The 70,195-nt window shown below is 48.6% G+C and overlaps 1 long non-coding RNA gene across 1 annotated transcript; it reads right to left on the reverse strand.

Annotated features, from left to right (window-relative positions):
* Window positions 1–13,654: 13,654 nt before the first annotated feature.
* Window positions 13,655–42,254, reverse strand: LOC135531507 (uncharacterized). The gene is made up of 4 exons (XR_010454016.1): window positions 42,240–42,254; window positions 41,841–42,020; window positions 25,461–25,619; window positions 13,655–13,786 (listed from the first exon to the last, which is right to left on the reverse strand). It is a non-coding gene; the product is annotated as an uncharacterized LOC135531507 (long non-coding RNA).
* Between the last annotated feature and the right edge of the window lie 27,941 nt (window positions 42,255–70,195).

The following is a 70,195-nucleotide window of genomic DNA, read 5'->3' on the forward strand; positions in this document are numbered from 1 at the left end:
GAATGGTAATACCACTGTACCTACCTACGTAGCTACTACCATGGTAATACCACTGTACCTACCTATGTAGCTACTACCATGGTAATACCACTGTACCTACCTATGTAGCTACTACCATGGTAATACCACTGTACCTACCTACGTAGCTACTACCATGGTAATACCACTGTACCTACCTATGTAGCTACTACCATGGTAATACCACTGTGCCTACCTACGTAACTACTACCATGGTAATACCACTGTACCTACCTATGTAGCTACTACTATGGTAATACCACTGTACCTACCTACGTAACTACTACCATGGTAATACCACTGTACCTACCTATGTAGCTACTACCATGGTAATACCACTGTACCTACCTACGTAACTACTACCATGGTAATACCACTGTACCTACCTATGTAGCTACTACTATGGTAATACCACTGTACCTACCTACGTAACTACTACCATGGTAATACCACTGTACCTACCTATGTAGCTACTACCATGGTAATACCACTGTACCTACCTATGTAGGAATGGTAATACCACTGTACCTACCTATGTAGCTACTACCATGGTAATACCACTGTATCTACCTATGTAGCTACTACCATGGTAATACCACTGTACCTACCTACGTAGCTACTACCATGGTAATACCACTGTACCTACCTATGTAGCTACTACCATGGTAATACCACTGTACCTAACTACGTAGCTACTACCATGGCAATACCACTGTACCTACCTATGTAGCTACTACCATGGTAATACCACTGTACCTACCTATGTAGCTACTACCATGGTAATACCACTGTACCTACCTATGTAGCTACTACCATGGTAATACCACTGTACCTACCTATGTAGCTACTACCATGGTAATACCACTGTACCTACCTATGTAGCTACTACCATGGTAATACCACTGCACCTACCTATGTAGCTACTACCATGGTAATACCACTGTACCTACCTATGTAGCTACTACCATGGTAATACCACTATACCTACCTACGTAGCTACTACCATGGTAATACCACTGTACCTACCTATGTAGCTACTACCATGGTAATACCACTGTACCTACCTACGTAGCTACTACCATGGTAATACCACTGTACCTACCTATGTAGCTACTACCATGGTAATACCACTATACCTACCTACGTAGCTACTACCATGGTAATACCACTATACCTACCTACGTAGCTACTACCATGGTAATACCACTGCACCTACCTATGTAGCTACTACCATGATAATACCACTGTACCTACCTATGTAGCTACTACCATGGTAATACCACTGCACCTACCTATGTAGCTACTACCATGGTAATACCACTGTACCTACCTATGTAGCTACTACCATGGTAATACCACTGTACCTACCTACGTGGCTACTACCATGGTAATACCACTGTACCTACCTACGTGGCTACTACCATGGTAATACCACTGCACCTACCTACGTGCTACTACCATGGTAATACCACTGTACCTACCTATGTGGCTACTACCATGGTAATACCACTGTACCTACCTATGTAGCTACTACCATGGTAATACCACTGTGCCTACCTACGTGGCTACTACCATGGTAATACCACTGTACCTACCTATGTAGGAATGGTAATACCACTGTACCTACCTATGTAGGAATGGTAATACCACTGTACCTACCTATGTAGCTACTACCATGGTAATACCACTGTACCTACCTACGTAGCTACTACCATGGTAATACCACTGTACCTACCTATGTAGGAATGGTAATACCACTGTACCTACCTATGTAGGAATGGTAATACCACTGTACCTACCTATGTAGCTACTACCATGGTAATACCACTGTACCTACCTATGTAGGAATGGTAATACCACTGTACCTACCTACGTAACTACTACCATGGTAATACCACTGTACCTACCTATGTAGGAATGGTAATACCACTGTACCTACCTACGTAGCTACTACCATGGTAATACCACTGTACCTACCTATGTAGCTACTACCATGGTAATACCACTGTACCTACCTATGTAGCTACTACCATGGTAATACCACTGTACCTACCTATGTAGCTACTACCATGGTAATACCACTGTACCTACCTATGTAGCTACTACCATGGTAATACCACTGTACCTACCTACGTAGCTACTACCATGGTAATACCACTGTACCTACCTATGTAGCTACTACCATGGTAATACCACTGTACCTACCTATGTAGCTACTACCATGGTAATACCACTGTACCTACCTATGTAGCTACTACCATGGTAATACCACTGTACCTACCTATGTAGCTACTACCATGGTAATACCACTGTACCTACCTACGTAGCTACTACCATGGTAATACCACTGTACCTACCTATGTAGCTACTACCATGGTAATACCACTGTACCTACCTATGTAGCTACTACCATGGTAATACCACTGTACCTACCTATGTAGCTACTACCATGGCAATACACAGGATCTAAAGAAACTGGGACCATTTAAAAAAACAGATTTTATGTAATACCTACAGTTTAAGAATCAAATGAATCTACTGTTAATTGTACATTAATTGTTCATTGGACAATATTGCAACTATAACATGTATTGTAAACTTTTAATTGATTACATAGCAGATCTAAGGAGAATCAGGACCATCACAGGGTTGGTATCTGTATGGGGACAATATGATGTTCATAGTTTACTCCAAGTGTATACTACTTACCTGTTGAAGCTTATTGTAATTTTAACTACAGCACAGCGTATATGGCAAAATAAAGGTTTTTAAGATTACAATGTTCTCATAACCAATCTATCCTCTCTGTCACAGAAAGGAAAGGATGAGGAGTGAGACCTAGAGTTGTGACCCTGCTCCCAGGTCAGTTGCTTTGGTTATAATTTGCACACTTCCTGGTTTCAGTGGTCACTTACAATGCAATTACATCGTTTTTGGAGATGTTTATTGTAATAAGAACAGTAGTTGAAATTAAAGCAATAGCCAAATTAATTTAATGTTAATTTAATTATTTGATTTGGCATCATTGCACCTTTAAATGTTGATAATAATAATAATAAAGATAATTTGTTAGAAAACACAGTTGGTGTAATGTTAGGACCATTTTATGAACAGTGTTTTAGTGCAGCATAAACACTCATTGGAGTTGCCTCATTGTGTCATTTACATTTCAAGACCCAAAGTATAAAATACAAAATGTTTCCAGAATATAGAGCTAATTTTCACAACCTCAATCTCCCTTCTGCCACAGAAAGGAGACGATGAAGAGTGAAGCTCTCAGACGGACCTTTCTGAAAATCTCCTGACTTTAGTTTCTCTCTATTCTCCATGTAACATGAGCGGAATAAAGACAATTGAAATTGCATCTCTGTGTATCGCTTGTAATATGTTACGCTGTGTGCCAAAGGTTTTCTCATGTCTGGTATAGACGCAAAGATTTTGTGTTGATGCCATTAAGAATAGGAATTATGTAAACACTGATTTTAATAGAATATATTGATAACTTACCTCAAATGGTACCAGAGAAAAAGACAAACGTTTAACATATACATGTATCGCCTACATTATTATAATATTGTAGTAATACAGTGAGCTCCAAAAGTATTAGGACAGTGTAGGTTTATTTGTTTGTTTTGGTTCTGTACTCCAGAAGTGGTACAACGACTTTGGGGTTAAAGTTCAGACTGTCAGCTGTCATTTGACGGTATTTCTATCCATATCGGGTGAACCGTTTAGAAATTACAGCACTTTTTGTACACAGCTCCCCCATTGTAGGGGACCAAAAGTATTGGAACAAATTCACTTATGTGTATTAAAGTAGAAAAAAGTTAAATATTCCTAGCACACAATTACATTAATAATTTTAATATGACTCTTGAAATGTATTTTCACTGTGTGTTTAAAATATGTAACCCACCACCTGGATTCGGTCTGATGAAGCAACATTTGAACATTTGTTTTTTTTACATGGGATAAAAGTAGAGACTCAGAGCTACAACATGGTATATCATACACTACAGTTGAGGGACAATGGGAAAGTCATTCTGCTTTGAAAGTTGATCAACTTGAAACTTCACTTTTGAGAAAATGGCCTTTGGATGTTTTGCTATCTAGTGAAGAGCTCTTCTTTGTCTATACCCATTCAGCATCGTTCACACCCTCTTAAGCTTTAGCCCGACTCATCTTGTTTCGCTCTCAGAGTGTTCAGAACGAACACTTGACGCTCTGGCCGATGATTTCTTTACCTCTGGATAACATGAAAACAGCCTAACCAGCTCTGCTGGCAACAATTTCATTACACTTTTTTTCCAGATGTTTACTGACACCGGCCATATTCAACAGGTGTTGTACACACGTCACGAGCCAGGATTTATGACTGATTTAAGATGAAATCGTCAACTCTGTTACGGTCAACTCTGTTACTTTATTTGGCACTTAAAATAGTCTATTATTTATTTATTTTAAATTAAAACGTGTTTTTGATTAAGTTCAACATGAGCTCTTTATGACAGAATGTTCAAATGAGGTGAAATCAAAGATTTTCTTCACCAGGTTACACATCTTAAAAAGGCACTGAATTGTTGTCACGGCCCGGTGTCATACTTACAAATATCTTGATGAGTAGTTAATATTTACTTGTTTAAATTAGTTGTTTACACACAGAAATACCACACGTTGTTAATCTTTCACTTAAACGTAGGGGCAGATAATTGTTTGTTTTTGTTTTCAGTTTAAAAAAAAACATTTTTTTAAATCAGCTAGCCAATAGGGCCACGACAGACCAGGCTCAACTTGCTCAACTGTTCCGTTGACTCTTAATGTCAATCTCTGTGGTAACAAATGGAAGACAGACAGACAGACACTCAATCATCATCATCGTGGTGGTGGTGGAAGACAGACAGACAGACAGACAGACAGACAGACAGACAGACAATGAATCAATCCAGGGCAGTATACTGGAAATCCAGTTCCTCTTTATTATAAAGTGGCCATCGACATTCTGTGGAGGTATCTTCCTTTTTTTATCAATATATTTTGTGACATTTTCCAATTCAAACAAAACCTCAGCAAGCATGGAAGGTGTGATATCAACGGTATGCTTAAAATCACATGATTGTTTCAAAACAGAGTCAATAGACACAAGATACCACAAATAAAAGCACATTCAAAGATGATACAAGGATCCCAAGTTACAGGAAATGCATGTGAATTTGTATAAATCATGGAGCAGTTACATCTGGAAAAATGTCAAATGTATCAACTACATTGAGTAACTATTTAATTGACCAAGGCATGTTTCTACAAAGACCAAATCAACTACCACACTCTGTCGTTGGACAGTTCAGTGTGAGACGCCGGCAGTGGGCTGCTTTTGCTTCTGTGTTTTGAACAGACCTGGGTTCAAGACCTATTCAAAATCATTCTAAATACTTTTGTTGTGCTTGACTGAGCTTGCCTGTTGCAATCAGTAGAAAATCCCTAAATGTGAAGAAAAAAACCTGCCCACCTGGCACTCTTAAGCAGCCTTAAGCAAACGCTGAAACTATCTGAAGGATTTTCGAATAGTATTTGAACCCAGGTCTGGTGTTGTACGGCGGAGTCGGGAACTCAGACCTCTCTCCCCTCCAGCTTTTTAACGACTCCTCTCCCTCCCAGTTTATCGATGAAGACGGAGCTGTCTTTGGCGTCTGACATGTCGTTCACCTGCCACTCAAACTTCAGACCTGTGAAACACACGAGAACACAGCCAAGTCAGTCAATTCTCTTCTTTTTTTTAAGGAATGGGGCAGTCCAAATCCTAAACATATTTTAGTTAGTTTAAATAAAGAGGAGAGAAATAAAGAGGAGAGTGTGGTGAAATAGGCAGGTTTCTACCCCATGCTGCGGTTCTGGAGGACCTTAGCATGCTAGACCACCCAAGGTCACTCGTCTACCATTTCTGTCATTCATCAGGCTCATGAGCGCTAGAATCCACTGTTGAAAAAATAACAAAGTGGACACCCCGTCTCTGTTTTGGTAAAAAGCTGATGGACGGGCCTGGAGAAATGTAACCACTCTAATTCATAGACAGCGCTATGTATGCAAGGACTGACTATCCATGATATAAAAATTATAGTTTTATTCATGCTATGAGACTATACAGTATTGTTTACAGTTATGTTGTTTACAAACATTGGAGTAAAACAATCTCATATTTTGGGTTCTGATGAGGTAAGATCAGGGGCGTGTCCAGGGTGTGGTCCAGGGTGGCCAGTGTCCCGCTGAAATCTGATTGGCCGCCCCAGTGCCCCTCCCCTCCCCTAGAAATTCAGAGATCGGATAGGTAGTCTCTGAATATATTGATAATTTTGACCAAGACACACATCGACAGCAAGACGCAATCTCACCGGAGAAAGCACCCAAGCTAGCGCAACAGCGCCCCTGTGTCTTAGTATGTGTTGACCTTGTATCTGATGCTGTCTGGACAAACAGAGTAGGGCATGTCCAGACAGAAAGACTAGGCATGTCCAGACAGCATCAGATACATGGTCTACTCATACTGAGACAGAGAGGTGCTGTTTCACTGTCCAGACAGCATCAGATACATGGTCTACACATACTGAGACAGAGAGATGCTGTTTCCCTGTCCAGACAGCATCAGATACATGGTCTAGTCATACTGAGACAGAGAGGTGCTGTTTCACTGTCCAGACAGCATCAGATACATGGTCTACACATACTGAGACAGAGAGATGCTGTTTCCCTGTCCAGACAGCATCAGATACATGGTCTAGTCATACTGAGACAGAGAGGTGCTGTTTCACTGTCCAGACAGCATCAGATACATGGTCTACACATACTGAGACAGATAGGGGCTGTTTCACTGTCCAGACAGCATCAGATACATGGTCTACACATACTGAGACAGAGAGATGCTGTTTCACTGTCCAGACAGCATCAGATACATGGTCTACACATACAGAGACAGAGGGGGTGCTGTTTCACTGTCCAGACAGCATCAGATACATGGTCTATACATACTGAGACAGAGAGATGCTGTTTCCCTGTCCAGACAGCATCAGATACATGGTCTACTCATACTGAGACAGAGGGGTGCTGTTTCACTGTCCAGACAGCATCAGATTCATGGTCTACACATACTGAGACAGCATCAGATACATGGTCTACTCTTACTGAGACAGAGAAGAGCTGTTTGTCATGCTCGGATGCTTTCTCTAGTGAAATGGATTCAGCCTCTAGTGAATTGAATGCAAATTATGAAATACGGATTTAAGTTAGTTCCTTTTTTAAATTGTCAAATATTTTGGGGAAGCCTGGTTTCCCTTGGCATCTATGAATACACGCTACTCTGTAGACTGATTGTGATGGCATTTAAATGGCAGGTGCACAGTGCACTGTAGACGAAGGTTACCTACTTAACCTACTTAACCTGCTTTCTGAAGTGATTTGTTTGACAGTCAGATGAAAACCTCATGAGTTGTTTTTAGTTCATGACACAGTCAAACATAATACAGTAAATTAGGCTAGATGTCCATCAAAATGTGTGTAAAACTAGGATGTCCTGTTGATGTCTCCTGGCCACCTCATTGGCCCTGGCCACCTCATTCGCCCTGGCCACCTCCTTGGCCCTGGCCACCTCCTTGGCCCTGGCCACCTCCTTGGCCCTGGCCACCTCCTTGGCCCTGGCCACCTCCTTTGCCCTGGCCACCTCCTTGGCCCTGGCCACCTCCTTTGCCCTGGCCACCTCCTTCGCCCTGGCCACCTCATTCGCCCTGGCCACCTCATTCGCCCTGGCCATCTCATTCACCCTGGCCACCCCAATCAACACACCACTGGGTACGACAGTTGAACTCAGCTCATGAGGCATTTCTAAGTAATATTGTTCAAGAGTCAATAGGTATGACCTCGTACCCCTGCACATGGACTCGGTACTGATACCCCGTGTATATAGCCAAGTTATTATCTACTAGGTACTGGTACCCTGTGTATATAGCCTAGTTATCATTACTCAGTACTGGTACCCTGTGTATATAGCCTAGTTATTATCTACTAGGTACTGGTACCCTGTGTATATAGCCTAGTTATTATCTACTAGGTACTGGTACCCCGTGTATATAGCCAAGTTATCATGGACTCAAGTTATCATCTACTAGGTACTGGTACCCCGTGTATATAGCCTAGTTATCATTACTCAGTACTGGTACCCCTTGTATATATAGCCAAGTTATCATCTACTAGGTACTGGTACCCCGTGTATATAGCCAAGTTATCATCTACTAGGTACTGGTACCCCGTGTATATAGCCATGTTATCATCTACTAGGTACTGGTACCCCGTGTATATAGCCAAGTTATCATCTACTAGGTACTGGTACCCCGTGTATATAGCCTAGTTATTATCTACTAGGTACTGGTACCCCGTGTATATAGCCATGTTATCATCTACTAGGTACTGGTACCCCGTGTATATAGCCATGTAATCATCTACTAGGTACTGGTACCCCGTGTATACACTAGGCTACCCTGCCGCCTCATGAGATGAGGTTGAACGGTTTTGAAAGACACCTAAACTCTTACCTTGGAACTTTGCTTTAATGTATTGCTTAGAGCTGGCGTATTTCATCTTCTTTTTGATAGTTGAGTGTTCTGGAGCCCTGCGATTCAAACAGAAGAATACTACGTTTAGAAAGTACTCCCAAACATTCTGCCTTGAGGCAATGAACAAATCCTCTCTCTCACACAAACACGTCCTCCATTCAATATGGCCGACATGGTATTGTTATTCATGGCGTACAGTCCATGTAATTCTAACTCTACGGTCCAACATGATTTATAGTCCACGTTCCTTGGGGCTGTCCTTGCTCTCCAAGGAACAGTCGTACGGGGTTATGGCCCAACCTACCACATGATGAAGACCAGGTCCTCTTTGGGGCTGTCCTTGCTCTCCCAGGAACAGTCGTACGGGGTTATGGCCCAACCTACCACATGATGAAGACCAGGTCCTCTTTGGGGCTGTCCTTGCTCTCCCAGGAACAGTCGTACGGGGTTATGGCCCAACCTACCACATGATGAAGACCAGGTCCTCTTTGGGGCTGTCCTTGCTCTCCCAGGAACAGTCGTACGGGGTTATGGCCCAACCTACCACATGATGAAGACCAGGTCCTCTTTGGGGCTGTCCTTGCTCTCCCAGGAACAGTCGTACGGGGTTATGGCCCAACCTACCACATGATGAAGACCAGGTCCTCTTTGGGGCTGTCCTTGCTCTCCCAGGAACAGTCGTACGGGGTTATGGCCCAACCTACCACATGATGAAGACCAGGTCCTCTTTGGGGCTGTCCTTGCTCTCCCAGGAACCGTCGTACGGGGTTATGGCCCAACCTACCACATGATGAAGACCAGGTCCTCTTTGGGGCTGTCCTTGCTCTCCCAGGAACAGTCGTACGGGGTTATGGCCCAACCTACCACATGATGAAGACCAGGTCCTCTTTGGGGCTGTCCTTGCTCTCCCAGGAACAGTCGTACGGGGTTATGGCCCAACCTACCACATGATGAAGACCAGGTCCTCTTTGGGGCTGTCCTTGCTCTCCCAGGAACCGTCGTACGGGGTTATGGCCCAACCTACCACATGATGAAGACCAGGTCCTCTTTGGGGCTGTCCTTGCTCTCCCAGGAACAGTCGTACGGGGTTATGGCCCAACCTACCACATGATGAAGACCAGGTCCTCTTTGGGGCTGTCCTTGCTCTCCCAGGAACAGTCGTACGGGGTTATGGCCCAACCTACCACATGATGAAGACCAGGTCCTCTTTGGGGCTGTCCTTGCTCTCCCAGGAACAGTCGTACGGGGTTATGGCCCAACCTACCACATGATGAAGACCAGGTCCTCTTTGGGGCTGTCCTTGCTCTCCCAGGAACAGTCGTACGGGGTTATGGCCCAACCTACCACATGATGAAGACCAGGTCCTCTTTGGGGCTGTCCTTGCTCTCCCAGGAACAGTCGTACGGGGTTATGGCCCAACCTACCACATGATGAAGACCAGGTCCTCTTTGGGGCTGTCCTTGCTCTCCCAGGAACCGTCGTACGGGGTTATGGCCCAACCTACCACATGATGAAGACCAGGTCCTCTTTGGGGCTGTCCTTGCTCTCCCAGGAACCGTCGTACGGGGTTATGGCCCAACCTACCACATGATGAAGACCAGGTCCTCTTTGGGGCTGTCCTTGCTCTCCCAGGAACAGTCGTACGGGGTTATGGCCCAACCTACCACATGATGAAGACCAGGTCCTCTTTGGGGCTGTCCTTGCTCTCCCAGGAACCGTCGTACGGGGTTATGGCCCAACCTACCACATGATGAAGACCAGGTCCTCTTTGGGGCTGTCCTTGCTCTCCCAGGAACAGTCGTGTCCTTGCTCTCCCACGGGGGTTATGGCCCAACCTACCACATGATGAAGACCAGGTCCTCTTTGGGGCTGTCCTTGCTCTCCCAGGAACAGTCGTACGGGGTTATGGCCCAACCTACCACATGATGAAGACCAGGTCCTCTTTGGGGCTGTCCTTGCTCTCCCAGGAACCGTCGTACGGGGTTATGGCCCAACCTACCACATGATGAAGACCAGGTCCTCTTTGGGGCTGTCCTTGCTCTCCCAGGAACAGTCGTACGGGGTTATGGCCCAACCTACCACATGATGAAGACCAGGTCCTCTTTGGGGCTGTCCTTGCTCTCCCAGGAACAGTCGTACGGGGTTATGGCCCAACCTACCACATGATGAAGACCAGGTCCTCTTTGGGGCTGTCCTTGCTCTCCCAGGAACAGTCGTACGGGGTTATGGCCCAACCTACCACATGATGAAGACCAGGTCCTCTTTGGGGCTGTCCTTGCTCTCCCAGGAACAGTCGTACGGGGTTATGGCCCAACCTACCACATGATGAAGACCAGGTCCTCTTTGGGGCTGTCCTTGCTCTCCCAGGAACAGTCGTACGGGGTTATGGCCCAACCTACCACATGATGAAGACCAGGTCCTCTTTGGGGCTGTCCTTGCTCTCCCAGGAACCGTCGTACGGGGTTATGGCCCAACCTACCACATGATGAAGACCAGGTCCTCTTTGGGGCTGTCCTTGCTCTCCCAGGAACCGTCGTACGGGGTTATGGCCCAACCTACCACATGATGAAGACCAGGTCCTCTTTGGGGCTGTCCTTGCTCTCCCAGGAACAGTCGTACGGGGTTATGGCCCAACCTACCACATGATGAAGACCAGGTCCTCTTTGGGGCTGTCCTTGCTCTCCCAGGAACAGTCGTACGGGGTTATGGCCCAACCTACCACATGATGAAGACCAGGTCCTCTTTGGGGCTGTCCTTGCTCTCCCAGGAACCGTACTACGGGGTTATGGCCCAACCTACCACATGATGAAGACCAGGTCCTCTTTGGGGCTGTCCTTGCTCTCCCAGGAACAGTCGTACGGGGTTATGGCCCAACCTACCACATGATGAAGACCAGGTCCTCTTTGGGGCTGTCCTTGCTCTCCCAGGAACCGTCGTACGGGGTTATGGCCCAACCTACCACATGATGAAGACCAGGTCCTCTTTGGGGCTGTCCTTGCTCTCCCAGGAACCGTCGTACGGGGTTATGGCCCAACCTACCACATGATGAAGACCAGGTCCTCTTTGGGGCTGTCCTTGCTCTCCCAGGAACAGTCGTACGGGGTTATGGCCCAACCTACCACATGATGAAGACCAGGTCCTCTTTGGGGCTGTCCTTGCTCTCCCAGGAACCGTCCGTACGGGGTTATGGCCCAACCTACCACATGATGAAGACCAGGTCCTCTTTGGGGCTGTCCTTGCTCTCCCAGGAACAGTCGTACGGGGTTATGGCCCAACCTACCACATGATGAAGACCAGGTCCTCTTTGGGGCTGTCCTTGCTCTCCCATGAACAGTCGTACGGGGTTATGGCCCAACCTACCACATGATGAAGACCAGGTCCTCTTTGGGGCTGTCCTTGCTCTCCCAGGAACAGTCGTACGGGGTTATGGCCCAACCTACCACATGATGAAGACCAGGTCCTCTTTGGGGCTGTCCTTGCTCTCCCAGGAACAGTCGTATTATGGCCCAACCTACCACATGATGAAGACCAGGTCCTCTTTGGGGCTGTCCTTGCTCTCCCAGGAACCGTACTACGGGGTTATGGCCCAACCTACCACATGATGAAGACCAGGTCCTCTTTGGGGCTGTCCTTGCTCTCCCAGGAACCGTCGTACGGGGTTATGGCCCAACCTACCACATGATGAAGACCAGGTCCTCTTTGGGGCTGTCCTTGCTCTCCCAGGAACAGTCGTACGGGGTTATGGCCCAACCTACCACATGATGAAGACCAGGTCCTCTTTGGGGCTGTCCTTGCTCTCCCAGGAACCGTCGTGCGGGGTTATGGCCCAACCTATCACATGATGAAGACCAGGTCCTCTTTGGGGCTGTCCTTGCTCTCCCAGGAACCGTCGTGCGGGGTTATGGCCCAACCTATCACATGATGAAGACCAGGTCCTCTTTGGGGCTGTCCTTGCTCTCCCAGGAACCGTCGTACGGGGTTATGGCCCAACCTACCACATGATGAAGACCAGGTCCTCTTTGGGGCTGTCCTTGCTCTCCCATGAACAGTCGTACGGGGTTATGGCCCAACCTACCACATGATGAAGACCAGGTCCTCTTTGGGGCTGTCCTTGCTCTCCCAGGAACAGTCGTACGGGGTTATGGCCCAACCTACCACATGATGAAGACCAGGTCCTCTTTGGGGCTGTCCTTGCTCTCCCATGAACAGTCGTACGGGGTTATGGCCCAACCTACCACATGATGAAGACCAGGTCCTCTTTGGGGCCGTCCTTGCTCTCCCAGGAACAGTCGTACGGGGTTATGGCCCAACCTACCACATGATGAAGACCAGGTCCTCTTTGGGGCTGTCCTTGCTCTCCCAGGAACAGTCGTACGGGGTTATGGCCCAACCTACCACATGATGAAGACCAGGTCCTCTTTGGGGCTGTCCTTGCTCTCCCAGGAACAGTCGTACGGGGTTATGGCCCAACCTACCACATGATGAAGACCAGGTCCTCTTTGGGGCTGTCCTTGCTCTCCCAGGAACAGTCGTACGGGTTATGGCCCAACCTACCACATGATGAAGACCAGGTCCTCTTTGGGGCTGTCCTTGCTCTCCCATGAACAGTCGTACGGGGTTATGGCCCAACCTACCACATGATGAAGACCAGGTCCTCTTTGGGGCTGTCCTTGCTCTCCCAGGAACCGTACTACGGGGTTATGGCCCAACCTACCACATGATGAAGACCAGGTCCTCTTTGGGGCTGTCCTTGCTCTCCCAGGAACAGTCGTACGGGGTTATGGCCCAACCTACCACATGATGAAGACCAGGTCCTCTTTGGGGCTGTCCTTGCTCTCCCAGGAACAGTCGTACGGGGTTATGGCCCAACCTACCACATGATGAAGACCAGGTCCTCTTTGGGGCTGTCCTTGCTCTCCCAGGAACAGTCGTACGGGGTTATGGCCCAACCTACCACATGATGAAGACCAGGTCCTCTTTGGGGCTGTCCTTGCTCTCCCAGGAACAGTCGTACGGGGTTATGGCCCAACCTACCATGATGAAGACCAGGTCCTCTTTGGGGCTGTCCTTGCTCTCCCATGAACAGTCGTACAGGGCATAGCGGCAGTCATCTGTCGGCATCATGTTGACGATCTTCCTGAATACGTCCTCCTCCCGTTCAGGTCCTTGACCTTAATTGATTGGTAATTGATTAATTGATAACAAATTAGATAGAACTTTTTCCAGATATTCACGTTACTAACCCTAACCCCAATTATAATAGTGAGAAAGTTTGGACATTGCGGTTTCTGCATTTTGATACATTAACATGAGACTACATAATTATATGGCAGCCATATTAGCTCCCAATTACATTATACAGAATGTTCTGAATTTTAAACAATGCTACGTGTAACTGAATGTCTAGGATTACTAGGAAATACTTGTCATGAATGGATTAAAGGAAGGCATTAAAGGCACTAACATGGCGCCCATTCTATAAGTTGCCCGAACACTCCGATTGCTTACAAAATGTCACCCTATTTCCTACGGGGAAGGCAGGTAGCCTGGCGGGTAGGAGCGTTAACCCACTGTTCCCTGGGGGGGCTGTTAACCCACTGTTCCCTGGGGGGGCTGTTAACCCACTGTTCCCTGGGGGGCTGTTAACCCACTGTTCCCTGGGGGCTGTTAACCCACTGTTCCCGGGGGGCTGTTAACCCACTGTTCCCTGTTAACCCACTGTTCCCGGGGGGCTGTTAACCCACTGTTCCCTGTTAACCCACTGTTCCCGGGGGGCTGTTAACCCACTGTTCCCTGGGGGCTGTTAACCCACTGTTCCCTGGGGGCTGTTAACCCACTGTTCCCTGGGGGGGCTGTTAACCCACTGTTCCCTGGGGGGGGGGGGCTGTTAACCCACTGTTCCCTGGGGGGGGCTGTTAACCCACTGTTCCCTGGGGGGGGGCTGTTAACCCACTGTTCCCTGGGGGGGGGGCTGTTAACCCACTGTTCCCTGGGGGGGGGCTGTTAACCCACTGTTCCCTGGGGGGGCTGTTAACCCACTGTTCCCTGGGGGGGCTGTTAACCCACTGTTCCCTGGGGGCTGTTAACCCACTGTTCCCTGGGGGCTGTTAACCCACTGTTCCCTGGGGGGGCTGTTAACCCACTGTTCCCTGGGGGGGCTGTTAACCCACTGTTCCCTGGGGGGCTGTTAACCCACTGTTCCCTGGGGGCTGTTAACCCACTGTTCCCTGGGGGGGCTGTTAACCCACTGTTCCCTGGGGGGCTGTTAACCCACTGTTCCCTGGGGGGGCTGTTAACCCACTGTTCCCTGGGGGCTGTTAACCCACTGTTCCCTTGGGGGCTGTTAACCCACTGTTCCCTTGGGGGGGGCTGTTAACCCACTGTTCCCTGGGGGGGGGCTGTTAACCCACTGTTCCCTGGGGGGGCTGTTAACCCACTGTTCCCTGGGGGGGCTGTTAACCCACTGTTCCCTGGGGGGGTTAACCCACTGTTCCCGGGGGGCTGTTAACCCACTGTTCCCTGGGGGGTGTTAACCCACTGTTCCCTGTTAACCCACTGTTCCCTGGGGGCTGTTAACCCACTGTTCCCTGGGGGGGCTGTTAACCCACTGTTCCCTGGGGGGGCTGTTAACCCACTGTTCCCTGGGGGGGCTGTTAACCCACTGTTCCCTGGGGGGCTGTTAACCCACTGTTCCCTGGGGGGGCTGTTAACCCACTGTTCCCTGGGGGGCTGTTAACCCACTGTTCCCTGGGGGGGCTGTTAACCCACTGTTCCCTGGGGGGGCTGTTAACCCACTGTTCCCTGGGGGGGCTGTTAACCCACTGTTCCCTGGGGGGCTGTTAACCCACTGTTCCCTGGGGGGGCTGTTAACCCACTGTTCCCTGGGGGGGTTAACCCACTGTTCCCTGGGGGGGCTGTTAACCCACTGTTCCCTGGGGGTGCTGTTAACACACTGTTCCCTGGGGGGGCTGTTAACCCACTGTTCCCTGGGGGGGCTGTTAACCCACTGTTCCCGGGGGGGGCTGTTAACCCACTGTTCCCAGGGGGGGGGGGGAGTTAACCCACTGTTCCCTGGGGGGGGGCTGTTAACCCACTGTTCCCTGGGGGGGGGGGGCTGTTAACCCACTGTTCCCTGGGGGGGCTGTTAACCCACTGTTCCCTGGGGGCTGTTAACCCACTGTTCCCTGGGGGGCTGTTAACCCACTGTTCCCTGGGGGGGGGGCTGTTAACCCACTGTTCCCTGGGGGGGGCTGTTAACCCACTGTTCCCTGGGGGGGCTGTTAACCCACTGTTCCCTGGGGGGGCTGTTAACCCACTGTTCCCTGGGGGGTGCTGTTAACCCACTGGGGGGCTGTTAACCCACTGTTCCCTGGGGGGGCTGTTAACCCACTGTTCCCTGGGGGGGCTGTTAACCCACTGGGGGCTGTTAACCCACTGTTCCCTGGGGGGGCTGTTAACCCACTGTTCCCTGGGGGGGCTGTTAACCCACTGTTCCCTGGGGGGCTGTTAACCCACTGTTCCCTGGGGGGGCTGTTAACCCACTGTTCCCTGGGGGGGTGTTAACCCACTGGGGGCTGTTAACCCACTGGGGGGCTGTTAACCCACTGTTCCCTGGGGGGGGCTGTTAACCCACTGTTCCCTGGGGGGGGCTGTTAACCCACTGTTCCCTGGGGGGGCTGTTAACCCACTGTTCCCTGGGGGGGCTGTTAACCCACTGGGGGCTGTTAACCCACTGGGGAGCGTTAACCCACTGTTCCCTGGGGGCTGTTAACCCACTGTTCCCTGGGGGCTGTTAACCCACTGTTCCCTGGGGGGGCTGTTAACCCACTGTTCCCTGGGGGGGCTGTTAACCCACTGGGAAGCGTTAACCCACTGTTCCCTGGGGGGCTGTTAACCCACTGTTCCCTGGGGGGGCTGTTAACCCACTGTTCCCTGGGGGCTGTTAACCCACTGTTCCCTGGGGGGGCTGTTAACCCACTGGGAAGCGTTAACCCACTGTTCCCTGGGGGGCTGTTAACCCACTGTTCCCTGGGGGCTGTTAACCCACTGGGGAGCGTTAACCCACTGTTCCCTGGGGGGGCTGTTAGCCCACTGTTCCCTGGGGGCTGTTAACCCACTGTTCCCTGGGGGCTGTTAACCCACTGTTCCCTGGGGGCTATTAACCCACTGTTCCCTGGGGGCTGTTAACCCACTGTTCCCTGGGGGCTGTTAACCCACTGTTCCCTGGGGGGGCTGTTAACCCACTGTTCCCTGGGGGTCTGTTAACCCACTGGGGAGCGTTAACCCACTGTTCCCTGGGGGGGCTGTTAACCCACTGTTCCCTGGGGGCTGTTAACCCACTGTTCCCTGGGGGCTGTTAACCCACTGTTCCCTGGGGGGGCTGTTAACCCACTGTTCCCTGGGGGGCTGTTAACCCACTGTTCCCTGGGGGGCTGTTAACCCACTGTTCCCTGGGGGGGGCTGTTAACCCACTGTTCCCTGGGGGGGCTGTTAACCCACTGTTCCCTGGGGGGGCTGTTAACCCACTGTTCCCTGGGGGGGCTGTTAACCCACTGTTCCCTGGGGGGGGGCTGTTAACCCACTGGGAAGCGTTAACCCACTGTTCCCTGGGGGGGCTGTTAACCCACTGTTCCCTGGGGGGCTGTTAACCCACTGTTCCCTGGGGGGGCTGTTAACCCACTGTTCCCTGGGGGCTGTTAACCCACTGTTCCCTGGGGGGCTGTTAACCCACTGTTCCCTGGGGGCTGTTAACCCACTGTTCCCTGGGGGGCTGTTAACCCACTGTTCCCTGGGGGCTGTTAACCCACTGTTCCCTGGGGGGCTGTTAACCCACTGTTCCCTGGGGGGGCTGTTAACCCACTGTTCCCTGGGGGCTGTTAACCCACTGTTCCCGGGGGGGCTGTTAACCCACTGTTCCCGGGGGGCTGTTAACCCACTGTTCCCGGGGGGCTGTTAACCCACTGTTCCCTGGGGGGGCTGTTAACCCACTGTTCCCTGGGGGGGCTGTTAACCCACTGTTCCCTGGGGGGCTGTTAACCCACTGTTCCCTGGGGGCTGTTAACCCACTGTTCCCTGGGGGGGGGGTTAACCCACTGTTCCCTGGGGGGGCTGTTAACCCACTGTTCCCTGGGGGGGCTGTTAACCCACTGTTCCCTGGGGGGGCTGTTAACCCACTGTTCCCTGGGGGCTGTTAACCCACTGTTCCCTGGGGGGGCTGTTAACCCACTGTTCCCTGGGGGGGCTGTTAACCCACTGTTCCCTGGGGGGGCTGTTAACCCACTGTTCCCTGGGGGCTGTTAACCCACTGTTCCCTGGGGGCTGTTAACCCACTGTTCCCTGGGGGGCTGTTAACCCACTGTTCCCTGGGGGGCTGTTAACCCACTGTTCCCTGGGGGGGCTGTTAACCCACTGTTCCCTGGGGGGGCTGTTAACCCACTGTTCCCTGGGGGGGCTGTTAACCCACTGTTCCCTGGGGGGGTGTTAACCCACTGTTCCCTGGGGGGCTGTTAACCCACTGTTCCCTGGGGGGGCTGTTAACCCACTGTTCCCTGGGGGGGCTGTTAACCCACTGTTCCCTGGGGGGGGGGCTGTTAACCCACTGTTCCCTGGGGGGGGCTGTTAACCCACTGTTCCCTGGGGGCTGTTAACCCACTGTTCCCTGGGGGTGCTGTTAACCCACTGGGGGGCTGTTAACCCACTGTTCCCTGGGGGGGCTGTTAACCCACTGTTCCCTGGGGGGGGCTGTTAACCCACTGGGGGCTGTTAACCCACTGTTCCCTGGGGGGCTGTTAACCCACTGTTCCCTGGGGGGCTGTTAACCCACTGTTCCCGGGGGGGGGGGGGGGGGGGGCTGTTAACCCACTGTTCCCTGGGGGGGCTGTTAACCCACTGTTCCCTGGGGGGGGGGGGGGGGGGTGTTAACCCACTGGGGGGCTGTTAACCCACTGTTCCCTGGGGGGGCTGTTAACCCACTGTTCCCTGGGGGGGCTGTTAACCCACTGTTCCCGGGGGGGGGGGGCTGTTAACCCACTGTTCCCTGGGGGGGCTGTTAACCCACTGTTCCCTGGGGGGCTGTTAACCCACTGGGGGCTGTTAACCCACTGTTCCCTGGGGGGGCTGTTAACCCACTGTTCCCTGGGGGGGCTGTTAACCCACTGTTCCCTGGGGGGGCTGTTAACCCACTGTTCCCTGGGGGGGGGCTGTTAACCCACTGGGGGGCTGTTAACCCACTGGGGAGCGTTAACCCACTGTTCCCTGGGGGCTGTTAACCCACTGTTCCCTGGGGGGCTGTTAACCCACTGTTCCCTGGGGGCTGTTAACCCACTGTTCCCTGGGGGGCTGTTAACCCACTGGGAAGCGTTAACCCACTGTTCCCTGGGGGCTGTTAACCCACTGTTCCCTGGGGGGGCTGTTAACCCACTGTTCCCTGGGGGGGCTGTTAACCCACTGTTCCCTGGGGGGGCTGTTAACCCACTGGGAAGCGTTAACCCACTGTTCCCTGGGGGGCTGTTAACCCACTGTTCCCTGGGGGCTGTTAACCCACTGGGGAGCGTTAACCCACTGTTCCCTGGGGGCTGTTAGCCCACTGTTCCCTGGGGGCTGTTAACCCACTGTTCCCTGGGGGGGCTGTTAACCCACTGTTCCCTGGGGGCTATTAACCCACTGTTCCCTGGGGGGGCTGTTAACCCACTGTTCCCTGGGGGGGCTGTTAACCCACTGTTCCCTGGGGGGGCTGTTAACCCACTGTTCCCTGGGGGTCTGTTAACCCACTGGGGAGCGTTAACCCACTGTTCCCTGGGGGCTGTTAACCCACTGTTCCCTGGGGGCTGTTAACCCACTGTTCCCTGGGGGGCTGTTAACCCACTGTTCCCTGGGGGCTGTTAACCCACTGTTCCCTGGGGGGCTGTTAACCCACTGTTCCCTGGGGGGGCTGTTAACCCACTGTTCCCTGGGGGGGCTGTTAACCCACTGTTCCCTGGGGGGGCTGTTAACCCACTGTTCCCTGGGGGCTGTTAACCCACTGTTCCCTGGGGGGCTGTTAACCCACTGTTCCCTGGGGGGGCTGTTAACCCACTGGGAAGCGTTAACCCACTGTTCCCTGGGGGGGCTGTTAACCCACTGTTCCCTGGGGGGGGGCTGTTAACCCACTGTTCCCTGGGGGGGCTGTTAACCCACTGTTCCCTGGGGGCTGTTAACCCACTGTTCCCTGGGGGCTGTTAACCCACTGTTCCCTGGGGGGGCTGTTAACCCACTGTTCCCTGGGGGCTGTTAACCCACTGTTCCCTGGGGGGCTGTTAACCCACTGTTCCCTGGGGGGGCTGTTAACCCACTGTTCCCTGGGGGGGCTGTTAACCCACTGTTCCCTGGGGGCTGTTAACCCACTGTTCCCGGGGGGGCTGTTAACCCACTGTTCCCGGGGGGCTGTTAACCCACTGTTCCCTGGGGGGGCTGTTAACCCACTGTTCCCTGGGGGGGCTGTTAACCCACTGTTCCCGGGGGGCTGTTAACCCACTGTTCCCGGGGGGCTGTTAACCCACTGTTCCCTGGGGGGGGCTGTTAACCCACTGTTCCCTGGGGGGGCTGTTAACCCACTGTTCCCTGGGGGGCTGTTAACCCACTGTTCCCTGGGGGGCTGTTAACCCACTGTTCCCTGGGGGGGCTGTTAACCCACTGTTCCCTGGGGGGGCTGTTAACCCACTGTTCCCTGGGGGGCTGTTAACCCACTGTTCCCTGGGGGGGCTGTTAACCCACTGTTCCCTGGGGGGGCTGTTAACCCACTGTTCCCTGGGGGGGGCTGTTAACCCACTGTTCCCTGGGGGCTGTTAACCCACTGTTCCCTGGGGGGGGGTTAACCCACTGTTCCCTGGGGGGGCTGTTAACCCACTGTTCCCTGGGGGCTGTTAACCCACTGTTCCCTGGGGGCTGTTAACCCACTGTTCCCTGGGGGGGCTGTTAACCCACTGTTCCCTGGGGGGGGGCTGTTAACCCACTGTTCCCTGGGGGGGCTGTTAACCCACTGTTCCCTGGGGGGGGCTGTTAACCCACTGTTCCCTGGGGGGGCTGTTAACCCACTGTTCCCTGGGGGGGTGTTAACCCACTGTTCCCTGGGGGGGCTGTTAACCCACTGTTCCCTGGGGGGCTGTTAACCCACTGTTCCCTGGGGGGGGGGTGCTGTTAACCCACTGTTCCCTGGGGGGGTGCTGTTAACCCACTGGGGGGCTGTTAACCCACTGTTCCCTGGGTCCTGTTAACCCACTGGGGAGCGTTAACCCATTGTTCCCTGGGGTCCTGTTAACCCACTGGGAGCGTTAACCCATTGTTCCCTGGGGGCTGTTAACCCACTGGGGAGCGTTAACCCATTGTTCCCTGGGGGTTGTTAACACACTGGGAGCGTTAACCCATTGTTCCCTGGGGGGGCTGTTAACCCACTGGGGAGCGTTAACCCATTGTTCCCTGGGGGGGCTGTTAACCCACTGTTCCCTGGGGGGCTGTTAACCCACTGTTCCCTGGGGGGCTGTTAACCCACTGGGGGCTGTTAACCCACTGTTCCCTGGGGGGGCTGTTAACCCACTGGGGGCTGTTAACCCACTGGGGGGCTGTTAACCCACTGTTCCCTGGGGGGCTGTTAACCCACTGTTCCCTGGGGGCTGTTAACCCACTGTTCAGTGGGGGCTGTTAACCCACTGTTCCCTGGGGGGCTGTTAACCCACTGTTCCCTGGGGGGCTGTTAACCCACTGTTCCCTGGCGGGTAGGAGCGTTAACCCACTGTTCCCTGGGGGGCTCTTAACCCACTGTTCCCTGGGGGGCTCTTAACCCACTGTTCCCTGGGGGCTGTTAACCCACTGTTCCCTGGGGGGCTGTTAACCCACTGTTCCCTGGGGGGCTCTTAACCCACTATTCCCTGGGGGGCTCTTAACCCACTGTTCCCTGGGGGGCTGTTAACCCACTGTTCCCTGGCGGGTAGGAGCGTTAACCCACTGTTCCCTGGGGGGCTCTTAACCCACTGTTCCCTGGGGGGCTGTTAACCCACTGTTCCCTGGGGGGCTGTTAACCCACTGTTCCCTGGGGGGCTGTTAACCCACTGTTCCCTGGGGGGGCTGTTAACCCACTGTTCCCTGGGGGGGCTGTTAACCCACTGTTCCCTGGGGGGGCTGTTAACCCACTGTTCCCTGGGGGCTCTTAACCCACTGTTCCCTGGGGGGGCTGTTAACCCACTGTTCCCTGGGGGGGCTCTTAACCCACTGTTCCCTGGGGGGCTGTTAACCCACTGTTCCCTGGCGGGTAGGAGCGTTAACCCACTGTTCCCTGGGGGCTCTTAACCCACTGTTCCCTGGGGGGGCTGTTAACCCACTGTTCCCTGGGGGCTGTTAACCCACTGTTCCCTGGGGGGCTGTTAACCCACTGTTCCCTGGGGGGGCTGTTAACCCACTGGGGAGCGTTAACCCACTGTTCCCTGGGGGGCTGTTAACCCACTGTTCCCTGGGGGGGCTGTTAACCCACTGTTCCCTGGGGGGGCTGTTAACCCACTGGGGGCTGTTAACCCACTGTTCCCTGGGGGGGCTGTTAACCCACTGTTCCCTGGGGGGCTGTTAACCCACTGTTCCCTGGGGGGGGGGCTGTTAACCCACTGTTCCCTGGGGGGCTGTTAACCCACTGTTCCCTGGGGGGGCTGTTAACCCACTGTTCCCTGGGGGGGCTGTTAACCCACTGTTCCCTGGGGGGGCTGTTAACCCACTGTTCCCTGGGGGGCTGTTAACCCACTGTTCCCTGGGGGGCTGTTAACCCACTGTTCCCTGGGGGCTGTTAACCCACTGTTCCCTGGGGGGGCTGTTAACCCACTGTTCCCTGGGGGGGCTGTTAACCCACTGTTCCCTGGGGGGGCTGTTAACCCACTGTTCCCGGGGGGGGCTGTTAACCCACTGTTCCCTGGGGGGGCTGTTAACCCACTGTTCCCTGGGGGGGGCTGTTAACCCACTGTTCCCTGGGGGGGCTGTTAACCCACTGTTCCCTGGGGGGGCTGTTAACCCACTGTTCCCTGGGGGGGCTGTTAACCCACTGTTCCCTGGGGGGGGGGGCTGTTAACCCACTGTTCCCTGGGGGGGCTGTTAACCCACTGTTCCCTGGGGGGGCTGTTAACCCACTGTTCCCTGGGGGGGGGCTGTTAACCCACTGTTCCCTGGGGGGCTGTTAACCCACTGTTCCCTGGGGGGGGGGCTGTTAACCCACTGTTCCCTGGGGGGGCTGTTAACCCACTGTTCCCTGGGGGGGGGGCTGTTAACCCACTGTTCCCTGGGGGGGGCTGTTAACCCACTGTTCCCTGGGGGGGGGGCTGTTAACCCACTGTTCCCTGGGGGGCTGTTAACCCACTGTTCCCTGGGGGGCTGTTAACCCACTGTTCCCTGGGGGGGCTGTTAACCCACTGTTCCCTGGGGGGGCTGTTAACCCACTGTTCCCTGGGGGGGCTGTTAACCCACTGTTCCCTGGGGGGGCTGTTAACCCACTGTTCCCTGGGGGGGCTGTTAACCCACTGTTCCCTGGGGGGGCTGTTAACCCACTGGGGGCTGTTAACCCACTGGGGGGCTGTTAACCCACTGGGGGCTGTTAACCCACTGTTCCCTGGGTCCTGTTAACCCACTGGGGAGCGTTAACCCATTGTTCCCTGGGGGCTGTTAACCCACTGTTCCCTGGGGGGCTGTTAACCCACTGGGGAGCGTTAACCCATTGTTCCCTGGGGGCTGTTAACCCACTGGGGAGCGTTAACCCATTGTTCCCTGGGGGGCTGTTAACCCATTGTTCCCTGGGGGGGCTGTTAACCCACTGGGGAGCGTTAACCCATTGTTCCCTGGGGGGGCTGTTAACCCACTGGGGAGCGTTAACCCATTGTTCCCTGGGGGGGCTGTTAACCCACTGGGGAGCGTTAACCCATTGTTCCCTGGGGGGGCTGTTAACCCACTGGGGAGCGTTAACCCATTGTTCCCTGGGGGGGCTGTTAACCCACTGTTCCCTGGGGGGGGCTGTTAACCCACTGGGGGCTGTTAACCCACTGGGGGCTGTTAACCCACTGTTCCCTGGGGGGGGGCTGTTAACCCACTGGGGGGCTGTTAACCCACTGGGGGGCTGTTAACCCACTGGGGGGCTGTTAACCCACTGTTCCCTGGGTCCTGTTAACCCACTGGGGAGCGTTAACCCATTGTTCCCTGGGGGGCTGTTAACCCACTGTTCCCTGGGGGGGCTGTTAACCCACTGTTCCCTGGGGGGGCTGTTAACCCACTGGGGGGCTGTTAACCCACTGGGGGGCTGTTAACCCACTGTTCCCTGGGTCCTGTTAACCCACTGGGGAGCGTTAACCCATTGTTCCCTGGGGGGCTGTTAACCCACTGTTCCCTGGGGGGGCTGTTAACCCACTGTTCCCTGGGGGCTGTTAACCCACTGGGGGCTGTTAACCCACTGTTCCCTGGGTCCTGTTAACCCACTGGGGAGCGTTAACCCATTGTTCCCTGGGGGCTGTTAACCCACTGTTCCCTGGGGGCTGTTAACCCACTGTTCCCTGGGGGCTGTTAACCCACTGTTCCCTGGGGGGCTGTTAACCCACTGTTCCCTGGGGGGGGGGCTGTTAACCCACTGTTCCCTGGGGGGCTGTTAACCCACTGTTCCCTGGGGGGCTGTTAACCCACTGGGGGGCTGTTAACCCACTGGGGGGCTGTTAACCCATTGTTCCCTGGGTCCTGTTAACCCACTGGGGAGCGTTAACCCATTGTTCCCTGGGGGCTGTTAACCCACTGTTCCCTTGGGGGGCTGTTAACCCACTGTTCCCTTGGGGGGGCTGTTAACCCACTGTTCCCTGGGGGGCTGTTAACCCACTGTTCCCTGGGGGGCTGTTAACCCACTGTTCCCTGGGGGGCTGTTAACCCACTGTTCCCTGGGGGGGGCTGTTAACCCACTGTTCCCTGGGGGGGGCTGTTAACCCACTGTTCCCTGGGGGGGGCTGTTAACCCACTGTTCCCTGGGGGGGCTGTTAACCCACTGTTCCCTGGGGGGGGCTGTTAACCCACTGTTCCCTGGGGGGGCTGTTAACCCACTGTTCCCTGGGGGGGGCTGTTAACCCACTGTTCCCTGGGGGGGCTGTTAACCCACTGGGGAGCGTTAACCCACTGTTCCCTGGGGGGGCTGTTAACCCACTGTTCCCTGGGGGGGCTGTTAACCCACTGGGGAGCGTTAACCCACTGTTCCCTGGGGGGGCTGTTAACCCACTGTTCCCTGGGGGCTGTTAACCCACTGTTCCCTGGGGGGGCTGTTAACCCACTGTTCCCTGGGGGCTGTTAACCCACTGTTCCCTGGGGGGGCTGTTAACCCACTGTTCCCTGGGGGGCTGTTAACCCACTGTTCCCTGGGGGGCTGTTAACCCACTGTTCCCTGGGGGCTGTTAACCCACTGTTCCCTGGGGGCTGTTAACCCACTGGGGAGCGTTAACCCACTGTTCCCTGGGGGGGCTGTTAACCCACTGGGGGGCTGTTAAACCACTGGGGGGCTGTTAAACCACTGTTCCCTGGGTCCTGTTAACCCCTTGGGGAGCGTTAACCCACGAAGCGAGGAGAGACGATGCAAGGAATCAAGGTAATAGGAATTGAGAAAGGGCTTAAAATGCCTAAACACTTGGTCCTTTGCTTCTCAGTTGGTACAACATGGCGCTTGCAATGTCAGGATAGAGGGATGGATTCCCCCAGACCATCTACATGTTAAACAAACTATGTTCATATAACTACATCACTTTGGATAAAAGTGTCTGCTAAATGTCCTCTATTATTAACTGATAATTATATACTATTATTCATGCCACTTCTGACCTTCAGGCACTTGTCCTCGTCCACGATGATACATTTCCCATCGTCGCTGATCTTGAAGAGCACCAGCTTCAGCTGCTCCTGTTTGTCAGCCCCCTGGAGGCGAACCCTGATCTTGTCAAACGTGAGAACAACGTCATCGTGGACCGCTATTCCAGAGGCCTGGTCACAAAGGAGAGAAGAAGAATTAGAACAACAAGAAGAATTCAATGGTCACAAAGGAGGGAAGAAGAATAAGAATACAATGGTCACAAAGGAGGGAAGAAGAAGAAGAAGAATACAATGGTCACAAAGGAGGGAAGAAGAAGAAGAAGAATACAATGGTCACAAAGGAGGGAAGAAGAAGAAGAATACAATGGTCACAAAGGATAGAAGAAGAAGAAGAATACAATGGTCACAAAGGAGGGAAGAAGAAGAAGAAGAATACAATGTCACAAAGGAGAGAAGAAGAAGAAGAAGAATACAATGGTCACAAAGGATAGAAGAAGAAGAGGAATACAATGTCACAAAGGATAGAAGAAGAAGAAGAAGAATACAATGTCACAAAGAATAGAAGAAGAAGAATACAATGGTCACAAAGGAGAGAAGAAGAAGAAGAAGAATACAATGGTCACAAAGGATAGAAGAAGAATACAATGTCACAAAGAATAGAAGAAGAAGAATACAATGGTCACAAAGGAGAGAAGAAGAAGAAGAAGAATACAATGTCACAAAGGATAGAAGAAGAATACAATGGTCACAAAGGATAGAAGAAGAAGAATGCAATGGTCACAAAGGATAGAAGAAGAAGAAGAATACAATGGTCCCAAAGGATAGAAGAAGAAGAAGAATACAATGTCACAAAGGATAGAAGAAGAAGAAGAAGAAGAAGGAGAATACAATGGTCACAAAGGATAGAAGAAGAAGAAGAATACAATGGTCACAAAGGATAGAAGAAGAAGAAGAATACAATGTCACAAAGGATAGAAGAAGAAGAAGAAGAATACAATGTCACAAAGGATAGAAGAAGAAGAAGAAGAATACAATGTCACAAAGGATAGAAGAAGAAGAAGAAGAATACAATGGTCACAAAGGAGAGAAGAAGAAGATGAAGAATACAATGTCACAAAGGATAGAAGAAGAAGAAGAAGAATACAATGTCACAAAGGAGAGAAGAAGAAGACGAAGAAGAAGAAGAATACAATGGTCACAAAGGATAGAAGAAGAAGAAGAAGAAGAATACAATGTCACAAAGGATAGAAGAAGAAGAAGAAGAATACAATGTCACAAAGGATAGAAGAAGACGAAGAAGAAGAAGGAGAATACAATGTCACAAAGGATAGAAGAAGAAGAATACAATGTCACAAAGGATAGAAGAAGAAGAAGGAGAATACAATGGTCAAAGGATAGAAGAAGAAGAAGAAGAAGAAGAAGAAGAAGAAGAAGAAGAATACAATGGTCACAAAGGATAGAAGAAGAAGAAGAAGAAGAATACAATGGTCACAAAGGATAGAAGAAGAAGAAGAAGAAGAAGAAGAATACAATGTCACAAAGGATAGAAGAAGAAGAAGAAGAATACAATGGTCACAAAAGATAGAAGAAGAAGAATACAATGTCACAAAGGATAGAAGAAGAAGAAGAAGAAGAATACAATGGTCACAAAGGATAGAAGAAGAAGAAGAATACAATGTCACAAAGGAGAGAAGAAGAAGAAGAAGAAGGAGAATACAATGTCACAAAGGAGAGAAGAAGAAGGAGAAGGAGAATACAATGGTCACAAAGGATAGAAGAAGAAGAATAATACAATGGTCACAAAGGATATAAGAAGAAGAAGAAGAATACAATGGTCACAAAGGATATAAGAAGAAGAAGAAGAATACAATGGTCACAAAGGATAGAAGAAGAAGAAGAATACAATGTCACAAAGGAGAGAAGAAGAAGAAGAAGAAGAAGGAGAATACAATGTCACAAAGGAGAGAAGAAGAAGAAGAAGGAGAATACAATGGTCACAAAGGATAGAAGAAGAAGAATACAATGGTCACAAAGGATAGAAGAAGAAGAAGAAGAATACAATGGTCACAAAGGATAGAAGAAGAAGAAGAAGAATACAATGTCACAAAGGATAGAAGAAGAATACAATGGTCACAAAGGATAGAAGAAGAAGAAGAAGAATACAATGGTCACAAAGGATAGAAGAAGAAGAAGAAGAAGAAGAAGAATACAATGTCACAAAGGATAGAAGAAGAAGAAGAAGAATACAATGGTCACAAAAGATAGAAGAAGAAGAATACAATGTCACAAAGGATAGAAGAAGAAGAAGAAGAATAATACAATGGTCACAAAGGATAGAAGAAGAAGAAGAATACAATGTCACAAAGGAGAGAAGAAGAAGAAGAAGAAGAATACAATGTCACAAAGGAGAGAAGAAGAAGAAGAAGGAGAATACAATGGTCACAAAGGATAGAAGAAGAAGAATACAATGGTCACAAAGGATAGAAGAAGAAGAAGAAGAATACAATGTCACAAAGGATAGAAGAAGAAGAAGAAGAATACAATGTCACAAAGGATAGAAGAAGAAGAAGAAGAAGAAGAAGAAGAAGAAGGAGAATACAATGTCACAAAGGAGAGAAGAAGAAGAAGAAGGAGAATACAATGGTCACAAATGAGAGAAGAAGAAGAATAATACAATGGTCACTGAGAGGACGATCAGCTGTCCGTCTTGTCTCCCTGTAGCGCTGTCTTAGGCGTCTCACAGTACAGACATTGCAATTTACTGCCCTGGCCTCATCTGCAGTCTTCATGCCTCCTTGCAGCATGCCTAAGGCACGTTCACACAGATGAGCAGGGACTCTGAGCATCTTTCTTTTGGTGTTTTTCAGAGTCAGTAGATAGGCCTCTTTAGTGTCCTAAGTTTTCATAACTGTGACCTTAATTGCCTACTGTCTGTAAGCTGTTAGTGTCTTAATGACCGTTCCACAGGTGCATGTTCATTAATTGTTAATGGTTCATTGAACAAGCATGGGAAACAGTGTTTAAACCCTTTACAATGAAGATCTGTGAAGTTATTTGGATTTTTACGAATTATCTTTGAAAGACAGGGTCCTGAAAAAGGGACGTTTCTTTTTTTTTCTGAGACTACAACACAAGCCAGTGTTGTAGTCGAGTCACTAAATCTTGAGGCTGAGTCTAGTCCCAAATCACCTGTGCTCGAATCCAAGTCGAGTCACGAGTCCCTATGGCTGAAGTCTGAGTTGAGTCCAAGTCCAAGTCACCAATGGTCGAGTCACGAGTCCCTATGGCTGAAGTCTGAGTTGAGTCCAAGTCCAAGTCACCAACGGTCGAGTCACGAGTCAAGTCCCTATGGCTGAAGTCCAAGTGCTCAAGTCTGAGTCACTGGGTCTGAATTCAAACAAAATATCCCACGTTAATATTGGTTTGCACAAAGCAAAAACAAATGATTCAGTTTTTTTGTTGTTGACATATTTTGTATTTTGGTTACTGCTGTTTTTTTGTTTGCATGTATTACTTCTTGCTCGTCTGTTGTTAGATTCGCGCCTCTCTTGATTATACTATTATACCTGTATACTATATACCTGTATACTATAGACCTGTACTCTATAGACCTGTACACTATAGACCTGTACACTATAGACCTGTACACTATATACCTGTACACTATAGACCTGTACACTATAGACCTGTACACTATAGACCTGTACTCTATAGACCTGTACGCTATAGACCTGTACGCTATAGACCTGTACGCTATAGACCTGTACGCTATAGACCTGTACGCTATAGACCTGTACGCTATAGACCTGTACGCTATAGACCTGTACACTATAGACCTGTACACTATAGACCTGTACACTATAGACCTGTACACTATAGACCTGTATACTATAGACCTGTATACTATATACTATAGACCTGTAAACTATAGACCTGTACACTATAGACCTGTACACTATAGACCTGTACGCTATAGACCTGTACGCTATAGACCTGTACGCTATAGACCTGTACGCTATAGACCTGTACGCTATAGACCTGTACGCTATAGACCTGTACGCTATAGACCTGTACGCTATAGACCTGTACGCTATAGACCTGTACACTATAGACCTGTACACTATAGACCTGTACACTATAGACCTGTACACTATAGACCTGTATACTATAGACCTGTATACTATATACTATAGACCTGTAAACTATAGACCTGTATACTATAGACCTGTACACTATAGACCTGTATACTATAGACCTGTACACTATAGACCTGTACACTATAGACCTGTATACTATATACTATAGACCTGTATACTATAGACCTGTACACTATATACTATAGACCTGTATACTATAGACCTGTACACTATAGACCTGTACACTATAGACCTGTACACTATAGACCTGTACGCTATAGACCTGTACGCTATAGACCTGTACGCTATAGACCTGTACACTATAGACCTGTACACTATAGACCTGTACGCTATAGACCTGTACGCTATAGACCTGTACACTATAGACCTGTACGCTATAGACCTGTACGCTATAGACCTGTACGCTATAGACCTGTACGCTATAGACCTGTATACTATAGACCTGTATACTATAGACCTGTATACTATATACTATAGACCTGTATACTATAGACCTGTATACTATAGACCTGTATACTATAGACCTGTATACTATAGACCTATACACTATAGACCTGTACACTATATACCTGTACACTATAGACCTGTACACTATAGACCTGTATACTATAGACCTGTATACTATAGACCTGTATGCTATAGACCTGTACGCTATAGACCAGTACGCTATAGACCAGTACGCTATAGACCTGTATGCTATAGACCTGTACGCTATAGACCAGTACGCTATAGACCTGTATGCTATAGACCTGTATACTATAGACCTGTATACTATAGACCTGTATACTATAGACCTATATACTACTCCCTGTATACTATAGACCTGTATACTATATACCTGTATACTATAGACCTGTATACTATAGACCTGTATACTATAGACCTGTACGCTATAGACCTGTACGCTATAGACCTGTACACTATAGACCTGTATGCTATAGACCTGTATACTATAGACCTGTATACTACTCCCTGTATACTATAGACCTGTATACTATAGACCTGTATACTATAGACCTGTACACTATAGACCTGTATACAAAATACCTATATACTATAGACCTGTATACTATAGACCTGTATACTATAGATCTGTATACTATAGACCTGTACACTATATACTATAGACCTGTACACTATAGACCTGTACACTATAGACTTATACACTATAGACCTATACACTATATACTATAGACCTGTACACTATAGACCTGTACACTATATACTATAGACCTGTACACTATAGACCTGTACACTATAGACCTGTACACTATAGACCTGTACACTATAGACCTGTACACTATAGACCTGTATACTATAGACCTGTACGCTATATACCTGTACGCTATATACCTGTACGCTATAGACCTGTACGCTATAGACCTGTACGCTATAGACCTGTACGCTATAGACCTGTACGCTATAGACCTGTACGCTATAGACCTGTACGCTATAGACCTGTACGCTATAGACCTGTACGCTATAGACCTGTACGCTATAGACCTGTACGCTATAGACCTGTACGCTATAGACCTGTACGCTATAGACCTGTACGCTATAGACCTGTACGCTATAGACCTGTATGCTATAGACCTGTATGCTATAGACCTGTATGCTATAATAGACCTGTATACTATAGACCTGTATGCTATAGACCTGTATGCTATAGACCTGTATGCTATAGACCTGTATGCTATAGACCTGTATGCTATAGACCTGTATGCTATAGACCTGTATGCTATAGAGCTATAGACCTGTATGCTATAGACCTGTATGCTATAGACCTGTATACTATGGACCTGTATACTATGGACCTGTATACTATGGACCTGTACACTATGGACCTGTACACTATAGACCTGTACACTATAGACCTGTACACTATAGACCTGTACACCATAGACCTGTACACTATATACCTGTATACTATAGACCTGTATACTATAGACCTGTATACTATAGACATGTATACTATAGACCTGTATACTATATACCTGTATACTATAGACCTGTATACTATAGACCTGTATACTATAGACATGTATACTATAGACCTGTATACTATAGACCTGTATACTATAGACCTGTACACTATAGACCTGTATACTATAGACCTGTACACTATATACTATAGACATGTATACTATAGACCTGTATACTATAGACCTGTATACTATAGACCTGTATACTATAGACCTGTATGCTATAGACCTGTATACTATAGACCTGTATACTATAGACCTGTATACTATAGACCTGTATACTATAGACCTGTATACTATAGACCTGTATGCTATAGACCTGTAGGCTCATTTTATGTGTTCTATTTCCATCTTATTTTCTTTTATCTGCCTCTTGTACTTGATTTTGTTTATTTAATCTTTTTTATTATTTTATTCTTTATATATATATATATACACAGTGGGGGGGAAAGTAATACAATAAAAATAAATACTTATTTCCCTCATTAAAATGCAAATTAATTTATAACATGTTTGACATGTGTTTTTTCAGGATTTTTTGTTGTTCAAATAAACCATTAAACGTATAGACTGATCATTTCTTTGTCAGTGGGCAAACGTACAAAATCAGCAGGTGATCAAATACTTTTTCCCCCTCACTGTATATATATTTACAATGTCACTTACTTCATTGCTTTCCTATGTTACTTATTTGATTACACATGTGAGAAGCACATGACAATAAAATGAGATTTGACTGGATTTGATTAGTGGGCACCACTGGATTCTGGAGACCAGGACTGGAACTTCCTTATTATCGGATAGATTCTATACACACATCATTTACACTTCTCTTCAAACGGCACCCAATGTATCTTCATTGATAAAGATCTATAAATATATCTGAAAGTAAGTGACAACGGGGAGTAGGCATGCTGCTGGCTTCACGCTGGAAAAAAGAGGCCTAGTTTTTGTTCCAGAGTGAAAACTAAGAGGGAGACGGAGAAGTGGGAGGGTAGAGTGAGACAACACTTTCAAAGATGGCTGACTTTTCAATACTCAAGGGGACAGACAGACAATAGCTAGACAATACTATTGTTTTCGATTTCGTAAAGCAGTTTGTGTTTCTTAACCAGGCAAAGCTAAATAGTAGGCTGGTGACTACAGGTTACAGTGAAGCAAGCGAGTTGCCTGCGCGATGTGCAGAGTTGGGGAATCTACTCTGGAAATATAAGTTAACCAAGCTACCAATTACATCACACTGGAAAAGGTTTAGCAACACTAAAGCTACCCTTAAGAAAAAAATATAGTTTACTTAACTAAAGTAGTTTACTAAAAATCCAAACTACTTTGTGATAAATTATCATATCTGAATCTGAAACGTAGATTTGTAGAATGAAAATTGCAAAAACAGATCTGTTGTCAGATGAAACACAGAATGTGAAATGTATTCTATTAAACACAAAAACAAGTGAGAATTAGGCAGAGGGCTGATGCTAAAAACGAACAGGGAAGTAGTCATTTCCTGTCTGTTGTTGTAGAACTAGTGTGTAGTTCCAGTAGTTAGGTACACAGCTACATGGCAAAAAACAACTGGAGCCTGGCACTCATCACTGTTTCTCTGCAGACCACCATCTGATGCTGAGGTAAGTCCTTCACACTGCTAGCTAGACAACAGATCCCTCACTGCTCTGCAGACCACCATCTGATGCTGAGGTAAGTCCTTCACACTGCTAGCTAGACAACAGATCCCTCACTGCTCTGCAGACCACCATCTGATGCTGAGGTAAGTCCTTCACACTGCTAGCTAGACAACAGATCCCTCACTGCTCTGCAGACCACCATCTGATGCTGAGGTAAGTCCTTCACACTGCTAGCTAGACAACAGATCCCTCACTGCTCTGCAGACCACCATCTGATGCTGAGGTAAGTCCTTCACACTGCTAGCTAGACAACAGATCCCTCACTGCTCTGCAGACCACCATCTGATGCTGAGGTAAGTCCTTCACACTGCTAGCTAGACAACAGATCCCTCACTGCTCTGCAGACCACCATCTGATGCTGAGGTAAGTCCTTCACACTGCTAGCTAGACAACAGATCCCTCACTGCTCTGCAGACCACCATCTGATGCTGAGGTAAGTCCTTCACACTGCTAGCTAGACAACAGATCCCTCACTGCTCTGCAGACCACCATCTGATGCTGAGGTAAGTCCTTCACACTGAGAACAGAACCCTCACTGCTCTGCAAACCCAGTGCTGCTAATATTCTGCTTACCATAGTAGCCCATCCAGTCTAAGTGCAAATACAGGTCACAGGAAGGTGAGTCCGAGTCACAGATGACACGTTGTAGTGCAGCTCATCAATGTGGAAAGAGACCCGTTAGAGCCCGTTGGGTTCAAGAGACCCATTAGAGCCCGTTGGGTTCAAGAGACCAGTTAGAGCCCATTGGGTTCAAGAGACCCGTTAGAGCCCGTTGGGTTCAAGAGACCCTTTAGAGCCCGTTGGGTTCAAAAGACCCGTTAGAGCCCGTTGGGTTCAAGAGACCAGTTAGAGCCTGTTGGGTTCAAGAGACCAGTTAGAGCCCGTTGGGTTCAAAAGACCAGTTAGAGCCCGTTGGGTTCAAGAGACCCGTTAGAACCCGTTGGGTTCAAGAGACCCGTTAGAGCCCGTTGGGTTCAAGAGACCCGTTAGAGCCCGTTGGGTTCAAGAGACCCGTTAGAGCCCGTTGGGTTCAAGAGACCCGTTAGAGCCCGTTGCGTTCAAGAGACCAGTTAGAGCGCGTTGGGTTCAAGAGACCAGTTAGAGCCCGTTGGGTTCCAGAGACCAGTTAGAGCCTGTTGGGTTCAAGATGAGAGTCGGCCAGCTGGGGTTAAGGGTCAAGGGGTCAGGTTATCTCACAGGACTAGAATGAGTAGAACAGGCTTCCCTATTCAAGTCAGTGATGACATAGTGGGTGGACTGGCAGCCATTTTGAGTGCACCAAAGCAAAGCAGGAAGTAAAAACAGTTATAGTATTTATAAGGGTGGTCTGGGTAAAAGCCCTATTAGCCCTACATAGCCCTATTAGCCCTACATAGCCCTGCATAGCCCTACATAGCTCTACATATCCCTACATAGCCCTATTAGTACTACATAGCTCTGCATATCCCTATTAGCCCTATTAGCCCTACATAGCCTTATTAGCCCTACATATCCCTACATAGCCCTATTAGTCCTACATAGCCCTACTAGCCCTATTATCCCTACATAGCCCTAGAGAACCCTATTAGCCCTACATAGCCCTATTAGCCCTACATAGCCCTATTAGCCCTACATAGCCCTACATATCCCTACATAGCCCTATTAGTCCTACATAGCCCTATTAGTCCTACATAGCCCTATTAGTCCTACATAGCCCTACTAGCCCTATTATCCCTGCATAGCCCTAGAGAACCCTATTAGCCCTGCATAGCCCTACATAGCCCTATTAGTCCTACATAGCCCTACATAGCCCTATTAGTCCTACATAGCCCTACTAGCCCTATTATCCCTACATAGCCCTAGAGAACCCTATTAGCCCTACATAGCCCTATTAGCCCTACATAGCCCTACATATCCCTACATAGCCCTATTAGTCCTACATAGCCCTATTAGTCCTACATAGCCCTATTAGTCCTACATAGCCCTACTAGCCCTATTATCCCTACATAGCCCTAGAGAACCCTATTAGCCCTGCATAGCCCTAGAGAACCCTATTAGCCCTGCATAGCCCTAGAGAACCCTATTAGCCCTGCATAGCCCTAGAGAACCCTATTAGCCATACATAGCCCTAGAGAACCCTATTATCCCTACATAGCCCTAGAGAACCCTATTAGCCATACATAGCCCTATTAGTCCTACATAGCCCTAGAGAACCCTATTAGCCCTACATAGCCCTAGAGAACCCTATTATCCCTACATAGCCCTAGAGAAACCTATTATCCCTACATAGCCCTAGAGAACCCTATTATCCCTACATAGCCCTAGAGAACCTTATTAGCCCTGCATAGCCCTAGAGAACCTTATTAGCCCTAGAGAACCTTATTAGCCCTACATAGCCCTATTAGCCCTACATAGCCCTACTAGCCCTACATAGCCCTACATATCCCACTCAGAAGGCTGTCATTGAATCCATGTGGGTTGATTCGGATGAATGTGCGACCCTGTGAAGGCGAATCGTAGATTGTTTATAAAGCAGTTAATTCCACCTCTCTAGTAGGGAAGACTTCCATCGCTACCTGGAATGTAGTAACACAGTAACACCTAGTTCTCAAGCCAGTCTAGCTTATCCAACCTGCTCTTAGACAATAACAATGACCCTGGCCTGATACGACTGCAACTCTACTCTAACACATTCAACACCATTAATACTATGCAATATATATATATATATATATGTGTATATATATGTGTATATATTTGTGTATATATATATATTTATATATATATATATATATTTATATATATATATAGATATATATATCACTGTACATTGATAATGGCTCCTGGCACGAACTGCATCCACTAATTACATCACCCTGAGCAACAGCACTAAAACCATTCTCTGACCATACTGACTGGAGTGGGCCATGTTTGGACAAAGCAGTTATCTGTTCATAAAGAAACGTTTCTTCTTGCTTCCACTGTGGAGTAGAGAAAGACCCAGTGTCATCCGGGTTAGGGGAGGATTTGGCCGGGGTAGGTCGTCATTGTAAAATAAGAACTTGTTCTTAACTGACTTGTTAAATAAAGGTTAAATAGATGCCGAAGGGAAGTCACTGAGCTCTTCGGTACGGGTTGTTCTACTGCCAATTCTTGTCTATGGAGATTTTACATATTTTATACACCTGTGAGCAATGTGTGTGGCTGAAATAACTAATTATTGAAACCAGTTGTAAATTGTAGCTAGATCAGAACCTAGTGAAGCACAGACTGGTAGCAGTAAGTACCTTAGATGTTATATTTAACTAGGCAAGTCAGTTAAGAATAATTTTTTATTATATTGACAACCTAGAAACAGTGGGTTAACTGCCTTGTTCTGGGGCAGAACGACAGACTTGTACCTAGTCGGCTCTAACCACTTGGGTTACCTGTCGCCCCGGCATATAAGGGTTTGTTTTCAACAAAAGAACAGGAAAACAAGCAGCCACAAAAGCAGCACATTTTCATGACAGATGTTTACCCTGTTTACAGGGTAGAGAGGTAAAACTGATCCTAGAGCAGCACTCTCACACTTTATGAATGCAGGCCCTGACCTTTTAAAAGGTCATCTTTACTACGGAGACCTTTACTAATCTTTCTCAGTAACCTTTGCCAAATAAACTGATCTGACATAGCACCCTATTCCCTATATAGTGCATTACTGTTGACCAGTGCCCTTGGCCTTTGGCCCTTGACCTTGCCTTTGGCCCTTGACCTTGCCCTTGTCAAAAGTACTGCACTAAGGGGTCATAAACACGGCACCAGACACATCCCACCTGTATGTGGATCTCCCAATTGTTACACAATTTTACATGTAAAATCGGTTTGCAAGTACCCTCAGCAGGCGAACGCTATTGGTGTGCTGGAACTTTAAGGAAAAGGGCTTCAAGCTGTGGCTCTGCGTAGTTTCCCTCTGAATGGGGGAGGACGGTTCATGCTGTGGCTCTGCGTAGTTTCCCTCTGAATGGGGGAGGACGGTTCAGGCTGTGGCTCTGCGTAGTTTCCCTCTGAATGGCGGAGGACGGTTCAGGCTGTGGCTCTGCGTAGTTTCCCTCTGAATGGCGGAGGACGGTTCAGGCTGTGGCTCTGCGTAGTTTCCCTCTGAATGGCGGAGGACGGTTCAGGCTGTGGCTCTGCGTAGTTTCCCTCTGAATGGGGAGGACGGTTCAGGCTGTGGCTCTGCGTAGTTTCCCTCTGAATGGCGGAGGACGGTTCAGGCTGTGGCTCTGCGTAGTTTCCCTCTGAATGGGGAGGACGGTTCAGGCTGTGGCTCTGCGTAGTTTCCCTCTGAATGGGGAGGACGGTTCAGGCTGTGGCTCTGCGTAGTTTCCCTCTGAATGGGGGAGGACGGTTCAGGCTGTGGCTCTGCGTAGTTTCCCTCTGAATGGGGGAGGACGGTTCAGGCTGTGGCTCTGCGTAGTTTCCCTCTGAATGGCGGAGGACGGTTCATGCTGTGGCTCTGCGTAGTTTCCCTCTGAATGGGGAGGACGGTTCAGGCTGTGGCTCTGCGTAGTTTCCTCTGAATGACGGAGGACGGTTCAGGCTGTGGCTCTGCGTAGTTTCCCTCTGAATGGCGGAGGACGGTTCATGCTGTGGCTCTGCGTAGTTTCCCTCTGAATGGCGGAGGACGGTTCAGGCTGTGGCTCTGCGTAGTTTCCCTCTGAATGGCGGAGGACGGTTCAGGCTGTGGCTCTGCGTAGTTTCCCTCTGAATGGCGGAGGACGGTTCAGGCTGTGGCTCTGCGTAGTTTCCCTCTGAATGGCGGAGGACGGTTCAGGCTGTGGCTCTGCGTAGTTTCCCTCTGAATGGGGAGGACGGTTCAGGCTGTGGCTCTGCGTAGTTTCCCTCTGAATGGGGGAGGACGGTTCAGGCTGTGGCTCTGCGTAGTTTCCCTCTGAATGGCGGAGGACGGTTCAGGCTGTGGCTCTGCGTAGTTTCCCTCTGAATGGCGGAGGACGGTTCAGGCTGTGGCTCTGCGTAGTTTCCCTCTGAATGGGGGAGGACGGTTCAGGCTGTGGCTCTGCGTAGTTTCCCTCTGAATGGCGGAGGACGGTTCAGGCTGTGGCTCTGCGTAGTTTCCCTCTGAATGGGGGAGGACGGTTCAGGCTGTGGCTCTGCGTAGTTTCCCTCTGAATGGCGGAGGACGGTTCATGCTGTGGCTCTGCGTAGTTTCCCTGAATGGGGGAGGACGGTTCAGGCTGTGGCTCTGCGTAGTTTCCCTCTGAATGGGGAGGACAGTTCAGGCTGTGGCTCTGCGTAGTTTCCTCTGAATGGGGGAGGACAGTTCAGGCTGTGGCTCTGCGTAGTTTCCCTCTGAATGGGGGAGGACGGTTCAGGCTGTGGCTCTGCGTAGTTTCCCTCTGAATGGGGGAGGACGGTTCAGGCTGTGGCTCTGCGTAGTTTCCCTCTGAATGGGGGAGGACAGTTCAGGCTGTGGCTCTGCGTAGTTTCCCTCTGAATGGCGGAGGACGGTTCAGGCTGTGGCTCTGCGTAGTTTCCCTCTGAATGGGGGAGGACGGTTCATGCTGTGGCTCTGCGTAGTTTCCCTCTGAATGGCGGAGGACGGTTCAGGCTGTGGCTCTGCGTAGTTTCCCTCTGAATGGCGGAGGACGGTTCATGCTGTGGCTCTGCGTAGTTTCCCTCTGAATGGGGGAGGACAGTTCAGGCTGTGGCTCTGCGTAGTTTCCCTCTGAATGGCGGAGGACGGTTCAGGCTGTGGCTCTGCGTAGTTTCCCTCTGAATGGGGGAGGACGGTTCAGGCTGTGGCTCTGCGTAGTTTCCCTCTGAATGGGGAGGACGGTTCAGGCTGTGGCTCTGCGTAGTTTCCTCTGAATGGGGGAGGACGGTTCAGGCTGTGGCTCTGCGTAGTTTCCCTCTGAATGGGGAGGACGGTTCAGGCTGTGGCTCTGCGTAGTTTCCCTCTGAATGGCGGAGGACGGTTCAGGCTGTGGCTCTGCGTAGTTTCCTCTGAATGGCGGAGGACGGTTCAGGCTGTGGCTCTGCGTAGTTTCCCTCTGAATGGGGGAGGACGGTTCAGGCTGTGGCTCTGCGTAGTTTCCCTCTGAATGGCGGAGGACGGTTCAGGCTATGGCTCTGCGTAGTTTCCCTCTGAATGGCGGAGGACGGTTCAGGCTGTGGCTCTGCGTAGTTTCCCTCTGAATGGCGGAGGACGGTTCAGGCTGTGGCTCTGCGTAGTTTCCCTCTGAATGGGGGAGGACGGTTCAGGCTGTGGCTCTGCGTAGTTTCCCTCTGAATGGCGGAGGACAGTTCAGGCTGTGGCTCTTGACAATTAGGATCTTTCTGTAATAAGCTTCCATTAGTATAATATAATACATGGAGTATAGAGAGAGAAAGATACAGTTGAAGTCGAAGGTTTACATACACCTTAGCCAACCGTGCTTCATGGTTGGGATGGTGTTCTTCGGCTTGCAAGCCTCCCCCTCTTTCCTCCAAACATAACAATGGTCTTAATGACCAAACAGTTCTATTTTCGTCAGACCAGAGGACATTTCTCCCAAAATTACAATCTTTGTCCCCATGTGCAGTTGCAAACCGTAGTCTGGCTTTTTTATGGCGGTTTTGGAGCAGTGGCTTCTTCCTTGCTGAGCGGCCTTTCAGGTTATGTCGATATAGGGCTCGTTTTACTGTGGATATAGATACTTTTGTACCTGTTTCCTCCAGCATCTTCACAATGTCCTTTGCTGTTGTTCTGGGATTGTTTCCCACTTTTCACACCACAGTAAGTTCATCTCTAGGAGACAGAACGCATCTCCTTCCTGAGCGGTATGACGGCTGTGTGGTCCCATGGTGTTTATACTTGCATAGTATTGTTTGTACAGATGAACATGGTACCTTCAGGCAGTTGGAAATTGCTCCCAAGGATGAACCAGAATTGTGGAGGTCTACATGGAGTATAGTGAGAGAGAAATACATGGAGTATAGTGAGAGAGAAATACATGGAGTATAGTGAGAGAGAAATACATGGAGTATAGTGAGAGAGAAATACATGGAGTATAGTGAGAGAAATACATGGAGTATAGTGAGAGAGAAATACATGGAGTATAGTGAGAGAGAAATACATAGAGAGAAAGTATTATTGGGCCCATGTTAACAAAGAGTCTCAGCGTTGGTGTGCTGATCTAGGATCAGGCCCCCTGGTCAATACATTGATGAACTAAAAGGCCAAACTGACCCTAGATTAGTCAGCACGCTTTGTGAATACAGGCCCCGGATCTGTGTGAATACAGGCCCCGAATCTGTGTGAATACAGGCCCCCGATCTGTGTGAATACAGGCCCCGGATCTGTGTGAATACAGGCCCCCGATCTGTGTGAATACAGGCCCCGATCTGTGTGAATACAGGCCCCGGATCTGTGTGAATACAGGCCCCCGATCTGTGTGAATACAGGCCCCGGATCTGTGTGAATACAGGCCCCGGATCTGTGTGAATACAGGCCCCGGATCTGTGTGAATACAGGCCCCGATCTGTGTGAATACAGGCCCCCGATCTGTGTGAATACAGGCCCCGATCTGTGTGAATACAGGCCCCCGATCTGTGTGAATACAGGCCCCCGATCTGTGTGAATACAGGCCCCGATCTTTGGGAATAGAGGCTCTGATCTTTCACACTGACTTTCTTAGTCTCTCTCTTGGCATACATAGTTTCCTTGTGAGTGTTCCTGGCCTCTGTCGGCCACATTCCTGGAGACAGTGAGGAACAAGTCAGAACTAGTCGTAGAACCGCCCTGGTGACGCCAAAACACTCAGGAGGGAGCTGGTTGTATAACTAATGTCACCCTATTCCCTACATCGTGCACTACATTAGACTAGGGCCCTATTCCCTATATAGTGCACTACTTTAGACCAGGGCCCTATTCCCTACATCGTGCACTACTTTAGACCAGGGCCCTATTCCCTATATATAGTGCACTACTTTAGACCAGGGCACATAGAACCCTATTCCCTATATAGTGCACTACTTTAGACCAGGGCACATAGAACCCTATTCCCTATATTGTGCACTACTTTAGACCAGGGCACATAGAACCCTATATACTATATATAGTGCACTACTTTAGACCAGGGCACATACAACCCTATTCCCTATATACTATATATAGTGCACTACTTTAGACCAGGGCACATATAACCCTATTCCCTATATAGAGTGCACTACTTTTGGCAGTTCGAATGCCCCCCTAAACCTTTTTATATTCCTTACTTACAGAAGAATCCAAAACATATTGTAGGACAAAAGCTGGACGTCGTGAAAAGAGACTAAGATTCAGGATAGATTCCCACTGAGGTTTCAAGTGTCATGCTGTTAGAAATCACCGTGTGGTATCGGTGAATATTGGACCGGAGAGATATATATATTATAGATATATTATATTTTATTATATTGTATACTGTCCAATTCGATACGTTATTTTCAAACCTATTCTCTCAGTTTCATTACATAAGACATATTTCCTAACCTCTAACATTATATAGTAACACTGAGAATATGTTGGCTTAGGAAGCGCCATCGATGCAACAACATCCCAGTACTCACCATTGACACTGCTGTGAAGAAAGTAGACGGGAGAAGGACGGGGAAAGGTGTGTCCAGCGCGTCTTCGGTCAGGGGAAAGAAAAAGCAGGTAGAAAAAGTGGGAGGTTGGATTGCAGTGGTACACACCCGTCAGCTTCCTGTTTTCCCCTCTGACGGCAAACGTAGCCTGGGGCCAGTTTCCTGTAAAAAACACACAAAACAGGTATATTAAAATAGGTAAGAACACTCGAAGGCTCTTTGTTGTTGCTCTCTGCTCAGTGGAACTCAATTTATAAACACTAACTTATCACAATGCTAATAAAGTTACCTGACTATGTCAGACTATCTGAACAAAAATATATTTAAAATTATATATTTATAATATAATTTATATTTATATATATTTAAAACCACCTTCACCTGGAATGCTTTTCCAACAGTATTGAAGGAGTTCCCACATATGCTGAGCACTTGTTGGCTGCTTTTCCTTCAAATCTCTGCGGTCCAACTCATCCCAATTGGGTTGAGGTCGGGTGATTGTGGAGGCCAGGTTATTTGATGCAGCACTCCACTCTCCTTCTTGGTCAAATAGCCCTTACACAGCCTGGAGGTGTGTTGGGTCATTGTCCTGTTGAAAAACAAATGTTAGTCCCACTAAGCGCAAGCAAGATGGAATGGCGTATCGCTGCAGAATGCTGTGGTAGCCATGCTGGTTAAGTGTGCCTTGAATACTCATCAGCAAAGCACACCATCACACCTCCTCCTCCATGCTTCACGGTGGGAACCACACATGCAGAGATCATCTGTTCATCTACTCTGCGTCTCACAAAGACATTGATGTAATGGTGGGGGTGTAGTTAGTATGATGTAACGGTGGGGGTGTAGTTAGTATGATGTAATGGTGGGGGTGTAGTTAGTATGATGTAATGGTGGGGGTGTAGTTAGTATGATGTAATGGTGGGGGTGTAGTTAGTATGATGTAATGGTGGGGGTGTAGTTAGTATGATGTAATGGTGGGGGTGTAGTTAGTATGATGTAATGGTGGGGGTGTAGTTAGTATGATGTAATGGTGAGGGTGTAGTTAGTTTGATGTAATGGTGGGGGCGTAGTTAGTTTGATGTAATGGTGGGGGTGTAGTTAGTTTGATGTAATGGTGGGGGTAGTTGGTTTGATGTAATGGTGGGGGTGTAGTTAGTTTGATGTAATGGTGGGGGTGTAGTTAGTTTGATGTAATGGTGGGGGTGTAGTTAGTTTGATGTAATGGTGGGGGTGTAGTTAGTTTGATGTAATGGTGGGGGTGTAGTTAGTTTGATGTAATGGTAGTGGTGTAGTTAGTATGATGTAATGGTGTGGGTGTAATTAGTTTGATGTAACGGTGGGGGTGTAGTTAGTTTGATGTAACGGTGGGGGTGTAGTTAGTTTGCTGACGAGGACGTGTTAGAACCTGTTCTGTCAGGAGAAGAAGGAGTGTGAGCCTGTATGTACAGTCCTGGGGGGAGTGTGAGCCTGTATGTACAGTCCTGGGGGGGGAGAGAGGTGCCCTGACAGCCTTACCTGGTGAAAGAGAGGCTGACCACTTTTAGTAAGAGAGAGATATGGGGCTAGAGGGAGAGAGAGTGGTGAGAGAGGCCTACCACCTTAGTAAGGGAGAAAGATGGGGCTAGAGGGAGAGAGAGTGGTGAGAGAGAGATGTGGCCTGACAGACCTTACCTGGAGGGGGAGAGGGGAGACTGAGAGAAGGAGAGGGAGAGAGAGAGGAGAGAAAGAGGGGGAGAGAGAGAGAGGGGGTGGGGGATAGAGGAGGGGCTCCAACATGTTCCATAACATCAACTCCCAATTCGTCTGGGGGGGGGGAATTAGCTAAAGTAACCATTAATAGCAATACATAACCCTAATATATATAGTTATAACCCTAATACATATAGTTATAACCCTAATACATACATAACCCTAATATATATAGTTATAACCCTAATACATATAGTTATAACCCTAATACATACATAACCCTAATACATACATAACCCTAATACATATAGTTATAACCCTAATACATACATAACCCTAATACATACATAACCCTAATATATATAGTTATAACCCTAATACACACATAACCCTAATACATACATAACCCTAATATATATAGTTATAACCCTAATACATATAGTTATAACCCTAATACATACATAACCCTAATACATACATAACCCTAATACATACATAACCCTAATACATATAGTTATAACCCTAATACATACATAACCCTAATACATACATAACCCTAATATATATAGTTATAACCCTAATACATATATAACCCTAATACATACATAACCCTAATACATACATAACCCTAATACATACATAACCCTAATATATATAGTTATAACCCTAATACATATAGTTATAACCCTAATACATACATAACCCTAATACATATAGTTATAACCCTAATACATACATAACCCTAATTCATACATAACCCTAATATATATAGTTATAACCCTAATACATATAGTTATAACCCTAATACATACATAACCCTAATTCATACATAACCCTAATATATATAGTTATAACCCTAATACATATATAACCCTAATACATACATAACACTAATACATATATAACCCTAATACATACAGTTATAACCCTAATACATATAGTTATAACCCTAATACATACATAACCCTAATACATACATAACCCTAATACATACATAACCCTAATACATACATAACCCTAATACATATAGTTATAACCCTAATACATATATAACCCTAATACATACATAACCCTAATACATACATAACCCTAATACATATAGTTATAACCCTAATACATATATAACCCTAATACATACATAACCCTAATATATATAGTTATAACCCTAATACATACATAACCCTAATACATACATAACCCTAATACATACATAACCCTAATACATATAGTTATAACCCTAATACATATATAACCCTAATACATACATAACCCTAATACATATAGTTATAACCCTAATACATATATAACCCTAATACATACATAACCCTAATACATACATAACCCTAATACATATAGTTATAACCCTAATACATATATAACCCTAATACATACATAACCCTAATACATATAGTTATAACCCTAATACATACATAACCCTAATACATACATAACCCTAATACATACATAACCCTAATACATATAGTTATAACCCTAATACATATATAACCCTAATACATACATAACCCTAATACATACATAACCCTAATACATACATAACCCTAATACATATAGTTATAACCCTAATACATATATAACGCTAAAAGAGCTATATATATAAATAAATGTCCTTGTTTTTAAAAGAAAAGCAACATTTTTTGTCCATTAAAATAACATGAAATTGATCAGAAATACAGTGTAGACATTGTTAATGTTGTAAATGACTATTGTAGTTTTGGTGATACGGGGCTTGGTGATACAGGCTTGGTGATACGGGGCTTGGTGATACGGGGCTTGGTGATACGGGGCTTGGTGATGCAGGGCTTGGTGATGCAGGGCTTGGTGATGCAGGGCTTGGTGATGCAGGGCTTGGTGATACGGGGCTTGGTGATAACTAGGAGCAGCTGGAAGGCACAAGGCTAAAACGCAGCACTTCATTTACCCTCCATTGTTTCTGCAGGATCTTTGTTGTTGCTATTTTACGTTTGATGTGTAAATAGGCTCTAGAGCTCCGACCTGAAGATCACCGACGTCATGATTCAACCTTGTTCCCCCCCCCCCCCCCCGAGTACCCAGTTGTCTCGAAAGCACCATAAATTCAGAAAATGTCAGACTTTGATGAAAAAGTTAATGACAACATCTGCCCACAAGGACTGCAGCACCACCTTCCTGTCCAAGTGAGCACAACAAGGTGAGTCCAGAAATGTCTTGTCTGCTGCTGAATAAATTATGTACCATGCCAGGGAGATAGTATTTCTTTCTTAGCTACACTAATACAAACATTTATGTTGTGTTTTTTTATCTGTTATTTTACCAGGTAAGTTGACTGAGAACACATTCTCATTTACAGCAACGACCTGGGGAATAGTTACAGGGGAGAGGAGGGGGATGAATGAGACAATTGTAAACTGGGGATTATTAGGTGACCGTGATGGTGTGAGGGCCAGATTGGGAATTTAGCCAGGACACCGGGGTTAACATCCCTACTCTTACAATAAGTGCCATGGGATCTTTTAATGACCGCAGAGTCAGGACACCCGTTTAACGTCCCATCCGAAAGATGGCACCCTACACAGGGCAGTGTCCCCAATCATTGCCTTGGGGCATTGAGGTATTTTTTTTTAGATCAGAGGAAAGAGTGCCTCCTACTGGCCCTCCAACACCACTTCCAGCAGCATCTGGTCTCCCATCCAGGGACTGACCAGGACCAACCCTACTTAGCTTCAGAAGCAAGCCAGCAGTGGGATGCAGGGTGGTATGCTGCTGGTTGCAGGGTGGTATGCTGCTGGTTGCAGGGTGGTAATGCAGGGGGTATGCTGCTGGTATGCTGGTGGTTGCAGGGTGGTATGCTGCTGGCTGGTGTAAACAGTTCTGACTTGGGGTTCAGGGAGAACACTGTACTAAAAGCCCATGTTCTGACTTGGGGTACAGGGAGAATACTGTACTAACAGCCCATGTTCTGACTTGGGGTACAGGGAGAACACTGTACTAACAGCCCATGTTCTGACTTGGGGTACAGGGAGAATACTGTGCTAACAGCCCATGTTCTGACTTGGGGTACAGGGAGAACACTGTACTATAAGCCCATGTTCTGACTTGGGGTTCAGGGAGAACACTGTACTATAAGCCCATGTTCTGACTTGGGGTACAGGGAGAACACTGTACTAACAGCCCATGTTCTGACTTGGGGTACAGGGAGAACACTGTACTAACAGCCCATGTTCTGACTTGGGGTACAGGGAGAATACTGTGCTAACAGCCCATGTTCTGAATTTTGTCACTGTACATTTTAAAAGTGCTGAACAAAGTTATATTGATTACGTCCATCCCAGCTCACTCAGTAATGTCTTAATCGAAATGACGGATTACCTCTTATCCGCTCGTCATTCCCTTAGTAGTTTGTACATCTCAATTCTCAGTAGAAACCACATCTGTTTAAGCATGTCAGCCATGTTTTTTTAAGGCAGTAAATGAGGCTGAATGAACTGTTTCGCTGCCAAACAAGCCTCCGCTGATACCACTGCTACACCTGGCGCTGAAAAGAAAGCTCTGCTGTTGGGACAGCTTTATTTAGGCCCTAACAGTTTGCGGGCACCGTTTATCACCATTATAGTGCAATTAATGTATTATTTAGTGTTGTGGCTTTGCTGGCATGCATGGAGTCTATATACATTGTGTGTAAAAGGCATAGGTGAATAATTACAATTTTGCAGATTAACACTGGAGTGATAAATGTTCAGATGGTGATGTACAGGTACAGATATTGGTGTGCAAAAGGGCAGAATAGTAAATAAAATAAAACAGTATGGGGATAAGGTAGGAGAAAATGGGTGGGCTATTTACCAATAGACTATGTACAGCTGCAGCGATCGGTTAGCTGCTCAGATAGCAGATGTTTGAAGTTGGTGAGGGAGATAAAAGTCTCCAACTTCAGGGATTTTTGCAATTCGTTCCAGTCACAGGCAGCAGAGTACTGGAACGAAAGGCGGCCAAATGAGGTGTTGGCTTTAGGGATGATCAGTGAGATACACCTGCTGGAGCGCGTGCTACGGATGGGTGTTGCCATCGTGACCAGTGAACTGAGATAAGGCGGAGCTTTACCTAGCATGGACTTGTAGATGACCTGGAGCCAGTGGGTCTGGCGACGAATATGTAGCGAGGGCCAGCCGACTAGAGCAAACAAGTCGCAGTGGTGGGTGGTATAAGGTGCTTTAGTGACAAAACGGATGGCACTGTGATAAACTGCATCCAGTTTGCTGAGTAGAGTGTTGGAAGCAATTTGTAGATGACATCGCCGAAGTCGAGGATCGGTAGGATAGTCAGTTTTACTAGGGTAAGTTTGGCGGCGTGAGTGAATGAGGCTTTGTTGCGGAATAGAAAGCCGACTCTTGATTTGATTTTCGATTGGAGATGTTTGAGATGTTTGGAGATGTTTGATATGAGTCTGGAAGGAGAGTTTACAGTCTAGCCAGACACCTAGGTACTTATAGATGTCCACATATTCAAGGTCGGAACCATCCAGGGTGGTGATGCTAGTCGGGCATGCGGGTGCAGGCAGCGATCGGTTGAAAAGCATGCATTTGGTTTTAAATCAAATGAAGATTTAAGAGCAGTTGGAGGCCACGGAAGGAGTGTTGTATGGCATTGAAGCTCGTTTGGAGGTTAGATAGCACAGTGTCCAAGGACGGGCCGGAAGTATATAGAATGGTGTCGTCTGCGTAGAGGTGGATCAGGGAATCGCCCGCAGCAAGAGCAACATCATTGATATATACAGAGAAAAGAGTCGGCCCGAGAATTGAACCCTGTGGCACCCCCATAGAGACTGCCAGAGGACCGGACAGCATGCCCTCCGATTTGACACACTGAACTCTGTCTGCAAAGTAATTGGTGAACCAGGCAAGGCAGTCATCCGAAAAACCGAGTCTACTGAGTCTGCCGATAAGAATATGGTGATTGACAGAGTCGAAAGCCTTGGCAAGGTCGATGAAGACGGCTGCACAGTACTGTCTTTTATCGATGGCGGTCATGGTATCGTTTAGTACCTTGAGTGTGGCTGAGGTGCACCCGTGACCGGCTCGGAAACCAGATTGCACAGCGGAGAAGGTACGGTGGGATTCGAGATGGTCAGTGACCTGTTTGTTGACTTGGCTTTCGAAGACCTTAGATAGGCAGGGCATGATGGATATAGGTCTGTAACAGTTTGGGTCCAGGGTGTCTCCCCCTTTGAAGAGGGGGATGACTGCGGCAGCTTTCCAATCCTTGGGGATCTCAGACGATATGAAAGAGAGGTTGAACAGGCTGGTAATAGGGGTTGCGACAATGGCGGCGGATAGTTTCAGAAATAGAGGGTCCAGATTGTCAAGCCCAGCTGATTTGTACGGGTCCAGGTTTTGCAGCTCTTTCAGAACCTCTGCTATCTGGATTTGGGTAAAGGAGAACCTGGAGAGGCTTGGGCGAGGAGCTGCGGGGGGGGCGGAGCTGTTGGCCGAGGTTGGAGTAGCCAGGCGGAAGGCATGGCCAGCCGTTGAGAAATGCTTGTTGAAGTTTTCAATAATCATGGATTTAATCGGTGGTGACCGTGTTACCTAGCCTCAGTGCAGTGGGCAGCTGGGAGGAGGTGCTCTTGTTCTCCATGGACTTCACAGTGTCCCAGAACTTTTTGGAGTTGGAGCTACAGGATGCAAACTTCTGCCTGAAGAAGCTGGCCTTAGCTTTCCTGACTGACTGCGTGTATTGGTTCCTGACTTCCCTGAACAGTTGCATATCGCGGGGACTATTCGATGCTATTGCAGTCCGCCACAGGATGTTTTTGTGCTGGTCGAGGGCAGTCAGGTCTGGAGTGAACCAAGGGCTGTATCTGTTCTTAGTTCTGCATTTTTTGAACGGAGCATGCTTATCTAAAATGGTGAGGAAGTTACTTTTAAAGAATGACCAGGCATCCTCAACTGACGGGATGAGGTCAATGTCTTCCAGGATACCCGGGCCAGGTCGATTAGAAAGGCCTGCTCACAGAAGTGTTTTAGGGAGCGTTTGACAGTGATGAGGGGTGGTCGTTTGACTGCGGCTCCGTAGCGGATACAGGCAATGAGGCAGTGATCGCTGAGATCCTGGTTGAAGACGGCGGAGGTGTATCTGGAGGGCCAGTTGGTCAGGATGACGTCTATGAGGGTGCCCTTGTTTACAGAGTTAGGGTTGTACCTGGTGGGTTCCTTGATGATTTGTGTGAGATTGAGGGCATCTAGCTTAGATTGTAGGACTGCCGGGGTGTTAAGCATATCCCAGTTTAGGTCACCTAACAGAACAAACTCTGAAGCTAGATGGGGTCGATCAATTCACAAATGGTGTCCAGGGCACAGCTGGGAGCTGAGGGGGGACGGTAGCAGGCGGCAACAGTGAGAGATTTATTTCTGGAGAGAGTAATTTTCAGAATTAGTAGTTCGAACTGTTTGGGTATGGACCTGGAAAGTATGACATAATATAATAATATATAATAATAATCGATGAAGACGGCTGCACAGTACTGTCTTTTATCGATGGCGGTCATGGTATCGTTTAGTACCTTGAGTGTGGCTGAGGTGCACCCGTGACCGGCTGACATTACTTTGCAGGCTATCTCTGCAGTAGACTGCAACTCCTCCCCCTTTGGCAGTTCTATCTTGACGGAAGATGTTATAGTTGGGTATGGAAATCTCAGAATTTTTGGTGGCCTTCCTGAGCCAGGACTCAGACACGGCAAGGACATCAGGGTTAGCAGAGTGTGCTAAAGCAGTGAGTAAAACAAACTTAGGGAGGAGGCTTCTGATGTTGACATGCATGAAACCAAGGCTTTTTCGATCACAGAAGTCAACAAATGAGGGTGCCTGGGGACATGCAGGGCCTGGGTTTACCTCCACATCAGCTAAAATAATATACATCGATAAACAGGGATGTCTGCTCACGGTTTTGCTGCTCCCAAACTCGATCTTTCTAAATACGAGTGTTACTGGAACAAACAAAAACAAAAACCCACCTCTCTTGTCCCATGAGACACTGCTTCACGGCTGGATATCTTGCTCTTCCGCTCTCAAAATGCATTTATCAACAGGGTTACCGCTAAGACCTGTTTTTCCATGGTTGTAAATATTGCCATTTGCACCACATTAAACTGTCTTTAAGGACACACCTCAAATATTGCTACTCCTTCCACCTCAGCGCAAGCAAGCTGTTAGACAGGTCATCTGACTAACCTGGCATAAGGGGTGGGAAACGCCAGAGCACCTGGTTTTACATGACGAAATTGCCAACTAATGTGCGTTTGACACTTTCGCTGCCTTAGGGCGAGTCAAAAACAGATCCCAGAGGAAGGATAAAAAGAGAGAACAGGCTCAGGAGAGACCTACAGTACACAGTACAGAGAACAGGCTCAGGAGAGAGAGACCTACAGTATAGAGAACAAGCTCAGGAGAGAGAGACCTACAGTATAGAGAACAGGCTCAGGAGAGAGAGACCTACAGTATAGAGAACAGGCTCAGGAGAGAGACCTACAGTATAGAGAACAGGCTCAGGAGAGAGAGACCTACAGTATAGAGAACAGGCTCAGGAGAGGGAGACCTACAGTATAGAGAACAGGCTCAGGAGAGAGAGACCTACAGTATAGAGAACAGGCTCAGGAGAGAGAGACCTACAGTATAGAGAACAAGCTCAGGAGAGGGAGACCTACAGTATAGATAACAAGCTCAGGAGAGAGAGACCTACAGTATAGAGAACAGGCTCAGGAGAGTTGCAAAGAAAAAGCCATATCTCAGATTGGCCAATAATAAGAAAAGATTAAGATGGGCAAAAGAACACAGACACTGGACAGAGGAACTCTGCCTAGAAGGCCAGAACAAGAATAGATGACAAGTTTCTGAAAGAAAGATTGCTTATTTAAATCAGAACAGTTTTCAGCTGCGCTAACATAATTGCAAAATAGTTTTCTAATGATCAATTAGCATTTTAAAATGATACATTTTGGATTAGCGAACACAACGTGCCATTGGAACACAGGAGTGATGGTTGCTGATAATGGGCCTCTGTTCGCCTATGTAGATAATCCATTAAAAATCTGCCGTTTCCAGCTACAATAGTCATTTACAACATTAACAATGTCTACACTGTATCTCTGATCTATTTGATGTTATTTTAATTGACAAAAGCAGGAAAAGCAGACCTCCTGTACAACTCTCAGACCTCCTGTACAACTCTCAGACCTCCTGTACAACTCTCAGACCTCCTGTACAACTCTCAGACCTCCTGTACAACTCTCAGACCTCCTGTACAACACATGACAGTGATTCTAACTCAGTCTCATCTCAGACCTCCAGTACAACACATGACAGTGATTCTGTCTTGTAACAGCGCGCACACTATATACTGTTCTGGGATCTGACGTTCATTCAGACTTAGTGATATATCCCTGGGCCAGACTTGTGAAATAAATAAGTATTTAAGTAAGTAAAATGTTTGTGTTTTAATTTGTTGAAAAGTTAATGCAGGATTAATGACTACCTATCCCATAATAAGCTTAAAATGCTGATGGAGCAGAACCAGTTGCCCCTGTCATACCCCATTTCCATGGTTACCGAGCACAAAGAGACCCGCCGCCTTTCACACATACCTCCTTTGGCACCTGTGGAGAAAAGGAGAACAAAGAGTTTAGACCGGGCATGCTAGCTAGCCTGTTGGTGTGTGACAGACCGGGCATGCTAGCTAGCCTGTTGGTGTGTGACAGACCGGGCATGCCAGCTAGCCTGTTGGTGTGTGACAGACCGGGCATGCTAGCTAGCCTGTTAGTGTGTGACAGACCGGGCATGCTAGCTAGCCTGTTGGTGTGTTACAGACCGGGCATGCTAGCTAGCCTGTTGGTGTGTGACAGACCGGGCATGCTAGCTAGCCTGTTGGTGTGTGACAGACCGGGCATGCTAGCTAGCCTGTTGGTGTGTGACAGACCGGGCATGCTAGCTAGCCTGTTGGTGTGTTACAGACCGGGCATGCTAGCTAGCCTGTTGGTGTGTTACAGACCGGGCATGCTAGCTAGCCTGTTGGTGTGTTACAGACCGGGCATGCTAGCTAGCCTGTTGGTGTGTGACAGACCGGGCATGCCAGCTAGCCTGTTGGTGTGTTACAGACCGGGCATGCTAGCTAGCCTGTTGGTGTGTGACAGACCGGGCATGCTAGCTAGCCTGTTGGTGTGTGACAGACCGGGCATGCTAGCTAGCCTGTTGGTGTGTTACAGACCGGGCATGCTAGCTAGCCTGTTGGTGTGTGACAGACCGGGCATGCTAGCTAGCCTGTTGGTGTGTTACAGACCGGGCATGCTAGCTAGCCTGTTGGTGTGTGACAGACCGGGCATGCCTGTTGGTGTGTGACAGACTGCTAGCCTGTTGGTGTGTGACAGACCGGGCATGCTAGCTAGCCTGTTGGTGTGTTACAGACCGGGCATGCTAGCTAGCCTGTTGGTGTGTTACAGACCGGGCATGCTAGCTAGCCTGTTGGTGTGTTACAGACCGGGCATGCTAGCTAGCCTGTTGGTGTGTGACAGACCGGGCATGCCAGCTAGCCTGTTGGTGTGTTACAGACCGGGCATGCTAGCTAGCCTGTTGGTGTGTTACAGACCGGGCATGCCTGTTGGTGTGTTACAGACCGGGCATGCTAGCTAGCCTGTTGGTGTGTGACAGACCGGGCATGCTAGCTAGCCTGTTGGTGTGTTACAGACCGGGCATGCTAGCTAGCCTGTTGGTGTGTGACAGACCGGGCATGCTAGCTAGCCTGTTGGTGTGTGACAGACCGGGCATGCTAGCTAGCCTGTTGGTGTGTGACAGACCGGGCATGCTAGCTAGCCTGTTGGTGTGTGACAGACCGGGCATGCTAGCTAGCCTGTTGGTGTGTGACAGACCGGGCATGCTAGCTAGCCTGTTGGTGTGTGACAGACCGGGCATGCTAGCTAGCCTGTTGGTGTGTGACAGACCGGGCATGCTAGCTAGCCTGTTGGTGTGTGACAGACCGGGCATGCTAGCTAGCCTGTTGGTGTGTTACAGACCGGGCATGCTAGCTAGCCTGTTGGTGTGTGACAGACCGGGCATGCGGGCATGCTAGCTAGCCTGTTGGTGTGTTACAGACCGGGCATGCTAGCTAGCCTGTTGGTGTGTGACAGACCGGGCATGCTAGCTAGCCTGTTGGTGTGTGACAGACCGGGCATGCTAGCTAGCCTGTTGGTGTGTGACAGACCGGGCATGCTAGCTAGCCTGTTGGTGTGTGACAGACCGGGCATGCCAGCTAGCCTGTTGGTGTGTGACAGACCGGGCATGCTAGCTAGCCTGTTGGTGTGTTACAGACCGGGCATGCTAGCTAGCCTGTTGGTGTGTGACAGACCGGGCATGCTAGCTAGCCTGTTGGTGTGTTACAGACCGGGCATGCTAGCTAGCCTGTTGGTGTGTGACAGACCGGGCATGCCAGCTAGCCTGTTGGTGTGTGACAGACCGGGCATGCTAGCTAGCCTGTTAGTGTGTGTGTGTGTGTGTTACAGACCGGGCATGCTAGCTAGCCTGTTAGTGTGTGACAGACCGGGCATGCTAGCTAGCCTGTTAGTGTGTGTGTGTGTGTGTTACAGACCGGGCATGCTAGCTAGCCTGTTAGTGTGTGTGTGTGTGTGTGTGTGTGTGTGTGTGTGTGTGTGTGTGTGTGTTACAGACCGGGCATGCTAGCTAGCCTGTTAGTGTGTGTGTGTGTGTGTGTTACAGACCGAGCATGCTAGCTAGCCTGTTAGTGTGTGTGTGTTACAGACCGGGCATGCTAGCTAGCCTGTTAGTGTGTGTGTGTGTGTGTGTGTGTGTGTGTTACCGACCGGGCATGCTAGCTAGCCTGTTAGTGTGTGTGTTACATTAAGCAAATGGAATGTAATTCCATGCAGGTGATGACTATGGTTGATCTAAAATGGTTGTGTAGCTCCAGACTTTTAATCCCAAACCTCATAGAGCCGGGTAGCGTAGTGGTTAGAGCCGGGTAGCGTAGTGGTTAGAGCCAGGTAGCGTAGTGGTTAGAGCCAGGTAGCCAGCCTAGTGGTTAGAGCCAGGTAGCGTAGTGGTTAGAGCCAGGTAGCGTAGTGGTTAGAGCCAGGTAGCGTAGTGGTTAGAGCCGGGTAGCGTAGTGGTTAGAGCCGGGTAGCGTAGTGGTTAGAGCCGGGTAGCGTAGTGGTTAGAGCCAGGTAGCCAGCCTAGTGGTTAGAGCCAGGTAGCGTAGTGGTTAGAGCCAGGTAGCGTAGTGGTTAGAGCCGGGTAGCGTAGTGGTTAGAGCCGGGTAGCGTAGTGGTTAGAGCCGGGTAGCGTAGTGGTTAGAGCCGGGTAGCCTCGTGGTCAGAGCCGGGTAGCGTAGTGGTTAGAGCCAGGTAGCGTAGTGGTTAGAGCCGGGTAGCGTAGTGGTTAGAGCGGGGTAGCGTAGTGGTTAGAGCCGGGTAGCGTAGTGGTTAGAGCCGGGTAGCGTAGTGGTTAGAGCCGGGTAGCGTAGTGGTTAGAGCCGGGTAGCCTAGTGGTTAGAGCCGGGTAGCCTAGTGGTTAGAGCCGGGTAGCGTAGTGGTTAGAGCCGGGTAGCCTAGTGGTTAGAGCCGGGTAGCGTAGTGGTTAGAGCCGGGTAGCGTAGTGGTTAGAGCCGGGTAGCGTAGTGGTTAGAGCCGGGTAGCCTAGTGGTTAGAGCCGGGTAGCCTAGTGGTTAGAGCCGGGTAGCGTAGTGGTTAGAGCCGGGTAGCGTAGTGGTTAGAGCCGGGTAGCGTAGTGGTTAGAGCCGGGTAGCCTAATGGTTATAGCCGGGTAGCCTAGTGGTTAGAGCCGGGTAGCGTAGTGGTTAGAGCCGGGTAGCGTAGTGGTTAGAGCCGGATAGCGTAGTGGTTATAGCCGGGTAGCCTAGTGGTTATAGCCGGGTAGCCTAGTGGTTAGAGCCGGGTAGCGTAGTGGTTAGAGCCGGGTAGCGTAGTGGTTAGAGCCGGATAGCGTAGTGGTTAGAGCCGGGTAGCGTAGTGGTTAGAGCCGGGTAGCGTAGTGGTTAGAGCCAGGTAGCCTAGTGGTTAGAGCCGGGTAGCCAGCCTAGTGGTTAGAGCCGGGTAGCGTAGTGGTTAGAGCCGGGCAGCCAGCCTAGTGGTTAGAGCCGGGTAGCGTAGTGGTTAGAGCCGGGTAGCCTAGTGGTTATAGCCGGGTAGCCTAGTGGTTAGAGCCGGGTAGCGTAGTGGTTAGAGCCGGGTAGCGTAGTGGTTGGAGCCGGATAGCGTAGTGGTTAGAGCCGGGTAGCGTAGTGGTTAGAGCCGGGTAGCCTAGTGGTTAGAGCCGGGTAGCCCAGTGGTTAGAGCCGGGTAGCCTAGTGGTTAGAGCCGGGTAGCCTAGTGGTTAGAGCCGGGTAGCGTAGTGGTTAGAGCCGGGTAGCGTAGTGGTTAGAGCCAGGTAGCGTAGTGGTTAGAGCCGGGTAGCGTAGTGGTTAGAGCCAGGTAGCCTAGTGGTTAGAGCGTTGGACTAGTAACCGGAAGGTTGCAAGTTCAAACCCCCGAGCTGACAAGGTATAAATCTGTCGTTCTGCCCCTGAACAAGCAGTTAACTAGGCCGTCATTGTAAATAAGAAATTGTTCTTAACGGAGTTGCCTAGTTAAATAAAGGTAAAATAAATATGGTCTAGCTATCCCATCAGCATGGAGAGAGATCTCCCTGGCTGCAAAACCAATGTTTAAGATTTAAGCAGGAAGAGGATGATGGTATGGGTCAGTAAGATGTAGACAGAAGAGAAGGTTTTTTGTCAGGGTCCATACTGTCCATTCCCCTGCTGTGGAACCTTTCCTCCAGGCGCCTTCAAACTTGTTAAGAGCCCAATTCTGGTTCTCATCTTCTGAGAGGGTGTCCGGGGTAAGGTTACAGATCTCCAGACGAGAGTACTGACTGAGGAAATCTGAGAATGACATCCTGGAACACAGAGATGTATGGCACACACCATTAAAACATTACCATTATACCATTAAAACATTACCATTAAAACATTACCATTATACCATTAAAACATTACCATTATAACATTCAACATTACCATTATACTATTAAAACATTACCATTATACCATTAAAACATTACCATTATAACATTAAAACATTACCATTATAACATTCAACATTACCATTATAACATTAAAACATTACCATTATACTATTAAAACATTACCATTATAACATTAAAAATTACCATTATACCATTAAAACATGACTATTCTAACATTAAAACATTACCATTAAAACATTACCATTATACCATTAAAACATTACCATTATAACATTAAAACATTACCATTAAAACATTACCATTATAACATTACCATTATAACATTAAACATTACTATTATAACATTACCATTATACCATTAAAACGTGACCATTCTAACATTAAAACATTACCATTAAAACATTACCATTATACCATTAAAACATTACCATTATAACATTAAAACATTACCATTAAAACATTACCATTATAACATTAACCATTATAACATTAAACATTACCATTATAACAATAACATTACCATTATAACGCTCTGGATAAGAGCGTCTGCCAAATGACTTAAATGTAAATGTAAATTACCATTATAACATTACCATTATAACATTCAACATTACCATTATAACACTAAAACATTACCATTATAACACTAAAACATTACCATTATAACATTAAAACATTACCATTATAACATTAAAACATTACCATTATAACATTGCCATTATACCATTAAAACATTACCATTATAACATTAAACATTACCATTATAACATTACCATTATAACAATATCATTACCATTATAACATTCAACATTACCATTAAAACATTACCATTATAACAATAACATTACCATTATAACATCAAACATTACCATTATAACATTACCATTATAACATTACCATTATAACATTACCATTATAACAATAACATTACAATTATAACACTAAACATTACCATTAAAACATTACCATTATAACATTAAAACATTACCATTATAACATTAGCATTATAACATTAAAACATTACCATTATAACATTACTGTTATAACATTACCGTTATAACATTGCCGTTATAACATTACCGTTATAACATTAACATTATAACATTAAAACATGACTAAAATAGATAGAAGCATTATAACATTGCCACTATAACATTACAACATTACCATTATACCATAAAAACTTTACCATTAAAACATTACCATTATAACATTAAACATTACCATTAAAACATTACCATTATAACATTAAAACATTACCAATAAAACATTACCATTAAAACATTAAAACATGACCATTAAACCATTACCATTAAAACATTACTGTTAAAACATTACCATTAAAACATTGAAACATTACCATTAAAACATTACCATTATAACATTACCATTAAAACATTACCATTATACCATTACAACATTAAAACATGACTAAAATAGATAGAACCATTATAAAATTAAAACATGCAGGGGTCTCCTTATGATAGTTCATGAAAAGGTACCAGAACTCTCCATCTTCAGATTTGTTGATCAGTCTGGCCCGGTCTTCATCACTGACATGGTGCCACTCTGAGGAGCTGGCAGAAAACACACAAACACATGTCAATAGAAAAGAGGGCCCTCGTCATTTAATACCTTTAAAAAGTGAAACTGACAGCATGTCAGCACCATGAAATCTCCTCAACACCAGGAAGAATGAACACCTGGAAATGGACACGGCTAAGTGTTTACAAATTCGGTCAATTTTTACTTTTTTACCTTTATTTGCCAAGTCAGTTAAGAACAAATTCTTATTTTCAATGACGGCCTAGGATCAGTGGGTTAACTGCCTGTTCAGGGGCAGAACTACAGATTTTGTACCTTGTCAGCTCGGGGATTTGAACTTGCAACCTTTCGGTTACTAGCCCAACGCTCTAACCACTAGGCTACCCTGCGTGAATTACCTTCCTCTGCGTGAAATACCTTCCTCGACGTGAAATACCTTCCTCTACGTGAAAGACGTAGAGGAAGGTATCTGTGAAAATTCTATATCAAAATAGAGTGGGAAAGCGTTTGGACAATGAATAATATATATTACTATATTATAATAATAGACACTGCAGTACATAAAACATCCGTCCAGACCAGGAGTCTATGCAGACCGGTGCGTCATAGGCAATCAGAGCTACAGTAGGCCTTTATGTAAATAAGACATTTGCCAGTAGGGCCTGCCAACATTCACTATGAACTGGACTGTGTGTTTACAGGCAGTAGGGCCTGCCAACATTCACTATGAACTGGACTGTGTGTTTACAGGCAGTAGGGCCTGTCATCATTCACTATGAACTGGACTGTGTGTTTACAGGCAGTAGGGTCTGTCATCATTCACTATGAACTGGACTGTGTGTTTACAGGCAGTAGGGACAGGCAGTAGGGCCTGTCATCATTCACTATGAACTGGACTGTGTGTTTACAGGCAGTAGGGCCTGTCATCATTGACTATGAACTGGACTGTGTTTACAGGCAGTAGGGCCTGTCATCATTCACTATGAACTGGACTGTGTGTTTACAGGCAGTAGGGCCTGTCATCATTCACTATGAACTGGACTGTGTGTTTACAGGCAGTAGGGCCTGTCATCATTCACTATGAACTGGACTGTGTGTTTACAGGCAGTAGGGCCTGTCATCATTCACTATGAACTGGACTGTGTGTTTACAGGCAGTAGGGCCTGTCATCATTCACTTTGAACTGGACTGTGTGTTTACAGGCAGTAGGGCCTGTCATCATTCACTATGAACTGGACTGTGTGTTTACAGGCAGTAGGGTCTGTCATCATTCACTTTGAACTGGACTGTGTGTTTACGGGCAGTAGGGCCTGTCATCATTCACTATGAACTGGACTGTGTGTTTACAGGCAGTAGGGCCTGCCATCATTCACTTTGAACTGGACTGTGTGTTTACAGGCAGTAGGGTCTGTCATCATTGACTATGAACTGGACTGTGTTTACAGGCAGTAGGGCCTGCCATCATTCACTATGAACTGGACTGTGTGTTTACAGGCAGTAGGGCCTGTCATCATTCACTATGAACTGGACTGTGTGTTTACAGGCAGTAGGGTCTGTCATCATTGACTATGAACTGGACTGTGTTTACAGGCAGTAGGGTCTGTCATCATTCACTATGAACTGGACTGTGTGTTTACAGGCAGTAGGGCCTGTCATCATTCACTATGAACTGGACTGTGTGTTTACAGGCAGTAGGGCCTGTCATCATTCACTATGAACTGGACTGTGTGTTTACAGGCAGTAGGGCCTGCCATCATTCACTATGAACTGGACTGTGTGTTTACAGGCAGTAGGGCCTGTCATCATTCACTATGAACTGGACTGTGTGTTTACAGGCAGTAGGGCCTGTCATCATTCACTATGAACTGGACTGTGTGTTTACAGGCAGTAGTAGACTGTATGCAACCCACAGGCAGTTAACCCACTTCCTAGGCCGTCATTGAAAATAAGAATTTGTTCTTAACATACTTGCCTAGTAAAATAAAATAAAAATACAGTCCTATTGATTAAACCACCATGAACAGGTAGGCTCTCTCTCCCTCTCTAAGATCAACGACTCATGTTAGCCAGAGTGATGAGCTAAAATCTAACAAGGCAAGAGTAGATCAATCCTCAATTCCTCAGCTTGTATTTGGCCCGTAAAAAATTACACTGATAAACAAAACAAAAATGGGGAATAGTATCCTGCTCGTCCCTATGCAACCTGACTGCCAAAGCATGCTCCCAACCCACGTTATGGGAACTGAATGGGAACTGCCTGCCCAGCCACCTTAAATCAAATGCATTTAGCATCGATCAACTACTAAGAGATATGCATGCCAAGAGTGGATTTAAAAAAAAAACTTTATTTAACTAGGCAAGTCAGTTAAGAACAAATTCTTAATTTACAATTAGGCGATGGTGGTGCCTACATAAAGGGATGCGCTAGCCCATTAGCCACGCGATGACTGCCCTTGTAATCATTGCCCTTGCTAATTTGATTGTATTGACCATCCCAGCCTTCGTTAGATTTGTCTGTTTTTGTCCAAAAATATTGAGTAATTGAAACAGTGCATCCCGAATGGCTGGAGGCAGCCAACAATGTACCAGGCCAGCTGGGATTTACAACCTGATAGCAAGATGTTTGGGACGACCAAGAAAATGTATTGGAGAATTATATTAACCGGAGCATAACTGCATCTATCTAGTCTGCCAACCATGTTTTATACTACATTATGACATTTATGGTCAAATAGAACCTATTTTTAAAGCATCTTACAAAGTTGGTTTTGTACCATAAACCAGTCAAATTGATATTTTTGATTGATACGTTTGTCTGTTTCATATCTGCGAAGTAGTTAAAAACGCTGTCAGTTGTACTTTTAAATGTCAATGGGCTGAGTCAGTCTTCAAAAGGTCAGCAACACACTCTCTCTGCTGGCTCTGTACCATACCATGCACGCCAGAGAGACAAAGCCCTCATTATTATGGCGCAATACAACCGAAGATAGCAGAACTAGCAGAACTAGACTAGTCAATGGCACAGACTTGAGTCATCATTGCAATAACCCTACAGCATTACAACAACGCTAGCAAGGGGATTAAGGGAGGCAGGTAGCCTAGTGGTTAGAGCGTTGGACTAGTAACCAGCAGGTAGCCTAGTGGTTAGAGCGTTGGACTAGTAACCAGCAGGTAGCCTAGTGGTTAGAGCGTTGGACTAGCAACCAGCAGGTAGTCTAGTGGTTAGAGCGTTGGACTAGTAACCAGCAGGTAGTCTAGTGGTTAGAGCGTTGGACTAGCAACCAGCAGGTAGTCTAGTGGTTAGAGCGTTGGACTAGTAACCAGCAGGTAGCCTAGTGGTTAGAGCGTTGGACTAGTAACCAGCAGGTAGCCTAGTGGTTAGAGCGTTGGACTAGTAACCAGCAGGTAGTCTAGTGGTTAGAGCGTTGGACTAGTAACCAGCAGGTAGTCTAGTGGTTAGAGCGTTGGACTAGTAACCAGCAGGTAGTCTAGTGGTTAGAGCGTTGGACTAGTAACCAGCAGGTAGTCTAGTGGTTAGAGAGTTGGACTAGTAACCAGCAGGTAGTCTAGTGGTTAGAGCGTTGGACTAGTAACCAGCAGGTAGTCTAGTGGTTAGAGCGTTGGACTAGTAACCAGCAGGTAGTCTAGTGTTTAGAGCGTTGGACTAGTAACCAGCAGGTAACCTAGTGGTTAGAGCGTTGGACTAGTAACCAGCAGGTAGTCTAGTGGTTAGAGCGTTGGACTAGTAACCAGCAGGTAGTCTAGTGGTTAGAGCGTTGGACTAGTAACCAGCAGGTAGCCTAGTGGTTAGAGCGTTGGACTAGTAACCAGCAGGTAGTCTAGTGTTTAGAGCGTTGGACTAGTAACCAGCAGGTAACCTAGTGGTTAGAGCGTTGGACTAGTAACCAGCAGGTAGTCTAGTGGTTAGAGCGTTGGACTAGTAACCAGCAGGTAGTCTAGTGGTTAGAGCGTTGGACTAGTAACCAGCAGGTAGTCTAGTGGTTAGAGCGTTGGACTAGTAACCAGCAGGTAACCTAGTGGTTAGAGCGTTGGACTAGTAACCAGCAGGTAGTCTAGTGGTTAGAGCGTTGGACTAGTAACCAGCAGGTAACCTAGTGGTTAAAGCGTTGGACTAGTAACCAGCAGGTAACCTAGTGGTTAGAGCGTTGTACTAGTAACCAGCAGGTAGACTAGCGGTGGTCCTCCGTAGCTCCGTTAGCACAGCGGTGGTCCTCCGCAGCTCCGTTAGCACAGCGGTGGTCCTCCGCAGCTCCGTTAGCACAGCGGTGTTCCTCCGCAGCTCCGTTAGCACAGCGGTGGTCCTCCGTAGCTCCGTTAGCACAGCGGTGGTCCTCCGTAGCGCCGTCAGCACAGCGGTGGTCCTCCGTAGCTCCGTCAGCACAGCGGTGGTCCTCCGTAGCGCCGTCAGCACAGCGGTGGTCCTCCGCAGCTCCGTTAGCACAGCGGTGTTCCTCCGCAGCTCCGTTAGCACAGCGGTGGTCCTCCGTAGCTCCGTTAGCACAGCGGTGGTCCTCCGTAGCGCCGTCAGCACAGCGGTGGTCCTCCGTAGCTCCGTCAGCACAGCGGTGGTCCTCCGTAGCGCCCAGCACAGCGGTGGTCCTCCGCAGCCCGTTAGCACAGCGGTGGTCCTCCGCAGCTCCGTTTAGCACAGCGGTGGTCCTCCGCAGCTCCGTTAGCACAGCGGTGGTCCTCCGCAGCTCCGTTAGCACAGCGGTGGTCCTCCGCAGCCCGTTAGCACAGCGGTGGTCCTCCGCAGCTCCGTTAGCACAGCGGTGGTCCTCCGCAGCTCCGTCAGCACAGCGGTGGTCCTCCGCAGCTCCGTTAGCACAGCGGTGGTCCTCCATAGGTCCGTTAGCACAGCGGTGGTCCTCCGCAGCTCCGCAGCACAGCGGTGTTCCTCCGCAGCTCCGTTAGCACAGCTGTGGTCCTCCGTAGGTCCGTCAGCACAGCGGTGGTCCTCCGTAGCTCCGTCAGCACAGCGGTGGTCCTCCGCAGCCCGTCAGCACAGCGGTGGTCCTCCATAGCTCCGTCAGCACAGCTGTGGTCCTCCGCAGCTCCGTTAGCACAGCGGTGGTCCTCCGCAGCTCCGTTAGCACAGCGGTGGTCCTCCGTAGCTCCGTTAGCACAGCGTTGGTCCTCCGCAGCTCCGTTAGCACAGCGGTGTTCCTCCGTAGCTCCGTTAGCACAGCGGTGGTCCTCCGTAGCTCCGTCAGCACAGCGGTGGTCCTCCGTAGCTCCGTCAGCACAGCGGTGGTCCTCCGTAGCGCCGTCAGCACAGCGGTGGTCCTCCGCAGCTCCGTCAGCACAGCGGTGGTCCTCCGCAGCTCCGTTAGCACAGCGGTGGTCCTCCATAGGTCCGTTAGCACAGCGGTGGTCCTCCGCAGCTCCGTTAGCACAGCGGTGTTCCTCCGCAGCTCCGTTAGCACAGCTGTGGTCCTCCGTAGGTCCGTCAGCACAGCGGTGGTCCTCCGTAGCTCCGTCAGCACAGCGGTGGTCCTCCGCAGCTCCGTCAGCACAGCGGTGGTCCTCCATAGCTCCGTCAGCACAGCTGTGGTCCTCCGCAGCTCCGTTAGCACAGCGGTGGTCCTCCGCAGCTCCGTTAGCACAGCGGTGGTCCTCCGCAGCTCCGTCAGCACGGCGGTGGTCCTCCGCAGCTCCGTCAGCACAGCTGTGGTCCTCCGCAGCTCCGTTGCACAGCGGTGGTCCTCCGCAGCTCCGTTAGCACAGCGGTGGTCCTCCGCAGCTCCGTTAGCACGGCGGTGGTCCTCCGCAGCTCCGTTAGCACGGCGGTGGTCCTCCGCAGCTCCGTTAGCACGGCGGTGGTCCTCCGCAGCTCCGCACGGCGGTGGTCCTCCGCAGCGCCGTTAGCACGGCGGTGGTCCTCCGTAGATCCGTTAGCACGGCGGTGGTCCTCCGTAGCTCCGTTAGCACGGCGGTGGTCCTCCGTAGCTCCGTTAGCACGGCGGTGGTCCTCCGTAGCTCCGTTAGCACGGCGGTGGTCCTCCGTAGCTCCGTTAGCACGGCGGTGGTCCTCCGCAGCTCCGTTAGCACGGCGGTGGTCCTCCGCAGCCCGTTGCACGGCGGTGGTCCTCCGCAGCTCCGTTAGCACGGCGGTGGTCCTCCGCAGCTCCGTTAGCACAGCGGTGGTCCTCCGCAGCTCCGTTAGCACAGCGGTGGTCCTCCGCAGCTCCGTTAGCACAGCGGTGGTCCTCCGCAGCTCCGTTAGCACAGCGGTGGTCCTCCGTAGCTCCGTTAGCACAGCGGTGGTCCTCCGTAGCTCCGTTAGCACAGCGGTGGTCCTCCGCAGAGCATTATGCAATGCCAGCATTGTGGGTTAGATTTCCAAGACTACCCATACTTAAACATGTACACACGCATGACTGGAAGTGGCTTTGGATAAAAGTTCAAAAGTTTGGGGTAACTTCAAAATGTCCTTGTTTTTGAAAGAAAAGCACATTTTTGGTCCATTAAAATAACATGAAATTGATCAGAAATACAGTGTAGGTGTAGATTGTTAATGTTGTAAATGAACACACACTGGACAGAGGAACTCAGTTTTCAGCTGTGCTAATAATTGCAAAAGGGTTTTTATAAAGATCAATTAGCCTTTTAAAATTATAAACTTGGATTAGCGAACACAACGTGCCATTGGAACACAGGCGTGATGGTTGCTGATAATGGGCCTCTGTAGATATTCCATAAAAACTACAATAGTCATTTACAACATTAACAATGTCTACAATGTATTTCTGATCAATTTCATGTTTTTTAAGCCCTATCCCAGCAGGCCTAACATAGGGTTGTACCCTAACAGCATCCCAGCAGGCCTAGCATAGGGCTGTACCCTAACAGCATCCCAGCAGGCCTAGCATAGGGCTGTACCCTAACAGCATCCCAGCAGGCCTAACATAGGGCTGTACCCTAACAGCATCCCAGCAGACCTAGCATAGGGCTGTACCCTAACAGCATCCCAGCAGACCTAGCATAGGGCTGTACCCTAACAGCATCCCAGCAGGCCTAGCATAGGGCTGATACCTCTGTAGCATCCCAGCAGGCCTAGCAATAGGGCTGTACCCTTAACAGCATCCCAGCAGGCCTGAGCATAGGGCTGTACCCTAACAGCATCCCAGCAGGCCTAGCATAGGGCTGTACCCTAACAGCATCCCAGCAGGCCTAGCATAGGGCTGTACCCTAACAGCATCCCAGCAGGCCTAGCATAGGGCTGTACCCTAACAGCATCCCAGCAGGCCTAGCATAGGGCTGTACCCTAACAGCATCCCAGCAGGCCTAGCATAGGGCCCCTAACAGCATCCCAGCAGGCTAGCATAGGGCTGTACCTCCTAACAGCATCCCAGCAGGCCTAGCATAGGGCTGTACCCCAACAGCATCCCAGCAGGCCTAGCATAGGGCTGTACCCCAACAGCATCCCAGCAGGCCTAGCATAGGGCTGTACCCCAACAGCATCCCAGCAGGCCTAGCATAGGGCTGTACCCCAACAGCATCCCAGCAGGCCTAGCATAGGGCTGTACCCTAACAGCATCCCAGCAGGCCTAGCATAGGGCTGTACCCAATCCCAGCAGGCCTCCTGTACCCCAACAGCATCCCAGCAGCCTAGCATAGGGCTTTACTCACTTGTCGCTCCAGGCTCCGGTCCACTCCACCTGTCCCCAGGGGTTACTGACCAGCTGCAGGGAGTCTCCTCTGTACGACACCTAGACACGGGATCGGTTTGAGCAAGGCGAGGCAAAGAAACGAGAACCCTGGACATATAATGGAAGTAGTTAGAGCTCACCAGTTCTGCTCCAGTCAGAGAGTAGGCGTGACCCCTCACCAGCTTACTGGACGTGATGGCCTCAGAGTCAGCTATGTTACTGATCTGTAAAGAAGAACAGAGAACACAGTAACTCCTTCAGTCTGGTGGGGAGAACACAGTAACTCCTTCAGTCTGGTGGGGAGAACACAGTGACTCCTTCAGACTGGTGGGGAGAACACAGTAACTCCTTCCGTCTGGTGGGGAGAACACAGTGACTCCTTCAGACTGGTGGGGAGAACACAGTAACTCCTTCAGTCTGGTGGGGAGAACACAGTGACTCCTTCAGACTGGTGGGGAGAACACAGTGACTCCTTCAGACTGGTGGGGAGAACACAGTGACTCCTTCAGACTGGTGGGGAGAACACAGTGACTCCTTCAGACTGGTGGGGAGAACACAGTAACTCCTTCAGACTGGTGGGGAGAACACAGTAACTCCTTCAGTCTGGTGGGGGAGAACACAGTGACCCTTCAGTCTGGTGGGGAGAACACAGTGACTCCTTCAGTCTGGTGGGGAGAACACAGTGACTCCTTCAGACTGGTGGGGAGAACACAGTAACTCCTTCAGACTGGTGGGGAGAACACAGTAACTCCTTCAGTCTGGTGGGGAGAACACAGTGACTCCTTCAGTCTGGTGGGGAGAACACAGTGACTCCTTCAGTCTGGTGGGGAGAACACAGTGACTCCTTCAGTCTGGTGGGGAGAACAACTGTGGGGAGAACACAGTAACAGTCTGGTAGAACACAGGGTCTGGTGGGGGAGAACAGACTGGTGGGGAGAACACAGAGTAACTCCTTCAGACTGGTGGGGAGAACACATTAACTCCTTCAGTCTGGTGGGGAGAACACAGTGACTCCTTCAGACTGGTGGGGAGAACACAGTAACTCCTTCAGACTGGTGGGGAGAACACAGTAACTCCTTCAGTCTGGTGGGGAGAACACAGTAACTCCTTCAGTCTGGTGGGAGAACACAGTGAAGACTGGTGGGGAGAACATTCTCCTTCAGACTGGTGGGAGAACACAGTGACTCCTTCAGACTGGTGGGGAGAACACAGTGACTCCTTCAGACTGGTGGGGAGAACACAGTAACTCCTTCAGTCTGGTGGGGAGAACACAGTAACTCTTCAGACTGGTGGGGAGAACACAGTAACTCCTTCAGTCTGGTGGGGAGAACATCTCCTTCAGTCTGGTGGGGAGAACACAGTGACTCCTTCAGACTGGTGGGGAGAACACAGTAACTCCTTCAGTCTGGTGGGGAGAACACAGCACTCCTTCAGACTGGTGGGGAGAACACAGTGACTCCTTCAGACTGGGGGGAGAACACAGTAACTCCTTTCAGTCTGGTGGGGAGAACACAGTGACTCCTTCAGTCTGTGGGAGAACAGTGACTCCTTCAGACTGGTGGGGAGAACACAGTAACTCCTTCAGTCTGGTGGGGAGAACACAGTAACTCCTTCAGTCTGGTGGGGGAGAACACAGCACTTCAGACTGGTGGGGAGAACACAGAGTAACTTTCAGACTGGTGGGGAGAACACATTAACTCCTTCAGTCTGGTGGGGAGAACACAGTGACTCCCAGACTGGTGGGGAGAACACAGTAACTCCTTCAGACTGGTGGGGAGAACACAGTTCCTCTCACAGTAACTCCTTCAGACTGGTGGGGAGAACACAGTAACTCCTTCAGTCTGGTGGGGAGAACCATTAACTCCTTCAGTCTGGTGGGGAGAACACAGTAACTCCTTCAGACTGGTGGGGAGAACACAGTAACTCCTTCAGACTGGTGGGGAGAACACAGTACCTCCTTCAGTCTGGTGGGGAGAACACAGTAACTCCTTCAGACTGGTGGGGAGAACACAGTAACTCCTTCAGTCTGGTGGGGAGAACACAGTAACTCCTTCAGACTGGTGGGGAGAACACAGTACCTCCTTCAGTCTGGTGGGGAGAACACAGTAACTCCTTCAGACTGGTGGGGAGAACACCGTAACTCCTTCAGTCTGGTGGGGAGAACACAGTAACTCCTTCAGACTGGTGGGGAGAACACAGAGTAACTCCTTCAGACTGGTGGGGAGAACACATTAACTCCTTCAGACTGGTGGGGAGAACACAGTGACTCCTTCAGTCTGGTGGGGAGAACACAGTAACTCCTTCAGTCTGGTGGGGAGAACACAGAGTAACTCCTTCAGACTGGTGGGGAGAACACATTAACTCCTTCAGTCTGGTGGGGAGAACACAGTAACTCCTTCAGTCTGGTGGGGAGAACACAGAGTAACTCCTTCAGACTGGTGGGGAGAACACAGTAACTCCTTCAGACTGGTGGGGAGAACACAGTGACTCCTTCAGTCTGGTGGGGAGAACACAGTAACTCCTTCAGACTGGTGGGGAGAATACAGAGTAACTCCTTCAGACTGTTGGGGAGAACACAGTGACTCCTTCAGACTGGTGGGGAGAACACAGTAACTCCTTCAGTCTGGTGGGGAGAACACAGTAACTCCTTCAGTCTGGTGGGGAGAACACAGTGACTCCTTCAGTCTGGTGGGGAGAACACAGTAACTCCTTCAGACTGGTGGGGAGAACACAGTGACTCCTTCAGTCTGGTGGGGAGAACACAGTAACTCCTTCAGACTGGTGGGGAGAACACAGAGTAACTCCTTCAGTCTGGTGGGGAGAACACAGTGACTCCTTCAGACTGGTGGGGAGAACACAGTGACTCCTTCAGTCTGGTGGGGAGAACACAGTGACTCCTTCAGACTGGTGGGGTTGAGGAACTAGAGCAAGTACACTTGTCGTTTTTGTTTGGAACACAACACACACAATTACCATTGCGGTTTACGTGATCCAAAAAAAGTTACCATTATAATTCGCAATCTGGGTCAGGTGGGTATCGTTTGAAAGCTTATTCTATTGTCAACATGGCTAGCGAAGTTCTAAATTATGATCTTACAGTGCGAGGCTTTTCACAACGCATTTCAGACAAACGGATTGTAATTTTGATGCATAGAATGGAGGCATGAGTTCAGATGGTTGTGTTCCACGGCAAATTGTCTTCACAACAGGACAAACATAGACTCATTGTTGTTCAGGACAACCCAGGGTATAACACACGTCCTCCTCGTGGATCACACATAGGGATGATAAACCACACTGTAAATGACATGAGTTTTCAAATATGGAAATGTGAAGTGAACATTTGCTTGTATGACATCAAAAATGAGGTATTTATTATAATCCTCAATGTCTCATTTTTCAAAATTCATCGACTCCTCTCGGTTTACAGCAGTTCCCCTCCACTCAGACAACAACACATGTTCAACAGTTTCTCCTCTCGGTTTACAGCAGTTCCCCTCCACTCAGACAACAACACATGTTCAACAGTTTCTCCTCTCGATTTACAGCAGTTCCCCTCCACTCAGACAACAACACATGTTCAACAGTTTCTCCTCTCGATTTACAGCAGTTCCCCTCCACTCAGACAACAACACATGTTCAACAGTTTCTCCTCTCGGTTTACAGCAGTTCCCCTCCACTCAGACAACAACAGTTTCCCAGTCAGCTGGAGGGATGAGGGGACATCTTCTTGTCACTCACAGCGCTCTAGTTCAGAACAGCGGTCAGTCAAAACACATACAGAGCTGTGAAGTGGAGAAACTGAGCTCTGACGTCATGTGCAGCATGTTACTCTACAGACACTGCGTTCCAATTTAGGCGCGTATTAATTACAGAATCTGCCAATTTCAACGTGTGTGTGTGTGTGTGGTACATCGATCGAGCAGCCAAGCAGGGAGCCTCTGCTCAGAGCTTTCCTGATGATCTTGAAGAGTTTTGGTCCAGCGTTCCTCAATTCATGGACCTCAGCGATGCCCCCAGTGAAGTCCTCAAAGCCCTCAGTGGTGGAGCCTCCGGAGAGAGCCTCATAGCATCCATTCACCCTGAGAGAGACAGACAATATATTCAGCCTCATAGCATCCATTCACCCTGGGGAAGACAGACAATATATTCAGCCTCATAGCATCCATTCACCCTGGGGAAGACAGACAATATATTCAGACTCATAGCATCCATTCACCCTGAGAGAGACAGACAATATATTCAGCCTCATAGCATCCATTCACCCTGAGAGAGACAGAGAGACAGACAGAGAGACAGACAATGTATTCAGCCTCATAGCATCCATTCACCCTGAGAGAGACAGGCAATATATTCAGCCTCATAGCATCCATTCACCCTGAGAGAGACA

Source organism: Oncorhynchus masou, unplaced genomic scaffold, assembly GCF_036934945.1.
Source record: "Oncorhynchus masou masou isolate Uvic2021 unplaced genomic scaffold, UVic_Omas_1.1 unplaced_scaffold_1610, whole genome shotgun sequence".
NCBI classification, from domain to species: Eukaryota; Metazoa; Chordata; class Actinopteri; order Salmoniformes; family Salmonidae; genus Oncorhynchus; species Oncorhynchus masou.